The 72,089-nt window shown below is 37.2% G+C and overlaps 1 protein-coding gene across 1 annotated transcript; it reads right to left on the minus strand.

The window, feature by feature from the left end:
• Positions 1-26,428: 26,428 nt before the first annotated feature.
• LOC118279251 (juvenile hormone epoxide hydrolase-like) lies at positions 26,429-34,164 on the minus strand. The gene is made up of 7 exons (XM_035598888.2): positions 34,016-34,164; positions 33,247-33,429; positions 32,615-32,866; positions 30,575-30,721; positions 29,638-29,983; positions 28,122-28,356; positions 26,429-26,652 (listed from the first exon to the last, which is right to left on the minus strand). Exons 1-7 carry the CDS (start codon positions 34,115-34,117, stop codon positions 26,445-26,447), a joined length of 1,473 nt encoding a protein of 490 aa, XP_035454781.2. The 5' UTR covers positions 34,118-34,164; the 3' UTR covers positions 26,429-26,444.
• Between the last annotated feature and the right edge of the window lie 37,925 nt (positions 34,165-72,089).

Here is a 72,089-nt window from a genome sequence, read left to right on the forward strand (position 1 = left end):
TTAACAACTAAAACCTCCTTTAATATAATCTTGTACCATAAATTCGAATTAGAGTACCAGCGTTCCATAAACAAACAGTTTAAAAGGATCCCATAGACTAGCGTAGATCCTTTTTTACCTAAATTGTCTGCGATTTGCACTAAGTAGGACGGACTGGAGGCGTTCAAAGGCCGACTTGAACCGTTTATGACAATTTCAACCCTAAGAGTAAAGGTTTTAAGGTTGGATTTTGAAAGTTTGAGTTAGATGTCTTAGTAAGTGGTCGTGTTTGAAGAAAATATCATGTTGTGGGTTGAAATAATGTTTTATTATGGTGTTTTTTGCTATTAGAGACGATGGATGTGGCTCTATAGCAGATTGGTTGTTACATGTCATGATGTCGTCATCAGTGGTTTTCCTTAATGAGACAAAGGTGTACAGACTTGTAATAAAAATGGAAAAAATATTTAAAAAAATGGAAGACAAGCATTCGACTGTTTTTCTCCTATTATTATCAAAAACTAACATTACACTACACGCAAAAAAAATCAATTATCAACATCACATCATCAGCCTATAAGTGGCCACTGCTGACCAAAGACCTCTTCTCACACGGAGAAGGTTTGGGCATTAATCGCCACGCTTACTCAATGTGGGTTGGCGATTTCAAACTTATAACTAAAAATTAGCTTATAATTATAAGCCCAGGTTTCCTCACGATGTTTTCATTCACCATTTGTCAGTGGTGTCTAAATAATTTTAGAAAGTATATATAACTTGGAAAAAGTCAAAATGGTACTTACCGTTGGTAGATTTCAAATCCGCTTCCTTATACATGAACCTTAAACCTGCTTAAACCATCACGACCCGGACGACGTACCTGCAACATCATAAGGAACGCAAAGGCGTCTTAAACCAGCAGGCCATTACGAACTCAACAAAAAAAAAACAATAACACAAGAAAAATATCAAAACATGACTCGAACATAGCTATGGTGGACGAAACACTAGTCCCTATTATTCTAATTCTATGAACCCATTTAATATCCTATACGCATTCAAACAATCCAACCAATCATCAACTACAAACAGCCATCTACAATAAAAGACTACAAACCAATGCAAAAAAAAACAAAGCAACAAAGAACCCCACTCATTTTCATTTCAATCCTAGAAAATTATAAAACCCCATTTTTATAACCGCGGTCATTTTCAAACTATATTCCTTAGCACTCAGCTATTAGCTTTACAAGAGGGGGTGAAAAACAATAGTTATTTGTGAGCGAGCCCAAGTTTCATCCCTTACACAATATAGTCTTTCGTTCACTCATTCATTCACTCATTCACCCCTCACTGGTAAGCTGTATTGTTCATTCGCTTGATGAGAGTGAATTGTTTTCTCATTTTTTGTTTTTCATTTATAATTATGTTGCGTACCACGTCTTGTTGTGAATTTCATGCTTTTACTTCTCTCTCGTTTATTAAAATCATTCCTTTTGTATAGTTTTCGTAAGTGCGACTGTGTTAAGAGTTGGGTACTGATTTGATAGGTCGTAGGTATTTCGTGGAAATTTTAATTGGGATTTTTGAAGGGGTTTTGAGGAATAGAGAGTTGTAATGGATTGTGTATTATGGTAATTATTACACTAACGTAATGTTGAGTAGTGTGCGCGTTATTTATTTAGGAAACAATAATTTTGTTTTGCGCTGACTTTTCTTTTCTAAAATACGCGTTTATCATTCGTTTTACGTGAAGTAATAACAAACTAAGCGGTGTTTATTATTATTTGTTCCTAATATAGACAATCTATAATCGCTTCACTGGGGAACCGAAAGATAGGAGTACCAAACGTGTCATCCTAGATAGCTGGCCCGATTTCTAGCTCCCAGTAGGGTAGATAGTAGCTAACTCCGTCTTGTCGATTATTGTAAAATATTAGTCACGTATTTTTAATTTTCTTACGGAAACAAATTCTTTCGAAGATATATCCATTTAAAATATTCCGTAACGTCACTTCTAGGTACATTTAATACGTAGAATTAATGAAATATTCCGTAACGTCACTTCTAGACACATTTACCACGTAGAAATTACGTATTTACTCCTACTCCGAAACTTTGATTCGTTTTATTTAAGTACGGTATTGTTATATTATACGACAAAGCAAAAAAGAAATCGTGCCTAATATTTTTTCATTACCGAACTGACGAATTAATTATACTTTAAATTCTTCATCCTTATTTCTGACAAACTCATAAACGTTTAATCCATCACATTCACTTACAAAACATTGCACTATCTTCATCCGCCTGTACTATGAGTGTAGATGCATTAAGAGGTATCAGCGGGGAGACAAAAGCCTTTGTTTTTACTGCGGTTACCTTATATTGGATCACTCGCGTTTACGAGGTGGGGTGCAGTAGGAAACGATTTGCAATGATTGCACTTTAGATAAAAGGAGTTTATCGTGTTGTCGGCGTTTAAATGCAAAATGGATGATGATGAATGATTTATAGTTTTTTAAAGATCGATTTATAATTATTTAGTACTTTCTTCTAAAAGCAGCCTCGTCCACGTTGTTGGATTAAAAAGTACCGCATGTGTTTATCCTAGACTATTAATCTATCTTATAATCTATTTTGTTCAGTAGTTTTTACATAGTATTAGTAAAAAGTAGGATTATTATATCACCTGTAATATTTACGACTACCAAAAAATTTTTAAAATAATCTGTTTGTTTCTTCAGAATGAAAAGTGTCATTTTCACTAGAGGTAACATAAAAGAAAGACATCTTAATTTTTAAAACCAGATTTTTTTATAAAGAAATTTAAAAATTAATTCCATAAAATCTTTTGAATGACTGATGATCTTAACCTTACTCAGACATTTATTCGAATTCATTTCAACCATAATATAAATTTTATTGACAAACAATTTACTTGCTTCACGAAAAGAAAAAAGAATCAACACCTGACAGAGACCTAAAACAATATACGAACGGGTAGATTTGTACCAAAAGTCACGTGGGCTAAATGGGCTAGCAGACGAGACAAAAATATAGATGTCATATAGGACAGAAAGGGATGGGAAATGACGCCTTTGCCATACAAATGTCGCTATTGGAAGATAAAGTTTGTTACATGAAAGCAATGTATTTTGTAAATTGTCCACAGTTTTTTCCCTTTTTGTATGTCAAGCGATATATGTACTCAGGTTTCTCACGGGTGTGAATTTCTTAATAAATTTTCTTCCGTATATATCTAAGGAAATGTTTTCCTAAAAAATTCTATGTTCGTTGTACAGCAAAACTGCAGAAAAATTGATTTATAGGTACTAATATGTAAAGTTGAAAAGTTTGTTTGTTTGAACGAGCATTTGTTGATTTGTGTTATAAGTCCCAAAGAGGGTGAGTGCAGTTCCAGATTACGTGCTACTACTGAGAAATTTTCAAAAAAGCCGAAGAGAGCCCAGCAGTTTTTTGCCCGACCCGAGAATTGAACGTGGGTCCTCGTGCGCGGCAGTCACACTTAAACTGGACTAACAAGGCAGTGAGCAAATTTCAAAAAACCAAAATGTTTCCCACTTCGTTTGACCCAAAAATCGGACCCAAAATATCTTATTTATCTTACACGACAGTCACACTTAGTACCACTCCACCAATCAGGCAATCTTTGTATCTTTCTTCTAAAAACTACGATCACCACCGCCCAGGCAGTCTTTTGATGCCTTTTTTTCTAAAGACTACAATCTGCAATTCTATTTCCAACATAGAATTGTCATTTTGTAACCGCTTTATTCATGTCTATAAACTTTCTAGGTTGTTACCGTACGTCTAAACTTTGTACATAGAATTTCCGTTAGAGTTTTGAACATTAGAAGCAAGAATGGTACCTCAGGGAGCAAAGTTGATATGCTTAGGACCCATGCGTTATGCCATAAAATGGTTGGGGTTGCAAACTCATGGTGTTTGGAGGTTATAAGGTAATGAATGCGTGGTTTCTATGGGCTGTTGAGGTTGATGGCAGTGATGGTGATTTTCGAGATCCGGACCGGGGTAAAAACGTTGTGGTTTCTGTAATTTAAGATCTTTTGATAGTTAGTGATCAGCATCGCTCAAAGACACACGCAGCACTAAAGAAATACAGTAGTTTCCAACTACTCAAATTCAATATTTTTTTCGAAATATGAAAAATGATACCTACTTCTATATGACTTTTATAGGAGATCGACTATTCAAAAGCAATACTTTTTTCAAAATATCAAAAACGATACCTACTTCTCTATGAATTTTATAGGATTGCAACTTATGACGACATAAATTTTTTTCCTCACATAACATACCTATTTTTCCAAAATTATTCATATCACGGAGTCTGTCATCGTTCCGTGATTATGTAATGTACCCTAGGTTTGTATCCTACAATATACTCGTAGTAAGAGACTGCCTCGTTGGTCGAGTGGTCTCAAGTGCGACTGCTGGACAAGGGGCCTCGGGTTCAATTCCCGGGTCAGTCAAAGTATTTTCTGGCATAAAAGGCGTGACGTTGTGTGTAATATAATAAGACATAATTTCACATTTCATTTATTATATTCAAAACCTGCTTACATCACTGTTTGGAAGTTGTTGCGGAATCTACATACCTATAAAACGTTGGGATTGTACAGTAGTGTGGAGGCCGAGAAAAGGTGCACACAGACAGATGGTTGAATTCCAGTTGAAAAATTCTCCCATGACTTACCCGTCCCATAGATTTAATCCGAGACCTTTCACTAACTCGATCAATGAGGCAGTTTAAGATAAGATAGGTATATGTAGGTACTTGGTTGTATGTAAGTTAAGATGCTACCAATCCCATAGCGAATTACATATGAAACGCCATATTAATGATTTAAATTACCAATTAATTAATGAAGATCTCCTGAGACGAATTATATTGAGCTGCTTCCAATCTTAAGGAGAAACAAACGGAATTAATTATTTCATTAACTGCATCAAAAGGTTTCACAATTTATATAATTGTCACCAGCTTTACGAAGTGTAAACAGAACGCTACCCAAAAAACCCTTTGTTTTTGTAATTTAAATCGTTTAGTTTTCGTGTTATTCATGCAACATCAGCTAAGACTGAGCAGCAGTTGTTTACAACTATTATTACATAAAATAAACATTAAATTCCTTAATTTTTGGAAAATAAAACTCGGAATTTACCATCTGTTTTCGTTGTTTGAGAGCGTTCCTTTTACAACCTGTATACAGGCGGTCTATCTATCTCACTCACTCTTACTCTTTACCAGATGATCCTCCCTACATGATCGTAATCTATTTCTTAGGTATTATCTCAAGGGAGTGGAAGGAGGGTAGGGAGGCCTTTTGCCATGCAGTGGGACGACCACGGCTAAAAAATAAATAAATAAGTATTATTCCAAATCAGACTGGGCAGTAATGCGCTCTGATAAATTTGGAACTTTTAAAACTGTGGTCTACTGAGCATGGTGATTATTGCAGAGTCTAGCAATTGATCATCTCAACTGCACGGTGTAGCTGGTTCGATTTCCGCACGGAGCAAGTCTTTGTTTGATCCTCATATTGTTGTTTCGGGTCTGGGTGTCATGTGCATGTGAACTTGTATGTTTGTAAACGCACCTACAATACAGTAGAAAATCCAAACGTGAAGCAATGTTTTAAAAAATATATATTTCAGGGGCTATGGACAATGTTGACATAACGACAATTACATAGTACCCGACACATTTTATCTATTTTCTTTTCTATAAAACACTGCCTCTCACACACTCCAACCTTAGTCAAAATCTAACTTACGAACCAAAAACCCACACCACACTACAGTTTTACCTTCCTTCCCAAACAGAATCAACAACACAGACAACATCAACCACATAACTTAGGAAAGCAGTGAATCGCGCAAAGTTTTCCACCGAACAGGTTAACATGTTCGATTTAGTTTCACAAGTTGCGGGTTAAGTTTAAGCGATTCACTTTGTTGCTAGTAAATTATCCAGTCAGTAGATTTGATGGAGTGGTTAAAGAGGTGTGTGTGGTGTTATAGTTCGGGGTATGGTAAGGAGTTCGGTCGCATGGGACTTGTAAAATGACTTGTGGGGAAGGACTTGTGTTTGGTGTCATGACATAGGTTTGTTTAAATGAGATTCGTGGAATAAATAATAGTGTATGACTCACCTATGCATGCTGCATTGCATGCTTTACTTCCTATGTCTCTTACTGCGCGCGTTACTTGACGCATCGTACAGGTTTGGTTCTGGTCGGGCAGCGAGCTACCCTTGCTCGCCGTTCCCAGACCTGCACTTAAATTGGCCGGAGATCGTCAAGTAATCAAAAACGAGTATCGCTAATTGAAAATTAACTAATGCATCTCTAATAACTACAACAACTAAGTAGGTATGTAGTTTATACTTTGAAGCAAAACTTTTGATACATCGAAACTTAAAATCTCAACAATTATTTACCTGTCACGATGATCTCACACAAACAGACATTCATAGAGACAACTACTAATACAAATCACACTTTTACGTAATACAAGCACTTTATAGTTTTTTTTTTTTTACATTTAATGGGTCGACGTTTGACCGCTATCTCACCTGATGGTAAGTGATGATGCGGCCTACGGTGGAGCACGTACGTGAGTACGTGACGGAACAGAACTTGCACCGGACGAAAAGACTTGCAAGTTAATATCTTTTTTATAGTATAAGCCGGTAAACGAGCAGACGTATCACCTGATGGTAAGCAACCGCCGCCGCCCATGGACACTTGAAACACCAGAGGCGTTACAAATGCGTTGTCGGCCTTTTGGGAGTTAGGAATTTAAGGATCATTGGGGAATTGGGAATTTAGAAGGAGGGTAATTGGGCCTCCGGTAACCTCACTCACACAACGCAAGCGTGGTTTCACGTCGGTTTTCTGTGAGGCCGTGGTATCACTCCTGTCGAGCCGGCCCATTCGTGTCGAAGCATGGCTCTCCCACACTAACTCAGTCAGCATTTACCGATGACCAATTTCAACGACTGCTTTGTCTAATACTGCAATCGGTCTTGACATAACTAACCAACTTAAATCCGTGTTCCGAATTCCGAAAATCTACCTCAAACGAACTCATATGCATAAAACTGTAGTAAATTCTTATTAACCGCACTCCTAAGTAGTAAAAGCTAGATACAGTGTAGTTCGCTTTTAAATCGGAATTGAATTCGCATTGAGCAGCTCTGTATTCGGGCAAGGCGTCTGCCGCTTATTCGATTTGTTGCTAGTACGAGATTTGAGTTTGTAAGACTTTGTTAGGGATTTATAAAATGGTTGAATTTAAGGATATGGCGTTTTCTTTTTTTTTTTTGAACTAGAAAAAATTAAGAAGAATTTGGTCAATCTTGCCCTTGGAGGGCTAAGTTCAGCAGTGGGCGTATTATAGCTGATATGATGATGATGATTTTAATTAGTATGGGTTATGGTATCAATTGTGCGTCAGGCCAGCCGCACCCTGATAAACAGTTTAGACAGTGATCTTGGATCTCGGATTTACTTACTTTTTTTAAAGGGGAAAATCATCCAATGGCTTCTCCCGCCTTGGGTGAGGTGAGAAGGAGTGTCAGACTCTTACTGACTAAAAACCACCCCGTTCTTACTCCTACTTTTCAAGCTGGAGCCCCGGTAAACCCGCTAGGTAGTCCGCAGCTCTGGATCAAGCGCCAGATTCACTTGCTAAACTTGACATTCACTAGGAAAGCAAAAGCCCTTCAATGTAAGAAGCTCATTGGTCCACCAGTAGGTCAGTGTCACAGAATATCGGAGATGATTTTAACCACTGGTCTCGTATGTCGAGTGGTCGCAAGTGCGACTGCCGGGCAAGGGGTATCGGGTTCGATTCCCGTGTCGGGCAAAATATTGCTGGGCTTTTTTCGGGTTTTTCGAAAATTTATCAGTAGTAGCACGGAGTCTGGAATTATACCTCACCACCTATAACACAAATTAATAGTGAATAGAGGGTGTACATTGTATAGCGGCATTACGTGCCGTAATGTGCACCTCTACCTACCCCTTCGGGGTTAAAAGGCGTGACATTGACGTTGATGATTATAACCACTTGACCAATGCGACAGTTTCACATATACCGCATCCAATTTAACGCGTACTAAAATAATTTCGTAACTGAAGGATCCTGTACAAAATCCTCTCCCGGGAGAACTATTGAATAGAAGCGACTTCCAACTAGATACGAACGAAAGTGAACTTTGAAACAACTGTATTAATTAATAAATTTATTTGCTCTGATATAGTAATATGTGTATCTGATTATTGGTTGAATTGAAGACGGTGTTTGAGTACGAAACGTTTAAAGGCTATTTTTTATAAGCTAGATCATAAAAACGTCACATATTTAAACCCCAATGGGGTAGGCAGATATGTAAATAACGGCACGTAATGCCGCTATACAATGTACACCCACTTTTCACAATTTGTGTTTAAAGTCCCATGTAATAGGGGGTGAGCCTATTGCCATATACTGGGCGCAATTCCAGACTCCGTGCTACTACTGAGAAATTTTCGAAAAGCCGAAAAATGCCCAGTAATAGGTACTTTACCTGACTCTGTAATCGTGTGCGACAGTAAGTACCTTTTTTTGAAGGTGGAAAGTCATCCAATGTCTTCTCCCGCCTTGCTTGAGGAGAGAGAGTGTCAGACCCTTACTGACTAAAAACCACCCCGTTCCTACTCTTGCTTTAAGCTGGAGCCTCGGTATCCTTTTACGTTGTCCGCAGCTCCGGATGACAGTAAGTACCTACCTTAACTAAAATCAACTTAATTTTCGTAGAAATATGTTGACCTCAAAAAGGCTTCTTGGCCTGAAAAAAGGTCCTTGACCTCGGTAAAAGATTTTATCTTTTTATTTATTTTTTAATTAACCGACCTTAATAAAACATTATAACAATTAAATCATAAAAAACCCTATGTTTTTTCAAAGTCGAAAACAAAGAGTGTTTCGTGTTCCAAGTAACTTTGGTATGCGAAATTCGATCTAATTACAATGAGTTAAGGTATTGTGTACACTGAATTATTAATCCTTATGTAGACAGGGTATTTTTACTGGGTAATAATTAGAAGTTATCAAAAAATACTGTTTTTTATCCATACACACAATAAAATTGAGTATCTGATTGTTTTATAAAGATAACCGCTTTTTATTGCATACATACGATACATACGCCAAAATAACATTTTTACAATTTTTGTCTGTCTATCTGTTTGTTCTCTGAAATGGTTTGACCGATTTTAATGGGACTTTTATTGACAGATTGCTGATATACTAAAAAGTAACTTAGGCTACTTTTATTAGTCACAAAGTCCGTAATTCACGCGAGTGAACCCGCAGGCATCAGCTAGTCCACGAAAACTTCTATAATTATAAAGTGTTCTAAAATTGTCACGTAACTGTTTGACGAGAAACTCGACTAGTTTAGAAGTGAGTAAGCCTATAACATAATAATTAATTAGTATGTCGCCCAAGGCCGGATAACCTTTGGATGATTTTCCGCCATAAAAAAAACAGCACAAAACAACCTCCTATTAAAGCCGTGACAGATAATTTCAAAGCCTCATATGTCAAAGTCAAAGCATTTATTTCAATTAATCCTAAATAAGGCACTTTTGAAACGTCAAATTGAATTGTCCGTCAGTCTGTCTGTTCGAATGGAGATGAATGAGCGAGAAACCCCATAATATACGTATATATTGTCCATATATATCTCTCCTAACTATACATTAAACACAATGCCGATCTGTTACCAATGTTGCTATACGTCAATACGTCGAGCACAATTCAAAACTCGGTCCGATTCTGAGAATTCATAAACAAACAGCCCAACAATATTCGAAAATCAAACAAACCAATAAACTTGTCCTCATCCTGACAATCGAACTCCAAATTCTACCAGAACAATCTTCACGCCTTTAACCCTGAAGGGATAGGCAGAGGTGCACATTATGGCACGTAATGCCACTATAATAATTAAATGTACACTCACTTTTCACAATTTATGTTGTAAGTCCCATGTAATAGGTGGTGAGCCTATTGCCATATACCGGCCACAATTCCAGACTCCATGCTACTACTGAGAAATTTTCGAAAAACCGAAATAAGCCCAGCAATACTTCGCCCGACCCGGGAATCGAACTCGAGACCCCTTGACCGGCAGTCGCCCTTGCAACCACTCGGCCAATGAGGCAGTCTACCAAAACAAATATATTATAATTCTTATTCTAGTTTAAATAAAGACTGGTGACTGTTGATGAAGCGAAAGTAGTAAGATTCGTAGCATATAAGATTAAGTGTGGGAGAGCCATGCTTCAGCACGAATGGGCCAGCTCGACCGGAGTTATACCACGGCCTCACAGAAAACTGACGTGAAACAACGCTTGCGTTGTGTTTCGTTGTGTGAGTGAGGTTATCGGAGGCCCAATTACCCCCCCTTCCCAATCCCCGATTCCCCAACGACCCTTAAATTCCTAACCCCCAAAAGGCCAGCAAGGCACTTGTAACGCCTAACGCCTCTGGTGTTTCGGATTCGGCTGTCCATGAGCGGCGACGATTGCTTACCATCAGCTGCTTCGTGTGTTCGTTTACCGGCTATTACCATAAACAAGCAAATGGTGTTCCATTGTCAGGCCATTTAAATTAAGCATATTGTTCAAAAAAACGTAAAAAATCTCAGTTCAAAGTCACAAAAACACACAACTACTATAAACAATTATGTTTTTCAAAAGCATACACTCATACATACATACATACATAATCAAAAAGAAAACTCGTCTAATATCATATCGCATGAGTTGGGGCAATGTATAGACGTGCAATGACGCATCCTTTAACAATACCTCCGTCTCCCTCTAACATAGCAACTGACGTGTGAGTGAAAGAGACAGAGCACGTTCATAATCTGTCAACAAGTACACGCTAATTGCACACTCGGGTTGGATTGTAGGGTGACTAGAAATTTGAGAATGTTTGGGATATTTATTTCTGTCTATTTTTTTTTTCATGAGAGTAATCGTCATCTTGAACAACTGTAAATATTTTTCTTGATACGTCTTCAAAATATTCGAGAGAAAGGCTAAAGTAGGTAGAAGAATAAGCCGCTTCTTTCGCGATAGTCCATTTTATTAAGGTTCATACTTGACTTGAGTGCGGATAAATTAAAATAATAAATTAAACTGAAGCGAGGTGAATAATGCTCAAAACTTCTCTATGTGAGCACCTGTGTAAGAAGCCTATGGCCAGCAGTTGCCACTTATAAGCCATTGATTTACGTATTTTATTAATTAAAAAATGTTGATGTAGTCCTTTAGTCGGCTCTTATATCACGCACAAAAAGAGCAGGGGTGATCACAAAGTTTCTACTCTGGCATCACCACATGGCTTTTTTTAAGGGGGGAAATCATCCAATGACTTCTCCCGCCTTGTACAGGGCGAGAGGGAATGTCAGACTCTTACTGACTAAAAGCCACCCTATTCCTACTCCTGCTTTTCGAGCCAGAACCCCGGTAAACCCGCTAGGTAGTCCGCAGCTCCGGATCAGGCATCAGCCCTACTGAGCCCAATCTGTGGTGGTTTGACGACTCTTTGAGGAGCGCGCGGAACGCAACGCATTTTCACCACACGGCTAATCTTGTTTTTCAGTCCCCATCCAGTCCCGACCCGGAGCTGCGGACTACCTAGCGGGTTTACCGGGGCTCCGGCTCGAAATCAGGAGAAGGAACGGGGTGGTTTTTAGTCAGTAAGAGTCTGACACTCCCTCTCGCCTCGCCCAAGGCGGGAGAAGTAATTGGATGATTTTCCCCAAAAAAAAAAAAAATCCAGTCCCGACACACCCTTCTAAGATGGCCACCCCAACCCGGCAGTATGAATGCACCTCGTTAATTAGACGGTTTATTAGAGATTCAAGTAGAGTGGCAACAAATATACAAGGCCAGAGTCTCATGTACATCTCTTTAGGTACGCTACCCTTTAACGCGTCTGTTTTTTTAAATTCTTTGAAGCTCCATCCCATTTTGTTTATTTTATTAAATCTTTGTGCTTTTGTGGTGCGTTGGGAATTGTTTTATTTAATTTCTTTTTTTTCTGTGAATATGTTGTTTTTGTTTTTGGTTTGGTCTTGTTAGTCAGTGGTTGTAAGTGTAACTTCTGTATGGTTGGTTTTTGGGATCAATGCTTTTTGTTTTACATACGTTTTTTTTAAGTGTGGGAGAGCCATGCTTCGGCTCGAATGGCTCGACTGGAGTGATACCACGGCCTCGCAGAAAACCGACGTGAAACTACGCTTGCCGGAGATTACCGGAGGCCCAATTATCCCCCTTTCCAATCTTCCCAATCCCCGATTCCCCAACAACCCTTTAAAAGCTAGCAACGCACTTGTAACGTCTCTGGTGTTTCAAGTGCCTATGGGCGGCGGCGATTGCTTACCATCAGGTGATCCGTCGGCTCGTTTACCGGCTTGTTCCATAAAAAAAAAATACATTACCGGAATCAATTCTCAATCCGTCGTTGGATTTATTCTTATCTAGTTTAAGCTGTTTTTATGTTTTTTTTTTTTTGTATTATATCTCTCGTGAAATAATCAATTAATGATAAATGTGTATGTTACATTGTTAAGTTATATTTTTAATTGCATACCTATATGTACACAATCACACTGGCTTTTGGTAATGGATGACACAATTTCATGAGTATTTATATCCGTTTCGTCGATATTTTTCGATTTTAATTGGATATTAACGATGATATTTGGGAGGACACGATTTATGGCGTTAATAAATCATTCCAATGTGGTTTGATTATAATAAAACGTAAATACATATAGCATATAACATTCTATATATCTTTTTTATTTTTGGGTAGACAGAAGTGCACATAATACCCACATTTGAAACATTCTTTACTAAATAAACAAAAGTGACAATAATTTTTTCATCAAATAATTGAGAGCACGCATCTGAATCAAAAGCACGCATCGTTCGGTAAAAAAAAACATAGCTTAGCTGTGTCCGTTTCCACCAGAGCTAAGCTATGTGTACCAATGTAGAATATGATAGGTGGAAACCAGACGCATCCACAGCAGCGTAGCATAGCACATTTCTGGTGGAAAAGTACCCTAACTAGGCTTTTTTCGGTTTACCTACCCCTTCGGGGATAAGAGGCGTGACAGTACGTTTGTATAATATAAGTTTTTATTTCGGTTCATCCGAGATCATGGCGCTTGAAACAGTGCCGAAATATCGGAAACTTGCAAAAACTAATAAACGTGGTAAATAACCCGTTTTAAGTTCTAATGATACGTTTGTATAATGCCTTTTTTTTGGGGATAATCATCCAATGACTTCTCCCGCCTTAGACGAGGTGAGAGGGAGTGTCAGACTCTTACTGACTAAAAACCACCCCGTTCCTACTCCTGCTTTTCGAGCCGGAACCCCGGTAAACCCGTTAGGTAGTCCGCAGCTCCGGTTGTATAATGCCTAGTTCATCGAATAAAACATTTTGGTTTATACCCAAAAAACATTGTAAAGTATGACACTGAACACAAAGTATCGATAATATACTTTAGCGAGTATAATAGAACCAAAACTTGGTCGCTTGTCCCAAATTTCTAGACTTTCAGAGAAGCCAATCTTGTTTCTTTGAAACTTGAAGTTTGCAAAACTTTCCAAGATACATACTTCTTGCTTAAGTACTTCATATTCTGTTGTGGAATTTTAATTACCGTGTCTTTCAAAGAAGCTGTGTTTAGGACATGATTTACAAGTGAATAGCAAGCAAGCATTTAGCTCTAGGAAAGCGTAGGCAGGCATAGAACAAAGTATGTGAAAGTTAGTTCTTGTAATTTTTGGTCTTGAGTCTTAGGTATTAAAGTTGTTTATAAAAGACGCTCATGATCTGATATTAAATTGATGCAGGTTGTTGATGGTGATGAAATGAATGATAATGAATTAAATTAACACATAGCTTAGCGGGTTTACCAGGGCTCCGGCTCAAAAAGTAGGAGTAGAAACGGGGTCGTTTTATGTCAGTAAAGGTGCTTTTCCACCAAAGATGTGCTATGACCAGTTGCTACGAAGATGTAATAGTTAAGCTGTGAAACTAAGTGACAGTTTCCACTGATACTAAGCTATGTAGCTGTGTGAGTAAGATATGCTGTTATGATGCGCCGTCGCAAAGTGACTGTGCGAGAAAGATGCGCAGCTCAAGTATGCGATGTATCGATAGTAGGGAAGCCATCCATAGCACGCAGCACTTTCCTAACCTATATCAAATGTGTATAACTGTATGAAATAAGACAAGTAATAATTTTTAAAAGTAATTTCCATTAAAATCATTACCAAACACACAAAACTCACTCCACACTCGAAACGAATCAACGAAAGTATCTATAGAGGAATCTACCAGGATTCTTTCGGCGACAGTAAAAAGAGTTATCAAATAAAGAGTCTTGCTATTCAATCCAGATAAAAGGTTTCCAATCCAGATGTCTAAATCCATTCTCAATACTTTGTATGAATGTCCGAGGCTTTTCAACGTAGCGTAGGTTTGTGAAAGAAGATGGAATTTAATAGTCGGTTGGGTGAAAATTTTCGGTTTTGGTACAATATTTCTATTCGGTTTAGTTTAGGTGCGACGTCACGCCTTTTATCTCTGAAGGGGTAGACAGAGGAGCGCATTACGGTACGTAATGCCGCTATAGAATGTGTACTAACATTTCAAAGCTACCTCAGAATACTCTTTCTCTCAATCAAACAAATTTATCTAACAAATCAATTCAAAACCAGTCTACAATAACAACTCTAACATACAGGATTAATCATTATATTATCGACTTCCTCGCGCAACTCTTTGACGAAGATCACGACTAGTTTCAAGCCATGCTAGAAGCTCATACTCATAAGCAGCATTATGCGACACACGACGCGGCGATTGTCGCGAAAATAGTCGATTTCCTCCACAGTTACGTGAGTAAACCGATAACATAATAATTAATTTACTATATCTCACGAAAGTTATAATAAAATTATACAATATACATACAGGATATTCCAAAACGTACCAAAACGTTGTACAGCATGTTCCTATCTACCAAAACCTTGCCTAATTTACTCTACCTTCGCAGAGACGCTCTGATTAGTTAAACTTAGTTCAGTGTCAACAGAAACTTGGTCTGTTGGTTTAAGTTACGGTCTATCTGGTAATCATCGCACTACTATTTTGGGAAGCTTGGGTGTGGTAGGTACAGGTCGAAATGTTACGTGACTTGAGTTTGTGTGGGTAGGGCTCCGTTGTGAATGTGGTTTTAGTACTGTAATATATATAGAATTGAGGCGTTGCTTTGCGGAAATCCATGCTACACTAACAATATAATAGATTTTTAGTTTTCATTCCGCTTATACAATACATGTATTATAGTCAACACCTCATGAAGATGCACCGTGGAGGAGCGAAACATATGTCGAGTGGTATATTGCATGACGTATCTGCGTTTTTATATTGCACCTCTGCTGCAAGAGATTACGAGGATGCGGTTTCATAACCTACCAACGGTACTTGTACTTTCTAAGAAAGGTTATTTAGACACTACTGAAAAAAGGTGAAGGAAAACACCCCTCAAAATTGTAGTCAAATCGACTAGTTATGGAAGTTGATATATGTATGGACTTTTTCTAAACTTTGACTCAATTGGTCGAATGTCTATGACTATCCTATACATTGCTTTGTCTATTCACTTTTGAGAACCAGGGGTTTTGGGGTTAAGAATACAAGGGTTGTTGGGGAATCGGGGATTAGGAAGATTGAGAAGGGGGTTAATTGGGCCTCCAGTAACCTCACTCACACAACGCAAGTGTTGTTTCACGTCGATTTTCTGTGAGGACGTGGTATCACTCCGGTCGAGCCGAATCATGGTTCTTCCGCACTTTAATCTTATTGAAATTTTATACACAATGCCGTTGGAATTACAAAGAAGGACATAGGCTCCAACCACAAACATAAAGTACATGCTTTTTTTGAGGGGGGAAAATCATCCAAAGACTTCTCCCCCCTTGGGCGAGGCGGGAGGGAGTGTCACACTCTTACTAACTAAAAACCATCCCGTTCCTACTCCTGCTTTTCGAGCCGGAGCCCGGTAAACCCGCTAGGTAGTCCGCAGCTCCGGATCATAAAGTACATGCTAGTCTACTATAAAATAGATAACAGCGACATGAAAATTTTTCTCGTGAATAAATTAAAAAGTGATCCTTATTGTCAGTTGCTTACAGTACACATTGTAATATCCGTTTATCAATCAATTTACATATTGGAGCATTGCCATTAATATTGAACGACATCGAATATGTAATGTGCTGTGTCATGCCTGGGAATGGTTTCTCGGTGATGTAGGTGTATTTGATACTTGGATTAAAGTTGTTGGTAATTGGTTGGTGTGGTGAAATATCTTCACATCTATTGATGTAAAGATTTTAAGAGCGTATAAGTGGCCACTGTTGATCAAAAGCCTCTTATTTTACGAAGAAGTTTGAGCATTAATCACCACGCTTGCTCAATGCGGGTTAGATTCAATTACTACATGTCATTTTTTTAATAACCCTTTCTTGAGAGGGGGAAATCGCAGATCCGATGACTTCTCTCCCGCCTAGGGCTAGGCGAGGGAGTATCAGATTCTTACTGACTAAAAACCTACTCCTGCTTTTCGAGCCAGAGACTCGGTAAACCCACTATGTAGTCGCAGCTCTGGATTTTCTTTTAGTTAATATGATATCTGATTATAATATTAAAACGAGTACAGATAAATTTGTAAGTTTAGTAGTATAGTCGCTGCCTTAAAATAATAAAACAAGTATTAGAAAATTATAAAAACTAAAAATTTTAAGCGGGTACTCGAATACAATCCGCATCTATTAACCAAGTAAGTTTCTCAATAAAACGAAACCTTCATTCATTCTCACATCTAACAATTTTATAAATATCGAACTCTATGAAATAAACATCAAATGCAAAGCCCTAACAAAAGGGATTAACCGAAGAATCATAAAATGTGCACCTAAAAAATGTCATTCGTCAGAAATGCATGGACGTAAAGCCAGCCACAACTAAAGAAAGAGAAAAAAGGCATGAACCGCCAAATCCTGCCATGCACACAGAATTTGCATTTCGCAGTAAAATCAGGATTCCCCCTTTTTGACTGGTCTTTTAATCCCTCAGACTGGTTGTGTGCTACTCAATTAGTCTTTAAATGTATGATTTCGTGTCATAATTATCGTAAACGTGGCTATTTAGTAAACTATTTCATGAATTTTAAAGTGTGTGTACATTGTATAGCACTATTGCCTAGCCTTTCGGGGATAAAAGGCGTGACGATATTTTTATATTTTAAAGACATCCGCTTCTTATGCGTGAGAGTGCGGTTTCGAAACCAACTTACCAATAGTACCAATGTGATTTTTTCCGAGTTATATTATGTACCTATCTACTTTCTATGATTATTTAGACATCATTAACAAATGGTGAAGAATAACATCGTGAGGAAAAGGGTGGTGATTAATGCTCAAACCTTCTCCATGTGTGAAAATGCCTTTGGTCAGCAGTAGCCACTTATGCGCTGTTTTTTATGGTACCTATAAGCCGGTAAACGGTCAGACGGATCACCTGTTGGTAAGCAACCGCCGCCGCCTATGAACAATTGAAAACACTAGAAGCGTATTGATGTGTGAATAATAAAATCAAAGACTATAGCCGACGAGCATGAAAAGACTGATGACTATTGATGAAGCGAAAGAAGTGTGTAAGATTCGTAGCAATTGGCGTTCCATTGTCTCTACCTACCCCCATGGGAGACAGGCGTGAGGTTATGTATGTATGTATGTAGTATCGAATCTGGAAACCATAACGGTAATACACCAGACTATATCTCGGTGAATTACGTCGGCTCGTCATTAAGCGTTGCGAATTATACGGATTATTCATGAGCAGACACTGAGCGACTCTGAAGTTGTTTTGACTCCGCACATCAATATCTACCGAGTTGGAACCGCTTCGTTTTATGGCTACTGCAAACTAATGTTACGTGGTTGGTTGTAGATTAATTGCTATGTCATCTAGAGGGTTTTGTACCTAAAATTGTGTGTTATTACTACGTTACTATAATACGACCGACGACCGACGTGAAACAACTCTTGCGTTGTGTTTCGTTGTGTGAGTGAGGTTACCGAATTGACAACATTTCAAAACTGATACGACATGGAAACAAAAATACCATTTCTTTATTTTCGTATCCTGAGTTCAAATATATTTATGTCATATTTTTTTTATTTTTTATTTCTGAGAAAAATAATTAAAATCACAAAACATGTGATGACGTCATAGGTACGGCAGAATGCAGTCGTTACCTTTGCCTTAGCAATCATGGTTTCAGATGAAAACATCAAGTGTCAAATGTCAATGTTTAATGTCAATTGAAGCTGTAACTTTTATTTACATTCGAAATCGAAATTGATTTTACACAATATTTTCCTATCGAATCGACACACTGCTTATTGTTATTATTCACAACTGTTGATTGACTTTATTTCGTCAATAAAATGGATTTCAATGAAACATATACGCCAATGAAGGATCCAAAATATTGTTTTGTACCAGCCTGCAAAAACAACACTACCAATACGTATTTCTGCAAAATTGTAGCATTCATTTTCGTGCATATATTGCAATAGCATTAAATAGTCAACTTTCGGCAAGTTCCTGCAATCGGCAACTAGGAATCATATAATTATAACAACAATAACAAAATCTAAAATCACACAAACACAATCGCACCAACGAGTTTGACAACCTTAGTGTTGCCAACTTTATTTTTACCAGCCCACCAAATGAGGCCGTGAAAACCACCAGAAACCACTAAATCTTAGCGGCCTCTCAAACCACCAGAACTCCTCAAGATCATCACAGAATCTAAAAAAAGGGATTATGAATATTATTTTCATGGCCCCCTTTACTCTTTCAATAACTACGCACATTATTTCAAAGGGTTTTATTTTAATTGTATTATTAGATTTTTGTGCTTAATATAATCTACATAATAATATCCATATTTTAAAATATTCTTTATATAAACTGACGTTTTCTATATGAATATTGTGCGTAAAAATATTTACCTTCTGAGTAGGCAATATTATCTTGCCAACAAGTGTATCAATTAAGTATTTTTAACTAGAAATCATACAGCATTTTACGAGTAGTGTTAGTGGTTAATTTGTAACTTACCACTAACTGAAACAATCTAGTCCACTAAAATATCCACTAGCCACTAAAACCAATATTTTCCCGCTGAAACACATATCTAAACCACCAGATCTAGTGGAAATTCCACTAAATTGGCAACACTGGACAAGCTGTCAGTGACAGTACATTTGACATCTACTAGGTTTTTTTACAGATCTAAGTGAGGCAAAGGTATTATCGCCATTCTACCGTAATTTGGCACTTACGTCTTTTTAGAATACACTGAATTTCAAACTCGAAATCATGAATGAAAAGTACATAATTTCGAAAAATGAAAAAATATGGGTGCCCTAGTTTTCGATTTACTTTTATATAACATAATAATACATGCATGTTAAAAATATGAAATGTTGTCAATTCCCCCTTCCCAATCTTCCCAATCCCCGATTCCCGAACAACAACCCTTAAATTCCTAACCCCTAAAAAGCCGCCAACGCACTTGTAACGCCTCTGGTGTTTCAAGTGTCCATGGGCGGTGGTGATTGCTTACCATCAGGTGATACGTCTGCTCGTGTTTCATAAAAGAAAAGAAAAAATACGTTGCCTCATACTAGATGTTCCTCCTGTGTCTTGGGTGCGTTTAGAAAGACACATGACTCCCAGACTCAAAAAAAAAAAAAAAAAAAAAAAAAAAAAAATCATCATCATCATCAGCGAACAAAGAGAGACCTCCACTGCTGAACATAGACCTAGAGTAAATAAAAATTTAATACGTATATATACAGAAGAAATAATATGCTACATGCTACAATGCTACATATATTTTACCGACTTCCGAAAAAAGAGGTTTAATATGAGCAGACACCGAACGACTCTGAAGTTGTTTTGACTCCGCACATCAATATCCAGTGAGTTGAAACCGCTTCATTTAATGACTACTATTACATGGGAGGTTCTGGATTAATTGGTGTAGCTAGTACGGTTATGTATGCTCGTAGTTCTCCATCTATAACTCGTGCTTTCATTATAGTCAGTTATAGTTATATAAAGCATTTCATTCTTAACAAATGCACAAGTAATATAATTATAAAAAATATGTCTTATGTTAAACGGTTGTAATGAACTCTATTCTACCAATAAAACCATTTCGTTTGGTATCAATTATGGAGGTATTAACTTCCTGCACAATGTCAAAAAATATGACATTGCAAGTCCAACCTTACGCGAATCATTTAACATTGTAATTACAATGAAACAATTCTTAACTTTTTACCAATCTACAACATGTACTATTGTCAATTCAATCTTAAAATCAATACTTTATAAAACCCCATAACAAATTCTCAAGTCGTTTTCCCTCACACCCGCATTATCGTTTGTTAATTTCTCAATCCTGAACTCTTGGGAGTACTTCGCAACCACAGGCGACGGTAACAAAGCCTCCCAATCACCCGACCTGTGTATAAATAGAATTTGCTCTTCATTAAGCCGGGAACACATTGGGTGACGAATTAACTCAGGAACTGCGAATTTATTGACGGAAAACTTGTTTCCAGGGAAATTGGTAGGGTTTTGTGTACTGTTCATTTAGGTATGTGTTAGTATGGAATGTTGTGGTAGCCCGGTGGTTTAAGACGCCCGCTTCTTGTTTAATGCATGAGGATGTTGGTTCAAAACCTACCAACGGCAAATGCCAATGTGACTTTATACGAGTTAAATGAACAGTGGTGGCCGCTTATAGGCTGATGATGATAGTATGAGATGATGGGAGGTTTTAATAATCAATACTTGACTGTCTACTTTTGAAAATTAAATACACAAAATTCTTAAATTCCTAGCCCCCAAAAGCCGACAACGCCCTTGTAATGCCTTTGGTGTCTCGCATGTCCATGGGCGGTGGTGATTGCTTACCATCAGGTGATCCGTCTGCTGGTTTAATGGAGCTTTGGCGCGAAGAGCAGGAGAAGGAACGGGGTGGTTTTTAGTCAGTAAGAGTCTGACACTCCCTCTCGCCTCGCCCTAGGTGGGAGAAGACATTGGATGATTTACTCCCTCAAAAATAACTGTTAAAGTCATGTAAGAAACAAATAATATAGTAAGATAACCTAACCAAAAAAATTTAATAGTACTAGGATTGTGTGGAAAGCAATATATCTAACTTTAATATTCGACCTAAGAAAGAATTCCTCCTGTGTATACCCAACCTTAAGGCAGGGCATAATCCCCAAAAAGTAGGGGACTGTTAAAGAATTTTAATTTTCCCGAATTAATTCTTATTCATTTTTCAACGAGGCTTGGGCGAAAGAAGACTGTATACCGTGGAATATAATAACTTGGATAAGGCACGCTAGTAAAATATGTATTTCTTGCAAATAAATTAATTTGAATCTGAATTTGCTAAGTCAAGTAGTGCTTAGAAAATGATTCTGTTGCGATTTCTTCGTAGAATTTTGGTTATTCATTAAATATCTAGACTATATCCAGACTAATAAATAAAATTGTATGTCTTTGTATTATTGAAATAACATTTTTTATGACATGCATATGAACATACATTCGCCAAATAATTTCTTTTTACTTTTTTGACTGTCTACCAGTTTCTTCCGGCTAATCTCTGAAATTACTGAACCGATTATGACGGAACTTTTTTGTGCCGAATCATGGTTCTCCCACACTTAAACATGGCTCTTACGCACTTAAGACTTATTTTCTTTCCCACACGCTGTTATACAGTTATTTCTTATTCAGCCATATCCATTCACAAAAAATCCGTGTGAAATTATAACAGCTACAGACCGCGGCGCAGACGGATTACAGTGCCATTTTATAAAGAGCTAGGTTTGTTTTTAAATTTATGTGGCCGCTGGCGGTTCTGTAAGCGATGCCCAACCATTATTGTTCTTACTAACTGCTTGCCATGGCTTTGCTCGAAGTAAGAATAAACATAAGTGATTTGTTACTTAATGTTACTTTATGTGAAAATAGTTTGAAACGGTAAGTTGGCTATTTGCAATCAACACTGGGGATCACAGACACGGGCAATATTATGAGTGATATATTTAAATAAAAGAAAGAATTGATCGATATAAAACCATAAATTATACCATTAATTGTTGTTCGTGTAAAGAGGATAGAATTTTAAATTTTATTTTGCGGCGGTGCATCTTCATAGCACATCTTATTCGCACAGCTACATAGTTAAGTATCAATGGAAATGGTCACATATTTTCCATTACATCTTCGTAGCATAGGTACACAGCACTCATCTGATGGAAGAGCATCCATAACGTCCTCTGTATCAAAAAGACCATGGAAAAAATATACTGTAAAACCACCCTTACAATAACAGTATAAGTAAGTCTTTAAGCATTATTTTTAAAGACAAAAAGTCCTCCAGTTTACCCAACAATAAGCTCAGCTCAATCCAGACTACTTCTACCAATACTTACTTTAGCCACAATCTGCTCTTGTAAAGAAACAAGAAAAAATAGATGATCAATCGATTACAAAAAGAACTTCTTATTATTTTCAACACGATAGAAGCGAGTCTTGTCTCGAAGTATTTGTAAAACAAATGAGTCGTGCTTAGGGTTGACTGCGTTTTAAAATTTTAATGAAAACTAGCAAACCCGGCGAACTCCGTTTCGCCACCAATGATTTTCCCTGATTTCTTAATTTTTTTTTTGAATTTTCTTCGCTATAAACCTCACGAAGCTCGAGACCTTTCCAACGAATGCAAAACCGTGAAAATCGGTTCATGTATTCTGGAGTAATAGCGTCAGGAAAGAAAACCTGACTTATTTTTTCCAATGCCGTTTTACTAGAGGATAGGGAGTAACTAATTAACTATTTTAGCAAGACTTCCTCTTTGAACCCTAAGGTTAACTGGTAGGGAATGCCATAGAGCATTTAACGAACCATTATTTGACGTCTACCCCTAAAAGACCAGCATCGCTCTCGTTATTTTTCTGGTGCTGCAGGTACCAGGCATAGTTAGTTGGCCCTGATTACACTATTGTCCAAAATTCCGTCTACTCCATTTTTAATCTTTGATTCATCGAATGTATTTCCTGGCTAGATCGCAGAACCTCACATATTATAACAATACCAAAAATAAACAAAATATTAATCACGTTTCGCGCAGCCATCATGACCTCAAAGCGTGCACTATGCGTTGTTGTGCACACACATTAATTCTCTTTGTAACAGCCCTATGCGTATTGTTTTGCATTCGGAACGCTAGAGGGCGGTGGTGGGCTATTTTTGAATTGTAAATGTGCTACAGTCCAGTGTAATCATTGTTTGTGATGATTACAGATTGATGTTTGTGTGTTTAGGAGTTTATGAGGTTAGCTTTTGAAAACTAGTGCATAAAATTGACTTTATATGCACGGGCATCGAAGTATATAGATCTATGATTTCTTTTATGCTGCCTATTGGTTGAGTGGTCGCAAGTGCGAATGCCTTCGGTGGGATTCTTTTTTCGGTTTTTCGAAAATGTCTCAGTAGTAGCACGGAGTCCGGAAATGTGCCCGGTATATGGCAATAGGCTCACCCCTATTACATGGGACTTACAACATAAAGTATGAAAAGTGGGTGTACACAGTGGCATTACGTGCCATAATGTGCACCTCTGCCTACCCCTTCGGGGATTAAAGGCATGATTATTATGTATGTATGTATATGGCAATAGGCTCACCCCCTATTACATGGGAATTGTAACACAAATAGAGAAAAGTGGATGAACATTGTACTATTTACCACCTTTACCTAACCCGAGACCCCTTGTCTGGCAGTCGTACTTGCGTACCACTCGACCAACGAAGCAGTCAATATAACTACTATGTTAAATAGTAAACAAGTTCCCAGTACTGTATACAGCCAGCGCTTTCAGTAGCCGAAGTTACAACTAGTCGCTGAAAAAGTTGTAACCGCACAAACTTGTCCTGAAAACTCGTACCGCAGATAGTCGGATAATTTCCTTTTTTTTTTATTCATTTTCTTTTACAAAAACTTTTCAGCTGCCTTAGAATTTATATTTTTATTTGAAATCCTATTTCTTGGTGTATGAAATTACTTTTTTTGTGGTAGGGAATCCGAAACGGACTACCTAGCGGGTTTACCGGGGCTCCGGCTTGAAAAGTAGGAGTAGGTATGGGGTGTTTATTAGTAAATAGATGAACCGAAAGGGAGTCTCCCTTTCGGTTCATCTAAGCCAGAAGAAGTCATTGGATGATTTTCCCCTTAAAAAGAAATTGATGGTGAAAAATTGAGTTTTAATGTACTCAGTGCATTGTATATTGCACCGTCTTAACCTAGTGGTGATAGCAGCGATAAGATACATATGACTTTTTTTGAGGGGGAAAATCATTAAATATCTTCTCTCGCCTTGGGCGAGGCGAGAGGGAGTGTCAGACTCTTACTGACTAAAAACCACCCCTTTCTAACTCCTGCGTTTCAAGCTGGGGCCCCGGTAATCCACTAGGTAATTCTGAAACTCCCTCATGCGTCAGCCATGGTGAGAGAAGTCATTGGAAGCTTGTCACCCTCAAAAAAAAAAAAAAAAATAGTACATTGGTACTAGGATTCTATACTCAACAACATTTTGATTGAGTCCAATATTGCAAATCAGACGCGACAGGAACAAAAACAAAGACGCATCTCGCGAATATAACTCGAACATAACCTCATTACACTTCAATCATCGAATTCGGTACAACGCAAAGCAAAATAATAAACAACTTTCAACTCGATGTTCGCTGTAATCGTTTTCAATCGAGTCAGCGTCGCTAAATCGAATTACTCGCGTCCCGCCGTCCGTCCGCAACTTCGCCTGTGCCTGTTTCTTTTTTTTTGTGTGAAAAAGTTTATAAAATGGAGTATAGAGATTAGGAGTAGGCTATGTATGAAAAAGTATTGTATATGTCAGATCTTTTGTTCCTCGACCACTTGGCATCAGATGTCATGTCATAACTTTATGTCGTGAGATACTACTATCACATGACATAAAATAGTGCGGGCCTATTGCTATACACCGAGCACTAAATTCAGACGTTTTTACATTTGATGGGTCGACGTTTGGCCGCTATCTCGTCATCAATTATCTGATGCGCGAACTATTCACTCGGGATTTGAAGACACCCAGGTTATACCCATCAGGAAACACAGACTCCGAGAAAGAATTCCACTCCCTAGTAGTTTGATAACTTTGAATTAATCATTTCTTCATGATAATATTTTTTTTACCTAAAGCTATTTATCAGTGATAGTTTCTAAACTCGATCACAGAATTACATAAAAAGCCTAAATTATGTAAATGGCACTTTTTAGCAGTAGGTACACCATATTAGAACAAGCCAAAAAGTAAAATTTTGACTAAGTTTTAATAAAAATTAAAACTATAACATAAGACTCCTTATCCTCCATAATCCTTGGTATATTCATTTCTATTTTTTTTTTGCACAAAAGTTTTTACTCTGTTCTCCTTTTAGAAACACGGTGTTGTGCGCGCGAATTTTTAAATTTCGATTGTCTTATTCGTCGTTTGTTTTTAGAACGAATGCAATTTGATTTCGCTTTGTCAATTTCTCGTAAGGATTTTCCATGTTTTTTATGTTTTTATTTTGCTAACGTTGCCGTTGATAATTCTTATTTGATTTGTCGTTTTAATTCGATAATGGAAATTGGAGATAGAGTTAGGTTTGTTTTATATCTTTTGTTAAAGACTTTGTTTGTGTATTGTGATTAATGTGACTTGTAATTTTTATTTCAATTGAAGAAAATAGTGTTATGTAATGCCTCTTTTATTCAACTACTAGCGACCCGCCCCAGCTTCGCATGGATGCTATGGTGATATATTATGCATGTATAGTAAATATAAACCTTCCTATTGAATCACTCTATCTATTAAAAGAACCGCATCTAAATCCGTTGCGTAGTTTTAAAGATTTAAGCTTACAAAACGACATAGGAACAGAGAAAGCGACTTTGTTTGATACTAGTAGTAGTACTAGTGATAGTAACTCACTCACAGACTTAACTTTAAAAAGTACCTACTGACCAGATGTGAGTAATACCTTGTAAATACTTACTCAATATAATAGGTATTCTTACAATATTTCTTTTGACAAAAGTAAAATTGAAAAACGAAACAACAAAATTAAAAAACAAATATTTTATTTTGAGAATGCCAAAAATGCTTTGGCTGCTTGGAAAACGCTCTCGCTAAACTCTTTCGGCCTCTCGAAGGCAGCTAAATGCCCTCCTACGTTGTAATTCGAAGTTCCTAACAAGTTGGGGTACTTCCATTTTAGTAGGAAGTCTGGAGTGTAAGCCAGGTCGTTCTTGAAACGAGCTCCCCATGTAGGCACTGTAGTTGGAATTCTGGAACAGAAGAAATAGGCGTTTTCAACAGTCATTTTCTTGTAAAGCCCTCCTACTTATTAATTGCAGTTTCAACAGTGTTCAATACCATTTTTTGAAGGGGGAAAATCGTCCAATGACTTCTCTCGCCTTGGGTGAGGCGATAGGGAGTGTCAGACTCTTACTAACAGAATAATACCATCCTGTTCCTTCTCCAGCTTTGAGGCGGAGCACCGCGTTGTCCGCAGCTCCGGATGACAGTTCAATACACTTAGTACCTACGAGTTTGCTTTACGTTTAAAGTAATCGAAACGAGAGCGCGTTCGGTACTGTGATTGGTTGGTTTATTCGAGCCGGCCAATCTGAACATTGAGCCCAGAGCCCAGCCATCGCACCAACCGTGAAGTCATGTTTATATTATGTACTAATAGTTGTAATCAACCGCTTAAGTCTTTTACTGCCAATAGCAAACTGTTGATGGCAAATCCTCCGCTAACGTCGATCACCGGTGACCACCATGGCGTTCTCAGTGTTAAGGCTGATGTTACATGAATAACACTCAAACTATAGCTATAGCAGATACGCGTCATGGGCACTGAACGTGTTAAAATTATAAAAACAAAAAATAAATGTAGCGTTATTCGGGAGCATTCCGTTTACACCAGTATAACGTTTTCTCAAAACCCTTTAAATTCAAACAAAACTAAAATTCTTACTCATAATATGTATACATATAGGAACAGCTTCAAATAACATATGAAACAACACAAAGACAAAACAACATCTGTCATGTGTAAACCCACATCACTGTCAGTACTCAGTAGGCAGTAGGCACGGACGAATAGTAACGTTAGTGTATAATTTGCAAATTTTGCAATTATGACTCCGGTCATAATATCGTTCTACGTTCTAGATAGTCAGATTCCCTAATAAGTTAGGATTAGGGTGTTATGTTCTACTCACTATGATGACGGTGTAGCGTTGAGTTTTTGGGCATGGTTGCAAGCATAAACCATTTTGGGCTTGCTATCATTACAGCTATCATTGCAACTCAAGTCCCCTCTTTGAGGAGTGACTTTAAAGACGCCTCGGAATCCTCACCTACCGCCTGACGCAGGTGCTTATCGGACACGGGAGGTTCCTGTTTTGGCTTGGGCGGGAGGAAACGCCCGAATGTCATCACTGCAAGGACCACCCGAAGGACACCGCAAGTGTGGGTCTGCGGACCAGACCTATACATACGGCGCGTCGCGTTCCGCGCGAGTTCATGGTGCCATCAGACCACCACAGACGGGGTCCAGTAGGGCTGCAGATTACCTAGCGGTTTTACCAGGTCGAAAAGCAGGAATAGGAACGGGGTAGTTTTTAGTCAGTAAGAGTCTGACACTCCCTCTCGCCTGGCCCAAGGCAGGAGAAGTCATTGGATGATTTACCCCCTCAAAAAAAGGAGAAACGATTTAATATTTGTTACTCGACATTCGAATACTCACAGTTCAATCATTTTCTCCATAGCACTGTCTTCAAAAATCTCCTTATAGATCCTCATAGAAGTCGTGATACTCCCAGAGACCCAGTACAGCATGATATTGTCCAGGAGTTGGTCGTAGGTGTAGTACTTCTTCATGCCACCGTCAGGGTCGAGCTTGTTGGCTGGGTCGGTGAAGATCATCATTCTATCGAGGATGTAGCTAGCAAGACCTGCTGGTGAATCTTGGAGAGCAATTCCTGAAACAATGTAGACAAAAGTTGTTGTAGTAGTATATTATACGTACATCAACTTTTATTTTTTCAATTCTTAGCATTAGCATAGAATTATAGGCGTTTACGTGTCTCGTTGTTTATGTTCTGTGTGTGATAATATAAGTAGAGTAACACAAGATAGTATTAAAAAAGGGCATAACAAATAGATTTATGGTTTTAAAGCGAGACCACATCACGTGAACATTTCCGATGCGCTAACGCAACGTACAAATCTGTAATGCGACGACGCACTACCCGTCAGATAGTGTCCACATTGAAACGTATGCACCATGTACTTTCTTTTCTGTTTCCTTTTCTTTACGCTAGCAAAATTTAAGACCCATATAGTTCATGTTTCACTAAAAACTGAACTGACGGTTTGCTTATTGTCGTACTATGTCAAATCGATGAAATTTTTGAGTCATCACTTATAGTTTTCTATACTAAACCTGAACAACTTTTACTAAGCGAAAACCTGACAAAAACTGTAAAACAAAAGAGAAATACCCTGAAAACAATCTAATACCAACACAATAGTCAATTCAGAACACACTCCCGATGAATTTATAGCGTCTACTTCAGCCGAGAACAATAAGCCGTTTAATTCTCTCTCATTTCGAACATTTTTCGCGATCTCCCTTTTCATTATACACTCTTAAACTTTATAGTCTTTGTCTGGACATTTAGAATGGCGGCACTAAAACGTCGCTAGCAGATTTTGTTTTAAATCCTGATTCTAAAACTGGATAAGTTTGGTAGTGCTAGTTAAAATTCTGTGATAGTAGAAAAAGGTTGTTTTTAGGCTGATGATTTTTGATCGATTAATTTTATTTATTTTTATTTGATGCCATATTTGCCGTACTTCTCACTTTATGTTTTGTTTTTAGTTAAATTTTTATTTAACTTTGGGATTAGCTTTTATAGATTATTTGAATACATTATTTTATGTATATTTTTGAGTTTTTTGCATGATGTCGTCTCCTATATTTGATGAAGCACATAATTTCCACTTTACTGTATTGTTATTCGTGTTTTCCATGTGTATTCCTAGTTGGATAGTGGATACCCTTATTAAGTAAATAAATAAACAATGAATAGAAATTGTCAACATTATAAAGAGAATACAACATTTTTTTCGCTACAAAGACAGTACTACATTTCGCCGCTTTTATCATAAGCCACTAATAAAATTGTAGCACAACCACTACAGTCGACAAACTGATGCAAGTGAATACAAGGCAATATCCGAAATAGAGAAAATCTCACCAATCGTATCCGGCTTAGTCCCTTGCAGATGCAGGAACCCAATCTCTTCCAAATAAAAGTTCACTTTCTTGTCCAAAGGATACATTCGATCCACATACTCATTGGCGACCAACGTTGGCCAAATACTGCCCAACACCCAAACCCATTGTGCATACTTCGAAAAGTTAACAGGGAAGTTTGTGTGAAAGCCAACAACTTCTTTAGGGAATATCGTGGCCATATGGGATCCAATTAAGTGGCCAATGTTTCCACCTTGGACATAATACTGTTTGTGACCAAGTCTTTGCATCAAGTTCCTCATTATAATTGCTATTTGATGCGGAGACAAACCCGGACGGACTGGAGCCTGAAAATAAAGGTTCTTGTAAGATAATTGACCCGAAAACTTTGAGTTGTTCTTAGAAAAATACGGAAATAAATTGAAAAGGATGCTGGGAATTATATGGAAGAAAGGTATTTGGTTAATAAGTCAAAGGGGACAGGTTAATGAGGATTGGCAGTGTTATATTTAAACTAATAAGTTTAGTAGCTGTAATTATTATATGATTGGCGCGGTGGCTGGGCAACATGTAGCGGGTTCGATTCCCGCAAGGAGCAGTTATTTGTGTGGTCCACAAATTGTTGTTTCGGGTCTGGGTGTCATGTTTGTATGTGAACTTGTATGTTTGTAAACGCACCCACGACACAGGAGAAAATCCTAGTGTAAAAAAATACTGTCAATAGAATGACAATTCAATATACAAAATTCATTACAATTTTGAATTTGAGACTCGGTTGCCATAAAAAAGCTAAAAAATATATTTAATTTACGCATACTGGATTATGTGTGTCAGCGTGATTGACGAACAAGCATCCACACAAACAAACTTTCACATTGATAATAGTAATAGTGTGATTAAATTCTGCTAATTCACAACTTATGAAGCAATTCTTTTACCTGTGAAAACCCAAATCCAGGCAAGCTAGGAACAATGACTTCAAAAACAAAGTTGTATCCCGGTCGCTCAGTGGTCAACAATGGAATCACTTCGTAGAACTCTCTGATTGACCCAGGCCATCCATGCAAGAGCAGGAGAGGTAGAACCTGCATAAAATAAAACAATAATTATATCTTTAACTTAAAAATGCTCCCAACCGTCGCGAGAGACACTCCGGCCACCTTAAGTGCGGGTCTGCGGACGCGCGAGCAAGGGTAGCGTGCCGCCCGACCAGAACCATACCAGTGCGTGCGGCGCGCCTCAAAGAGCCATCAGACCACCACCCATGGAGAGTAGAGCTCATGCCTGACCCGGAGCTGCAGACTACATAACGGGTTTACCGGGACTCCGGCTCGAAAAACAGGAGTAGGAACGGGGTGGTTTTTAGTCAACAAGACTTTGACACTCCCTCTCGCTTCGTCCAAGGCGGGAGAAGACTTTGGATGATTTTCGCCCTTTTATGATAGTTTTTTAATTGGATCAACCATCTTGTAGGTAAACCTCAATTATATTATCCGCTATCTAGCAATTAAACCCAAGACATTACATGACATGGCAATCACCCAGAATGCAATTTGATTAACCATTCCTTGCAATTACCTTTATGTAATTAATAAACTAACCAATCGCCTATTCTAGTTCAGATTAAGGCCAGCCATCATCAAGACAGTAGTAGTTAAAAAATGAATAAAAAAGTCAATTAAAAACTAGTCTCAGCAAACATCATCTATCCACACAAAATATAGACCAAAACACACATCTTTCTGCGTTCTCAATCGCCGATATTTTCCAGTTAGCTAGCGACACATGTAATCGCTTTTAGCTGTTCCAATTCAACTAGATGGCATGTCGGAGCGTTCGATTGCAGCGGCTAAAATCGTTACCTATCAAATTCCTCTCATTGAGCTGAGAGTACGCGGATACTATCTTCAAAAAATCCGAACGTTTTCGTACAGTCTGCACGGTTATTTTGTACGCAGGTAAACAGTTATTACTTACGTGCCATCAAATAATGAAATATAGGGTGACTGGTAATTAGTGAACGATATTTAAACACGTGATTGTACTCATGATTATAAACAACTTTCCCAAAGAAACTTTTTTTGTATACTCATTAGTTTTGTTATTATCACAATAACAAAACAAAAAAATTTCGCTCACGCCTGTTTACGCATGATCAGCTGTTAGCAGCAAGGCGCCCGCGTTTTCGGAAGACTAGTAGGCATTTTAGAAATATACGCGCGCGTGCTATTGAAAAAAAAATACGTGTCTAATATTTTAAAATATTCTACAGGACGAATATTAAAATAAAAATTAGTCATCTATTATAATAGTTTTTAATAAAGAATCATATCTTTTGCAACGACTAGCTAAACAATGGTTACTAACATTATTGAATCAATATTTATTTATTGAACCAAATAACAAATAAATGTGCGGACTGTACAGTCAGCGTAAGTACTGGATCATAACGTAATCCTAGATTCGAAATTGAATTGGGTTTTATGTGGATGGGGAATGTGATTATATTTTTCTTATTAGGCATTAGCGCTTTCAAGTTTGGGTGGATCAATTTCCTCTGTGTAGTAGAAATGGGAATTTCTATAAGAATGTTAGTTTGAAATAAAGTTTATATTATTACTGTAGTGAAAAGTGAGAGTAAATTAATCACAGTGTATATACAATGAAGTTTAAAAAAAAAAATAATCTACAGCCCAACTCAAAACAACAAAAATAAAATGTGAAACTGACAACCGACGTGAAACAACGCTTGTGTTTCGTTTCGTTATGTGAGTGAGTTACCCGAGGCTTATTTACTCTCCTCCCCAATCCCTGATTCTCCAACAACCTTTAAATTCCTACCACTATAAGACCGGCAACGCACTTGTAACGCCTCTATTGTTTTGGGTGTCCATGGGCGGCGGCGATTGCTTACCATCAGGTGACCCGTCTGCTCGTTTACCGGCTTATACCATAAAAAATTGCTTAAAATGCCTTACCTTAACATTGACTTCCACTTTAGGCTTCACATGGATATAATGAATATCCAACCCTTGAATCTTAGTCCTATATTGTTCGAATTGGTTCAAAAATTTCTCTCTTTGCGCAAAATCGTAGCGAAAGATCCAGTAGTCGAATAGTTTGTCGAAAGCATCTGAGTGGACTCCATATGTCCATGCCGTGTCGTTAAAACTCTCCTGCATCTCGCGTCTTCTATACATCTCAAAGAGCCATCGTATTTCTAAATTCATCTGCAAACAAATTAAGAATGATAGTATGTATTCAACTCAATGTTTTATGCCTTTTATCCCCAAAGGGGTAGGCACATTACGGCACGTAATGCTGCCATATAATGTACACCCACTTTTCACCATTTGTGTTATAAGTCCCATGGAATAGAGGGTGATCCTATTGCCGTATACGGGACACAATTCCAGACTCCATACTGAGAATTTTTTAAAAAATCCCAGCAATACTTTGCCCGAATCGAACCCGAGACCCCTTGTCCGGCGGTCGAACTTGCCACCACTCGAGGCAGTCTTTGACTTGTTTGACAATACTTTTATCATAACAATACTACAATTGTGACTATCCCCGGTTTTTGTATATATCGCTAACATATAATACTTACGGAATCACTAAAAACAATACGATAAGGTCTAATAGATGTATCTTCAGGTTGCGTAGTATTGGGCCCCCAGGATTTATTCAAGTCAAATGTAGGCATTTCTGGGACATACACTACATCTGCATATACATTATATGCAATCGCACATAGTACTGCAAATGCTACTAGTGACACGAAGGTTGCTAGCTGAAAAAGAAATTCATAGTTAGAGGTAAAATTGCCTATTGATAGAATCAATTTGGAAGAATGTTTGTTATACATATATGACCTGGAACAATATAAACTTCAAACCTTCAAGAAAAGAGCGTAGCGTAAAAGGGCGTGACTACTCTGGTGTTGCGGGTGTCCATGGATGGCGTAGATCGCTTACCATCAGGTAACCCATCTGCTCGTTTGCTACCCTATTCCATTTTTTGTATATGTTTTAACAAAGCATTTTATTGTGGTATAGTTATCATTATTTTGGTTAAATGCCGTAAGATAAGCTACTTAAATCAATATTTTATCAATCTCATTTAACTATTAAGAAAACAGATAAGAATTTTGATTGATGTTTTGGAAAGTAATTTCTAGAAACAAATTATTCAAATTATTTGATTTGTGTAATAAGTAAGTAATCATCGATGTTTTTAATATTTTATAAATAAAACAAATACGGAAATATCCCGTTTTAAGTTCTAATGATAGTAATAGTGACTATGTCAGTTTAAAATTTATTTTCTCACGATTGTTTACTAAAAATGTAATAATAATAATTACTTGTTCAACTTACAGTCAAAACACTATTACTTTCTTTCACATCTACTTTTTTAACTTTATTTTCTTTCCTATCTTTAGCCACTTCTCCTTCTTTCTTTTTAGCTTTTTTAGCCATTTTATGTGTATCACTAACAACGTTTGCAACTGAACTAAAAATATTGACGAAACTATCTAATCTATTGGAATTATCTATATTAATGCCGGTCCGTAATACTTTATCAGTTTGCATAACAGTTTAATCTGTTGATAAAAAAAATATATCGAACATTGATTTGTTGCATTTGAAATTAATTTGTGGGAATTTCTTATCGATTAATTTTTGAAAAGATTATTTGTGATTGATCGTGTATGTTTGTGGGGTTGGTTAAAGAGAAAGTATTCAGTATTTTAACATACTTTGTCGTATTTTTCTTCTTTTTTGGGATAAATTAATTTACCACTCATTTCCAACTATTGCAATTTCTTTCTACAATCTAAAATAGGTATTAACCACAAAAAAATCTCTTGATTGCTAAGGTTAAGAACTTGCTGAGCAAACTTTCTTGGACCTATTTTTATCATCATCATATCAGCCATAGGACGTACATACATAGGCCTCCCCAATGACTACCAGATCGGCCGGTTAGAAGCGACCCTCCAACGGCTCCCTGCGACCCTAATCAGGTCTTTATCCATCTTGTGGGTGGACACAAAACAAAATTAAACAAAGTTTAACAAGTTATATTGTATACGATTTCTCATGTATGTAGAAATGAGTAATACACGTAATGTAATCTTGCAGTTTAGAAAAACAATATCTTAATCTAAAATAGAATCTTAAGCATTTCACTCGAAACTTAGTATTTAATAAACACACTCGGCCAAAAATACCCGAAAAATCTTTGCAAACCACAAAACACTCGAAGCACTTTAAGAATTGATATATATTTCCCAAGCTAGTCCAGTCAACATTAGTTTAAAAGTAAGATGTATTCCCCACACATTCGCGGTTTTATATCGAGAGTACAGTTTCTGGGTCATTCGCTTCATGTAGCGAAGTGCAGTGCCTTCAAAGGAGTAGGGAGACCCCTTGTATTGTATGGAACGGAAACATTTCTTTAGTATAATATTTTGGTTACTAAGATTTTTTTTTGTGAAATAGTGTTTTAATATAACATTTTGTTTATATGCAGATTATGTGTTTATTTTAGCATCTCAAACAAACCTATAAGGAATTATATCTTTTTTTAAATTTGGTATTTTCAGATGAAAATTGACGACTGTTGCAAACACAAGTTTACTCTCTGTTCCCTCACTCTTTAAATTCGAAGAGACTGTAAACCGACACGATCGGAGAAAACAAAAAAAAAAGAGAGGCTCAGCATCAGACTTTATATAAATAAAAAAATAATAATAAAAAATAGTAATTTTACTCAGAAAATACCATCATCACTTTTTCGGTACAGGAATTAAATCCACGACACGTTATACAACAGGCAGTCACCCAAACAAACTTGCAATCAGTTCAACCACACTTAAATCCCGAATTATCCACGTCCCCTCCCAAAGTACAGTCTCCCTACCGCCTTTACGTGCTCACTTACAAGTAATAACGGAATGCTCTCCCTTTATTGCTGTTTATGCTTGTATTCTGTTACTCCACACTATACGCCGCCTTCAAGACGCAATGACTTTGCTCTGATGTATGACACAATTTACAAATGGGGGATTGACATGTTTTACTGAAAGTACTTTTGTTTCACTTGTGTTTTTTGATTGCATCGTTGTTCGAGTGGTCGGTTATAGGGCTACCGAGCAAGATACTACAGTCACCCAGGTTCAGCAAAGTTTGGTAAGTAGGAAGGAGAATTTTGGGGATTGTACTCAAAGTACATCGGAAGGAGTGAGTTCTCATAACATGAGACTTATAACAAAACTGGTTATAAATGTCACTGGCATGACTTCACGGTTGGCGTATTGGCTGGAGTGAAGTGGGTACGATTCCAACACGGAGCAACTCATTATAATATGATCAGATACTATAAGCCCAGGTTTCATCACGATGTTTTCCTTCACTATTTAATTTTGTCAGTGTCTAAATAATCTTAAAAAGTACATATAAATCAGAAAAAGATATATTGGTACTTGCCGTTGGTAGGTTTCGAATCCTCGTGCAAGAGGAACGGGTATCTTAAACCTCCGGGCCACTACAACGAACTTGGCAACTTATACTCGAAAATTGTATACCCAACCACGCAACCACTATACATAATATAAAGGTAAACAATACACACAATACATGTTACGTAAAGCCTGAAAATGACATACAACATAATTAACGGGAAATAATATGTATTTCGATACAATCGAAGCAAAATTAATTTACCACTGACCTATTTTCAGCACACTGTAAATACAACAATGACGGTACTGGTATTTAATTTAATTATATTAAATCTAAATATAATAACTCAAAGGTTACTGACTGACTGACTAATATAGTGGTTTATCGACGCACGGCCCAAACCACTGGACAGATCGGGCTAAAATTTGGCTTGCAGGTAAATATTATAATCGGATGCCTTTTCAATTTGAAAGGGTTTTCATTAATTCTACCCCCAAGGTGGATAAAATATCCAGAGCTGCGGACAAAGTAACAAGTTACCTGGCTTGCGGCTCAAAGCAGGAGTCGGAACAGGGTGGTTTTTAGTCAGTAGATGTCTCTGACACTCTTTCTCACCTCAACCAACGCGGGAGAAGTCATTGCATGATTTTCCCCCTCAAAAAAAGGGAACAAAATATATTATTATTTTAAACTGATCAGACGAAAACTATGCCTGCATAAAGCCGTAGAATGGTATAACTTTGAAAATACTCATTCAAAAACCCAAATTGTGCAAAAATCGTTATTCCACGCAGACGAAGTCGCGGGCAAAAGCTAGTAATTAATAATTAAAGTACAATATTAATTATATTAATTTTAATATGGCTTTTAGCTTTATAATGAGCAAATGAGGTCCATTTAGGTTTACAATGTAATTGATGACCTATTGTTATGCTAGAGTAAAGCCCTTTATACATATAATATAGGGTGACTGGTAATTAGTGAACGATATTTAAACACGTTATTATACTCATGATTACAAACAACTTTCCCAAAGAAAGTTTTTTGTATACTCACTAGTTTTATTTTTATCACAATAAGAAAACAACTAAATTTCGCGAGGCGAGGCGCCCGCGGTCGCATTATCGGAAGACTAGTAACTAGGTAGGTATTTTAGAACTTTAGCTGGTAAAAGCTGAACATGTAAAAGCAAGCGCGTGCGAAATTTAGTTGTTTAAGTATTGTTATCGTATATGACCAAATAAAAAAAAATATGTGTCTAATATTTTTTCATTACCTAACTGACGGACTAAATAGATTTTTAATTTCATCATCCCTATACTTTGCACGACCCAACAAATTCAACAGTTCTGTTTTCCAACCACGGTAACAACGCAAGTAGCGAAAACAAATAGCACAATATTATGTAGACACTTCTAATTTGAAACTAATACCTACACTATTAGAGTACAAAATCTATTGAAATTAGCTATTCAGCCGCTGCAGCGTTAATGTCAAGCGATTTAATGCTGAAATTCAAAATGTAGGTTCCGACAATTTTGCAATAATATTATGTCTGGATTTCAACTGTTGTTTGACGTGTAATTTGCGTTATATTTAGCCACTGTATTGAAAATTGTAACTAGCTTTACTAATATTATAAATTTGGTTAAAGTGTGGGAGAGCCATGCTTCGGCACGAATGGGCCGGCTCGACCGGAGTGATACCTCACAGAAAACTAACGTGAAACAATGCTTGCGTTGTATGAATGAGGTTACCGGAGAACCAATCACTCCTCAATGTTTTTAATCCCCAAATATCTAACAATCCTTAAATTCCTAAAACCCAGGAGACCAGCAACGCTCTTATTACGCCTCTGGTGTTTGGGCGGTGGCAATTGCTTACCATCAGGTGATCCATCTGCTCGTTTACACGTAATATTAAACATATCACGTAAAAACGAGCAAGACAATTGTTTGTTTACTTATTGATCTTTTTTTCAATGTACGATGTTTGTGAAAGAGATAATATTGTTATTTTATGGTTATTACAGTTTTCTTCCGCCACACGAGTTAAGCTGGGAGTAACAACTATTATATTTTATGTATAGACGTTAGATTAGAGAGACGTTAGAGAAAAATTATGAAGCGTAAAGTGATTAAAGGTACGCGTCCACAGGCCCGCATCGTACGCAACAGATTTTAGTTTGTCTTGTATCATACTGTTACTGTCATATTGTACTATTACAGTCCACTGATCCGCATCGTACGGACCGCAACATCAGCAATGCCTACATGCGATGCGTACTGATGACGTCATACGGAATGCGTACGATGCGGGCCTGTAGACGCTTACCTTTAGTGATAGTTCATTTCGTCTTTAACACAAGATGACAATATCTTCGCGTTTCATTTATTTACAAAACAAACATTAACTCAAAAATAAAATCACCCAATCAAAATAAACCACAAGAATTCCAAATTCAAATCCAATTCACCAGCAAAAAAAAAGCGAAAGAAAAACAAACGGCTGTCGAACAAAATAGGTTGAAATCAAGGAGTTTCTTTACCATCTCGAATATAACGAGAAAAAATCCAAACTCATCGATATTCGTGCCCTAGTTCTTCCGATCGCGACATTCTGAATACCAAAACGGTTACAACGACATCGAAATTTTAAATTCTTATTAAATTTACACGCTTGTTGAAGAATATTTAAGGTTCATATTACCATATCATTTAGTTCTTTCTACAGCACTTATTCGCGTTTGCCTTGAATCCTGTAGTTCTTGGAATCCTAATCTCTGTCTTGGTATAATATAGGTATAATAGAATTTAACACTTTGTCTCTTATTGTCTGAGAAGTAAGGTTAAAGTTGTAAGTCAAAGTTTTTTTGAGGTGTAGGGGTAAACAAGACATCCGGAGCTGTGGACAACGTAAAAGGTTACCGGGGCTCCGGCTCAAAGCAGGAGAAGGAACGGGGTGGTTTTTAGTCAGTAAGAGTCTGATACTCCCTCCCGCCTCACCCAAAGCGGGAAAAGTCATTGGATGATTTTCCCCCTCAAAAAAAAGGGGGTTAAACAAGACAGATCACTTGATAGTAAGTGTAATCAGCGCCAATTATTTCTGTAGTAAAGGCAGTTGAGTTAGCATTGCATTGCTAACTTATTACGATCTGAAGCGAAGCGACATTGAAGTTTAACGATGAATTTAACCTTAGAACCAGTAAAAGCCTAGGAAAATCAAACAACATCTAATAAGGAACAAATAATATCAGTAAATGACTGCATGATTAGTGCGGTGGCTGGGCAACTGACTACCGCGCTGCGGGTTCAATTCCCCCACGGAGCAACTCTTTGTGTGATCCACAAATTGTTGTTTCGGGTCTGGGTGTCATGTGTATGTGAACTTGTATGTTTGTAAACGCACCCGACGACACAGGAGAAAATCCTATTGTAACGTTTAAAAAAAACAGCGCATACATACATACTAGTGATACAACGATTCGCGAATATTCGTTCGCTACAACTCGAATGTCTAAAATATGACATTCGTTACATCACTAACACACATACATAAACTCACGCCTGTCTCCCATGGGCCAAATTGCTACGAATCTTACATACTTCTTTCGTTTCATCAACAGTCATCAGTCTTTTCATGCATGCTTGTCGGTTAAAGGTACTTTTAATTTGGCCCTTCTTTAATATATCGCCAATCTGGTCGGTATATGTCCATCTAGGGCGTTCCCTACCGACGGTCCCATTGATGTCCTCTCTGTATATTCTCTCTTCTTTCGTAAATCTGCTGTCATTCATCCTTTCTACATGTCCAAAACCATTGTAACATTCCGTCCAGTAAAACTGATTCTTATTAAATAAGCATTTAGAATCCAAAATAGAATAAATAAGCCATCGACCAGCTTCCTTGAATTCACAATAACATCAATACGTACCTCCTGATTCGATTTCCTTCAATAATCACGCAACAATTGGATAAAACACCAATTCCGTACAAAGACCGCGGCAGAAATGATTACTTATAAATTGGTACAGTCACCGCGGAAACACTTGTAATATATTTTTCTTGGATTTAATTTGTTTTTGCTACTGTTTACAGTTTTAGTCAATACTAGTTTTTAGCTAAATTTTATTGTTTTTCAACTATTTATAATATACTACTTTTGCATCGGTTAGAAGTTAGAACCATCTTAACTAACCTTGAGAGTATAAGGAATTCATAGTTTTTAACCGACTTCAATAACGAAGGAAGGAAGGAAGGTTCTGTTTGACCTGTATGTAGGTATGTATGTTTGTGTGTGATTATCTCACCATAATAATTGGCTGTACTTATTTTTAAGCGATTTTCAAAAAAAAAAATCTTACACTTAGGGGCAAGTTTAAATGTGGTGAGGCAAGTAAATCCGGTCATCTGTATAAATCGACTGCAAAATTAGTTTTCGAACACAGTTTACTGATAAATATATTTTTCTTTATGTACCGTAAACATATTTTTTCCACCCGGAGCCCCGATAAACCCGCTAAGTAATCCGCAGCTCCGAATCTATCCATTTACTTACACTATAACCCACTAAACAAACAAAACTACCTCCTAAACACATCGCCAACGACTGTACATACATAAGCTGCTGTCAACAAATCAAATCAATCGATAATTGAACGAAATCTTTTACAATTCAACTGAAGATGTTCGAATCTTCATCCATTATGAGGATTAGGGGATGTCTGTGTGGATTTGGGCCATTCTATATTGATAGGATATAGCGGATAACGGTATTAGGGAGATTTTGCGAATGGGGGATTTAAAAGTGAGTGTTTGTGGGGTGCTTAAAGATTTATTTGGAATAAAATTGCTTTTATTGGAGTTGCGTTAAGATAATTGGTTGATAATGTCTCTGGTAATGGTATTGAGGCTTGTGAATGGGTAACTTGGTATTAGGATTGTATCAAGCAGGGCGCTTACTCTTGAAACCAATCTCAATGTCAACGCAATTTCAACCCAATAAGATCTCGTAGTAGGCTGCGCGACGTCGCCTCGTCTGCGCAAGCTGCTCATGATGAAGAGTCTTTTTAACACGCTTTTATTAGCTTGGGTTGTTTATATTGTTAGTTTATCATGGATATCCGAAAAGTAACGCCTGATTCTATTCTATACAGTAATGTTGAATGTAAAATATTATTATATTCTCATAACTGCAAGATTAAATTACGCAGTAAATAATAAACTGGTTTCAGCTGAAAAAAACTTACTTCTTGGACTCTTCTTATACCTCACTTCAACCCATTTTTTTCACATTGCCTTAAGAGAGAGATGTTTTTATTGCACCATTGAGCGTAACATCGAGCTTGTTGATATTACTCAATACATGCTCGCAATAACGTCTTAGTAGTACGAAATCTGGAATTGTACCCAGTATATGGCAATAGGCTCACGCCCTATTACATGGGACTTATAACACAAATGGTGAAAAGTGAGTGTATATTGTATAGCGGCATTACGTGCCGTAATGTACACCTCTGCATAAATATATAACAAATTGCCAGACATAGCCTCTCGACCAAAAAAGCTAGAAATAGTCAAATTTTATTTTCCCAACATTCCCCAATATATTTCTCTCCGCCCCGCTCATCACTAAAGCCAAAACCCGCCCACAACGTCGGCATTATGTAGATTAGACGTCTGCTTGTCTTGTCGGATCGAACGAACGAATGAACGATTCCGCCCAGTGAATGATTCGTTCTGATCCACAGACTATATTTGTGGAAGTCTATTTGAATGTTATGAGATAATATTTGCTGTATTTTTGGGCTTGTAAACGCTTTCGGAATGACGTTCGGATATTTTTTTTTTGTTCGTCGGATTAGGCTTTTGGTAGATGATTTTTTTTTTTGTATTGTGGTAGGCAATTTTTATTTTTGTTTAAGGAAAGTGTAGGATGTGATGAGACTAAGCATTTTTTTGTTGTTTGAGTACGTTGGAAGTGAGTTTTAATTAGACCATTTTTTGGCAGATATGTGTGATGTGGTTTGATCATAAATGACATATTTTGTCAACTGTAAGATCAAGTTTGAACCATCTATACCATTCACTGACTAATGTGTTGTAACATATCGTGTTTTTTTTGTAATTCTAAAACAGGGCAGTAGTGCCTCGTTGGTCGAGTAGTCACAAGTGCGACTGCCGGACAAGGGGTCTCGGGTTCGAATCCTGGGTCCGCCAAAGCATTACTGGACTTTTTGAGTTCTTCGAAAAATTTCTTAGTAGTAACACGGAGTCTGGAATTGTGCCCAGTATAATATATGTCAATATCACCTCGCTCACCCCTATCACATGGGGCTTATAACACAAATGGTGAAAATTGAGTGTACATTGTATAGCGACATTATGTACCTTAATGTGCACCTATACTTACTTTTACGGGGATATAAAGTGTGACGTTGCGAAAAACAGTACTACTATTCATTTCTTTAAACAACCATATCCCTTCAACAAAATACCAACTCTTCCCTACATTACCAAACTATAAAACCCACCACACATTATTTAAAAAAAGAAAGTTCCATTCAACGTGTTTTCTCGACGCCATTTTGTAGTTCGGTTTTTAAACGCGATACGTCATACTGGCCGGTTGGACGCTAGATAAGAGGTACGGTACACTATTTCGTTGTGACATTTCACTGAATAACTTCCCACTAAACTGCACCGAGTTTGTTGTTTGACTATTATAACTAGTTTTTGTTTGTGTGTGTAGGTAAATACGTTTGTTACTGATGCGTTTTTTGTTGTTAGATGGGTGAAGGCTTACGTATTGTGGGTTTTTTTAATCTTTCTATGTAATAGAATTAAGAATTGTGGCTGGTGTATGGTAAAACGTAGCCGTGTGGTAGCACTAGACTGCGGACTATCTAGCGGATTACCGGAGCTCCGGCTGAAGGAGTAGGAACGGGGTGGATTTTATTCAGTAAGAGTCTGACACTACTCTCTCCCTCTGACTCCCTCTCACCCAAGGTGGAAGAAGTCATTGAATAATTTTCTCCACTTGTAAAAAAAATGGTAATACATTCGTCACCATTTTTTTATGGTATAAGCCGGTAAACGAACAGACGGATCACCTGATGGTGAGCAATCGCCACCGCTCATGGACACCCGAAACATCAGAGGTGTTACAAGTACATTGCCGGCCTTTTGGGAGTTTGAAATTTAAAGGATATTGGGGAACCGGGGATTGAGAAGAATGGGGAGAGTTGTAATTAGGCCTCCCGTAACCTCACTCACACAACGAAACACAACTCAAGCGTTGTTTCACGTCGGTTTTCTGTAAGGCCGTGGTATCACTCCGGTCGAGCCGGCCCATTCGTGCCGAAGCATGGCTCTCCCACACTTGTAACGTGTTGTAAATGAAATCAATGATGACAGTAATAATTCCAAACTCCAATAATGAAAGCCAGTAACGTCCGCAATTTAATCAACCGAGTTCCAACCAAACCATAAAAGCATTCACATTATAACAATTAATATATTATTACAACGTAATATAATTATATTCTGCCTCGTTGGTCGAGTGGTCGCAAGTGCGACTGCCGTACAAGGTGTATTACTGGGCTTTTTTCGGTTTTCCAAAAATTTCTCAGTAGTAGCACGGAGTCTGGAATTGTGCCCAGTATATGGCAATAGGCTCACCCCCTATTACATGGGACTTGTAACATAAATGGTGAAAAGTGGGTGTACATTGTATAGCGGCATTATGTGTCGTAATAAGCACCTCTGCCTACCCCTTCGGGGATAAAAGGCGTGACGTTGCTTTCGTTGCTTTATAATTACATATATTCAAAAATGAATTTTAAACACACTCCTTTAAGCATTAAATTACATTTCATCAAATTATTTTATATAATATATAACAGTAGGTCGTGTTGAAGTGAAAATTTTGCTGAAATTAGTTCGGCACGCGTCGCCGCCTGTAATCTCGGAACTGAATAGGGGACAATTTGTGATGTCACATGCAGACATTTACGTTACATCGAGCTACGTGGAACATGTGTGGAAGCGGTAGTTGACATTTCTAAGGATATTATGTAGAAATCATCCTTTATTTTTCGTTTTTTGAGGGTGAAAAATGATCCAATGTCTTCTCCCGCCCTGGACGAAGCGAAAGGGAGCGTCAGACTCTTACTGACTAAAAACCATCCCGTTCCTACACCTTTTTGTCGAGCCGGAGCCCCGGTAAACCCGCTATGTTGTCCGCAGCTCCGGATCAGTAGAAATCATCCTAAGATATCGTCATGGGGAACGGGTGAGAGACGTCTACGTCTTTGTTCAGCAGTTTTTAAATGAGTCATGACTTTGATTTCAACTGAAAGACGCGTACTGCTTACCGAATCTAGTCATGGTTTTAGGACTTATCGGGTATCCGGAGCCTCGGTCCACCTAGCGGGTTTACCGGGACTTTGGCTCGAAAAGCAAGATTAGGAACGGGGTGGTATTTTTACTTCCTCTCGCCTTGCCCAAGGTGAGAGAAGTCATTAGATGATTTTCCCCCATAAAAAAATTACGGGTTGATCACAAATATTAATAATTTAGATATTTATTTCCGATACCAATTCACGTTTATACCTAAACTGTGTAATGGGCAAACAATTTATCGAACTATTTTGTGATACTAATGACATACTTTTACAAATGATTTTTATAAGAGTTTCTTTGGCTCATCATATAAGGCAGCACATTCCTACTTTTAAATCAAAACTACCACATCCATTCCACCCCTCTCATTGCACAGTGTAACTGGTAGAATTCCACACATAATTATTTCTGGCCACAGCGCGATACGTCCCACTGTGGATGACAATTAATGCCACAAAATAGGTCATGAAGATACTCTGTGCAACTGACAATATGTCCATACTTTGTGCGTTGCCCTTTTGTACTGTTTTCCGAGTGAGTAGGGTAAATTGGGTTGATTTGGGTGCAATGAAAAAACGTCTGTTCATGCTTAAAATATATTGGCCTTGTAAGCGATTTTTGCTTGTAGATTTTAATGTAGGTAATACGTAGTAGTGGTAAATGTGTTATGTAGATCCAATTTTAAGTTTATTTTTAAACTGAAAGATGTAATTAGCACATTATGGTAAAATACTTCGTTATCTAAAGCTAAAGTATGGGAGAGCCATGCTTTGACACGAATAGGCCGGCTCGACGCCTCTGGTGTTTCGGGTTTCTATGGGCGGCGGCAATTTGTTCCATCAGGTAATCCGTCTAAACGTTTATACCATATAAAAAAAAAACAACTTGGGATTTCCAGTTCAGACACCGATAGTCCAGGGGATGCTAGTTCGTCCTATTACTAAATAGCTTCTGTCAAAAGCATAGCGTTTTTCAATATCGTTTTATTTTCAGTTTTTAAGATTGATTTTAAAATATACCATAAAAATACCCGATCCTCTACAATTGTCTCTATTTAAAGGACTTAACAGATGTATAATATATTATGTCAACTACAAATTCCCATTCAGTGCATCTCCGAAAGCACAATCTAGAGTAGCAACCAAGCAGAAAATGAACCGAGACGGATGCTCAATGCGTGGAGTTCATCAAGGAACTGTCTTGGGTCCAAATTAATTAGAAAATAACATTAGAGTAGTGAAGCCAAATAGTTCCCTACAAACACGCTGTCAAGGAAGAAACGAACATATTTTATACTGTCCAAGAAATAAAATCCCAAAATAAGTAAAATAATGCTTTTGGGCGTATTAATTATTATTAAAACGTACTCAGGTAATTCACCCACTCGCACGAAGTGCTTCGCTTCAAGCTTCCTTGTGCGAACTGCTAGGGAGTGGAATTCTTTACCGGAGTCTGTGTTTCCTGATAGGTATAACCTGGGTATCTTCAAGGCCCGAGTGAATAGGTTGCTCATGGACAGACGTGCTCCATCGTAGGCCGCATCATCACTTACCACCAGGCGAGATTACGGTCAAACGTCGACTCATCTATAAGGGTATTAATGAACACGTAAGTTTTAATCACTTTAAATATTTATTTTTTACTATTTAGATAATTATACGTAAACTGCTACGCTAACGACACTGGTTATATATAACTCTGAAACACTTATAGATTTTCTTACACCTCAATTTTATCAAATGTAAAAAATAATAATGATAATAATTCATTCACAAGTTTATTGGAGTAAATCCCAAAACCACATTGCGGACGAAGTAATTACTCCACATTTCAGTTTCATCTTACGGCCTGTAGACATACCTTCTAAATTTAGTAATTTGTGTTTATGACATTTTACGGAGGTGTTGAGGTAGGTATTTTATCAACGAAGATATTTACTTGGGATTCGAGAATGTTATTTATAGAAAATTGGTTTAACAGGTGGGCTAAAAATGGATTACCTATAAAATGTTTCTTTAAGTCAACATTCTCTGTAATTTCTGTATCTATAAGGTATTGGAATAAGGTTGTTAATCGATTGAAGTAATTTGGAAATATGCAGAGATTTAATGGGTTATCAAGTTTAATAGAAAACATTTAGGTTTATCAACAATTATATTTTTCCCCCCTGATGTTTATACAAATATGTGTGTTTGTACTATTTTTCTTTCTGTTTTTATATTATTTTGTGTGTGGTTTTTTACTTTTTGATGTATCGGCCTAGTTCTGAATCAGGCATTTTTCTTTCTTTCTTCTTTTCTTATAGTCATACTGAAAACCCCAATTTAGAAACTCTAATTCACCTTCAATATATTACAATACAATGCACTATTAATTCCAACACAATCCCATTACTACATATTTAAAAGACAATTCATCATTCACTGACCAATTTATCATTCATTTGTTCACTCATTCATTCACAGAGAAACCCAATCTTTCACGTCACATCTGATATCAAAGATTGTCTTCATTAAGGTCCCAATTACTTTTTAATTAATCTTCACTGAATTACTCTTTTAATTGTCATTGCAATTATGAACAAGACACAGAAATAATAATGATTGAATATCAAGTACAAGGGTGCTTACCCACCAGAGAAATGCTATGTAGCTACGCTACGAAGATGTGATGACGCTACGAAGCTATGTAAGCTGTGAAACTATGTGACCGTTTCCACTAATACTAAGCTATGTAGCTGTGCGAGGAAGATGCGCAGCTTGAGTATACGATGAATCGATAGTAGGGAAGCCATCCATAGCACACATCTTTCCATATAAAAAACATAGCTTAACTGAGTCCTTTTCCACCAGTGCTACTATAGCACTGGTCTAGTGCTATAGGAAACGGTCTGGTATATGTGCCAATAAATATGATTGGTGGAAGCCAAATGCATCCACAGCAACGCAGCATAGCATATCTCTGGTGGAAAAGCATTCTAAGCTTTTGAGTTTTATTCTCTGGTCGGACAGTCGCGCTTGCCACTCGACAAACGAGGTAAAACAAATGAAACAGATTTTCATTTATATTTGCAATGACAATTAGGGCAGTAATTTAGCAGAGATTAATTATAAAATTAATTGGAATTTTAATTGACAATGTTTTTGATATTATATTGTATATGCCGCTAAATTTAATATCGTATTTTACTCGACTCGCGAATTGAACCTAACACTACTAACATCCTGCTGCTGCAGTTTTAATAGCATTAACTTATTATCCTTTACACTTTATTTAAATCAAACCTAAGTCATAGTATACCCGGAGCTGCGGACTACCTAGCGAGTTACTGGGGCTCCGGCTCGAAAAGCAGGAGTAGGAACACCCTCTCGCCTGACACAAGGCGGGAGAAAACACTGGATGATGTTTCCCCCTTCAAAAAAAGTAATTGTTAACTGTAATAAGTACCTCTAGTAAAATAACAGTCAAACTGAAAATAACTATGAATATACAAATACAGCTACAGATACAATACATACATGAAAGATCCATACACAACCATTTCAACGGTCAAAAAATATATTAAAAAAAAATATCTCCTACCAGCTGAACCCTAAAAAAAATCCTTTCAATTGATGAAAGACAGGTTAATTGGAGAGCGGTATCGGTGACACTAATGACGTCACCTGCCTTTGCTTGCAACTCTTCAAACTGCATCGAGTTGCTTTTGTAAAGACCCCTTTACTGCGACTGTAATGAAGTCCGACTGAAAGTGAATCGGTACGCAATTGAGGGTTGAATGACTTTGATGATATAATTGGGTGGTTATAACCACAGACTCGTTTACGATACACAATGAAATGTTGTTTAAAATAATACAATAAAATTTTTTAAAATAGGGAACTTTCTTTACCGCTGCCATTCTTTTAAGTCAGATAATATCCTTAAAACCTTCTCCTAAGTTAGAAAAATGCTATGTTCAGAACCGCATCGAAATCGGTTTAGCCAAATGAGAGATAATTGCGAGATAATAGACATATATACAAACAGGTGAAACTGAAAACTTACTAAAAATTAAACTCTAACATCTATGTAGCTGTCAAAACTTCATAAAGTTATTTCTTTACTAAGTATAAAACTTGATTCACTTCTCGGCTGTGTTCTAGGTAACAAAGTAGGTAGATAATCCTACCACACTAGCGCGAGTAGGGTTGATGGGTGTTCCTAAACGATATCTCTCTCTATAGAAGGCATAGAACGGCAGTGTATTTTTAGTTTTTAAGTTTTCTTGTTTAGTTGTAAATAATATGTAGTATTCATAAATGTTCTAACGCAATTAAATAAAGTAGGTACCTGCTATCAACATAAGATTCCAAAAATCATTCATATTTATCTACAAGTACCAGGGCAACAAAGCTTCCCCTACACTAGTACCATAACTTAGTACAAGACACAACCACCTCGAACTTATTACTAACAAGTGATATGTAGATTTCTTTGTATCATAATCTCATCAACATCTCATAATCAATATTTTATATTACATATTTATATTTATTATTTTCATATTATACTGGGCTCAATAACAGACTTCGTGCTTCCAGCGAGAAATTTTCAACAAACTGAAAAATGCCTAGTAATACTATACTCGACCCGGAAAACGAACCCGAGACTCTTGCCCGTCAGTCGCACTTGTGACCACTCGGCCAACTAGGCAGTATTTCTATTTTTTTTTCTTTTAAAAACCTTTCTGTTTTAAAATTATTATCATTCAAACATATACATATATCTACAAGTACCAGGGCAACAAAGCTTCCCCTATACTAGTACCATAACTCGCTACAAGACACAACCATCTCGAACTTATTACTAACAAGTTAATGTCAAGTGTTTGAGTTCTGCGGTTTGCTGGGGTCTTAGAAACTGCTCACCCAGTCCGTTTGGAGTCACATCAATGAAATATTATGTTTGTTACGTCGTAATGTTTTGTTTGAAGTGTTTCCAGTGCGATTATTAAATTATGAATGGTTGTTTAGACATAGTTTTGTGTGAAAGTGATGGATTGTGATTAAAATGAATATGAACATTGAACAATAGGGTAGATGACTAACTTTTATTTTAATGTCCGTCTTGTAGATTATTTTAAAGTATTAGACACGTATTTTTTGTTTTTTTACGGAAACAAATACTTTCGAAGATATATCGATTTGTAATATCGCGTGACGTCACTTCTAGGTACATTTTATACGTAGAAATGACGTATTTCTTCCCAGTCCTAAACTTTGATTCGTTTTATTTAAGTATTGTTATGTGACAACATAAAAAAAATATAACAAAGTAAATGTTTATATGAAAAAATAAAAAAAAACTGAAGGACTAAAAAGATTTTTAATGTTCATACCCCGTCATCATCCATATTATAGAATTTATATAGAACTAGTGTCAAAAATCGATCATAATCTTAATTTTTTTGAATTAAAATCGGTTATTGAAATCAGCACCGTAGTAAAACAATAACTGATTAGTGTTCCATTAGTGATAACAATAGTAACACAATATTTTATTATCCTCATTTGAATTCCATTTCATTCCGCAAAACTTTTTTAATTATTCTATCTACTAGAGATGCGATGACTACTTTACTTCATTTTCTGTTATAACGATTACGCTGTTATTATTTTAATCCTACAATATTTTATGCATGGGTAAAGTTTTACCATACCGAATTAAATAATGACGCTATTTACATCTTGCAATCAATTATGTATTAGGCTACATAATACACCAAAGTTATCCAACTATTTATCACGATTTAAACAAACAAGTGAGACTAAAAATAATGAAAAAACACTGAAGTTCAATGAAGTTCATTTATTCATACATAAAAAATATGGCACCTTCAAAAAATACCTATAGGTGCCGTAAGTGGAATATCCCAGGTGCCATTAGCTCGGGTGCTATTTAAACAGGTGCCCAATGTGGTATAACTCGGTACATAAAACAATTGTTACCATAGTTTAACTGCTCAATACAACAATAATTTGACTAAGATTTGTACGAATTAACAAAACTAAGACTATCAGAACCTAGAAAGAGACTAAGGTTCACTAAAATATAGAAATAAATCTACATTCATCAACCAAAATGTGGTAACAACACAATAACCTAGACTAAATAAGAAAAAAACTCGACAAAATCACCAAAAACCTTAATCACCACGTCTCCCCACCCATCCCTAGCAATAAGAACCAACAAATTGTATACTATCAAGTTGGAACAAGCTTATTCCGGGATATTATTAAGTTTCCAATGTTTCTCAATAAATTACCAACTTCCAGAGAGGCGGTGAGAGTTTTTGAATATCATTAATTATAATGGAGACTCGATTTCTGTATTAATCTACGTTTGGGCTTTTTGTGTGGGCTGTTGTTGAATGTATTTGTTGGGTGAATGTAAGTCTGACTGTTGAGCATGTACCTATAGTATTCATTTTATGATGGGACAAAAATATTGTCACAAATTCTCACTAAGTCAAAAGTCAAAGTCAAAGTAAATCCTTAATTAGGCACTTTTGAAACTTCTAAAACGAGTGGGAGATCCATGCTTTGGCACCAATGTGTAGGCTCGACCGGAGTGATACCACGTCCTCACAGAAAACCGCTTGAAACAACGCTTGCGTTGTGTTTCTTTGTTTGTTTTGTTTTTTTTTTTTAAAGAACGTTGCCCCACATTAGGATTTTCTCCTGTGTCGTGGGTGCGTTTACAAACATACAATATCACATGCACATGACACCCAGACCCGAAACAACAATCTGTGGATCACACAAAGAGTTGTTCCGTGCGGGAATCGAACCCGCGACACGTTGCACGGCAGCCAGTTGCCCAGCCACCGCGCCAACCGTGCAGTCGAAGTTTCGTTGTGTGAGTGAGGTTTCCGGAGGTCCAATTCCTCCCTTCCCAAACTTCTCCGATTCTCCATAACCCTTAAATTCCTAACCCCCAAAAAGCCGGCAACGTACTTGCAACGCCTCTGGTGTTTCGAGTGTCCATGGGCGGCGGCGATTGCTTACCATTAGATGATCCGTCTGCTCGTTTACCGGCTTATACCATAAGAAAAAAGATTTTCTCTCACGTAAACCTATATGAAGCTTTCACCTACAGGTCTAATACCAAGAATTCCTCTCTCGCCATTTGCTTTCCCGTCACATATATTATTACGTCATGCCATCACAATAATCGAGATCTAACAATATTCAGATCACGTGCATCGCACGGGAATCGAACGGGCGACCCGTATTTACCATTTCGGGTGCGGAGGTTGTGCCATAAATCTAATTTGTTATGTATTGTGCTTGCGATATGAGATGATTTTTTTGTGGGTATAATTTAATAATGTGTTTGGGATTCAATATTTTTATAGGGATTGTGGACCCGAAACTGCGTTACTCAGAATATATTATTATTTAGTAAGAGTTTGTTAATAGTTGCATTGTTTAGAATATGTTTAGTAGACAATAAGACAATCGGCGAGGCGTCACCGCTTCATGGTAGATATCCCACCCACTCGCACGAAGCGCTTCGCTTCAAGCTTCCTTGTGCGAACTGCTAGGAAGTGGAACTCCTTGCCGGAGTCTGTGTTTCCTAATGGGTATAACCTGGGTGTCTTCAAGGCCCGAATGAATAGGTTGCTTATGGGCAGACGTGCTCCACCGTAGGCCGCATCATCACTTACCATCAGGTGAGATAGCGGCCAAACGTCGACCCATTAAATGTAAATAAAAAAAGATTTTTATTGAGTCTTATATTTAAGAATAAAAAAGAAAAACTGCACGGTTGGTGCGGTGACTGGCAACCGGCGGCCGCGTAACGTATAGCGATCTCGATTACCGCACGGAGCAACTCTTTGTGTGATCCACGAATTGTTGTTTCGGGTCTGGGTGTCAGAACACTAAAGTGGTCAAAATATTTTTTATTTCGGAGGACAGTGTTCAATAACACACACAAACAATAAAATGAGAAACACCGACTTTGGAAACCAAAATCAATTTGATCCTTTTAATGATTTTTTTTAACCGATTTTCTTCAGTGAAGTCGGTAATTTTATTTTTTGTAAAAAGTTTTTTTTTTATTTAAAAACGGAATGTTTGAATGATACTTAACTATCAGAATACATTTGGCTGGTCATAAAAAAGAGACTGTATAAATACCTATGACTACAAAGATAAAGTTACAATACATATATACCTATATTTCTATACTACGTTCCAGTGCCATAGTAGGTCACATATAATTTCTCAAGGGACACACATCGGTCGGCTTCACTCCTGACACAGATTACCTGGTACCGGCCAGTGGTACAATACTTGCTTGTTCGGTACTGATGAATGTGGGTATATTGTCTGTTGTATTTCTGTATAGAAATCTGAAGGCTTTTTTTTGAGGGGGAAAATCATCCAATGACTTCTCTCGCCTTGGGCAAGGCGAGAGGGAGTGTCACTCTTACTGTACTAAAAACCACCGTTCCTACTCCTGATTTTCAAGCCGGTGCTCGGGTAAGCCCGCTAGATAGTCCACAGATCAAATCTGAAGGCTACTATTAAATTTGGAGATGTGTAATGTATAAGAGAAAAGTGCTTTATGACAAAGTCAAATCATTTATTCTAATTAAATCATGTACTTAGGTACTTTTGAAACATCAACAACCTACCAATAGCAAGTACCAATGTGACTTCTTCCGAGTTATATGTACTTTCTAAGATTATTTAGACACCACTGACAAACGGTGAAGGAAAACATCGTGAGGAAAACTGGGTTTATAATTTCTAATTATAAGTTTGAAATCGCCAACCCGCATTGAGCAAGTATGGTAATTAATGCTCAAATCTTCTCCATGTGAGAAGAGGCCTTTGGTCAGTAGTGACAACTAATAGGCGGTTGATGTGATGTGCTTTATAATTTTAGACTTTCTGCTCTTATAGAGAACGTCTAATCTGGGGGCACGGCAGTGCCTCCGCCAAGTCGAGCAAAAAAGAGCGGCACGGCCGTACCATCCTTTTCTCGAAGCAATTCGGGCCTTTTTCGACCCCCTATAATTCGGTTGTGGATAAAGCAAGAAACCTGAATCTTCAGTAACTAATCCGACATTGTATAAACACGGAATATTTAAAATTTCAGTCAATTTGAACCAGTAGTTTAAGAATGACAACTTGTTAAAGTTTCTAAATTTTGTCACTCACTGACTCACCGATCATCAAAAGTCCAAGGCACTTCTAGCAGACTTAGAAGCTTCATATTTGGAATACATATAGAGTTTAGTGTCTTAATCATGGGAAAACTTAAATATTTTGTAATTTCGGTCCAGTTTTCCAAATACACCAACTGCATCAATAACTTTGTAATCCCATATAAATATATCGCATGAAAACAAAATGAATATTACAATATTATATTAGATTCTTTAGTCTCTCGCGCCTCACGCGATTGAAACTCTCGTTCCTGTTGGTCGCTGGCCCGTCGTGCTGTGTAGTGTGATACATACTAATAATCAAATCAAGCGATGTCCAAGTCGATCTATTTGTTTAAAACGTTAATTATTTTTAATATTGGCATGATAATAACTTATTTAATAACTTAAGACAGAAGGTCCTTCAAGTAGACACTAAATAGATTAACCGACTTGGTATTACATGGATCTCACAACTTTTGACGGTAGAAAGACTGAGCTGCGAGACTTGGGTTTTTTACAGGATGTTTTTGATGGGATCATACTTTTTATTCAATCGGGAAATCAAACACTCGATTAAATTCGTTATTGGAACTATACAACAAACCTCGTTGTGATAGTTTTTTAGACTCGAATAATTGGGCTATTGGTAAACTCACTCACACAAAGAAAAACAACGCAAGCATTGTTTCACGTCGGTTTTCTGTAAGGCCGTGATATCACTCCGGTCGAGCCGGCCCATTCGTGTCGAAGCATGGCTCTCCCACACTTAACCCTTCTTATGTTTGGAACGTGGATCCACGCGAGACACAATGTATTTTTAACCGACTTCATCTATTGTTGTCTTATATTCTGCATACAAGAGGTTAAACATACAAAACCCGTTCTTACCTATATTAAATCTAGTTAAAATATAACTCCACGTACCGTTTCACGTCACTCCACTTATCCACTTCCATCAGCTGTAAAACTTACAAAACATAATGTACCATGAAACATTTTACCGTCATTTCATTAACTTGTTATATATTCAGGGGCACGACCACAACACCTAATCTTTTCATACCCAATTTACGAAGAATTTAATACTCTTATACTATGACCAGACTATGCTTGCTCTCATGAATATGTTTAAAGTTTAAGAGCAACTTACACTCTTTCGACAAGTCGTTTACTTGTATTATAACTTTCGTGAGACATACTTGTACTAAATTAATTATTATGGTTATCAACTAAGAGTAAGTTGAGAAATCCTAAGAAGGTTATAGAATAAACAAAACAAAATATTTTGAAATAACTGTGTAACTTTCTTGGACAATTGACGAATTAAATGAAATTAAAACTGACATACGACAAATTGTGCAAAAGTTTGTCAATCCAAATATTCACTTTAATTCGGCTAGCGTTTATAAATTCTGTTTGCTAGGGGCACCCTAGAACTCGAAAGTGCTAAAATAATTTCTTAATCTTTCTTTCTTTCCAAATAACCTTATCGTCCTTTTAAAGAATGGAGATCATTAAAATAGCTCAAAGCCAAAATCAAATCATAACTAAAAACGGGGTATTTTTGAAACGTCAACAAATAAAAAATAGTCTGTACCCTTAGTACAAGTTTGCTTTACATTTAAAGTAATCGAAACGAGTTCGTTCGGCGCTCTGATTGGTTGGTTTATTCGAGCCGGTCAATCAGAGCGCCGAACGCTCTCTCGTTTTGTTTTCGTTCAACGTAAACCAAACTCTAAAGATACTGTTAGTCTATCCATCACTGAAACTAGTTGCTCATTACAAAGTGTAGTTTCGAATGGAGAAAAACGAGTAAGAAACTCCTTGACTCCTTTTTAAGAAAAATACTAATATTGATAAAAGCAACAAAAATTCATTGGCTTCATATAATATTCAGAGGCACGGCCCTTGTAATAGAATCTCGGTGTGTGACTTAAGTCTCAATATCTTTACTTTAAAGCAACACAAGCGGTTTGTCGAAACGTTGAACGCAACAACCAATTTTCAGTGAGAGTAGGGTATGTCTTGGTTTCTTGTTGTTTAGGATATTTTGTTTTAGTAATGCTGTTGGTTATTATGTTGCGTTTTGTAGAATGCTCTGCACAGAGAGGAGTGGAAAGAGGGTTTTTTATTGACGGGGAAAATCATCCAATAACTTTTCCCACCTTGGACGAGGCGAGAGGGAGTGTCAGACTCTTACTGACTAAAAACCACCCCGTTCCTTCTCCTACTTTTCGAACCGGAGCCCCGGTAAACCCGCTAGGTAGTCCGCAGCTCCGGGTGGAAGGAAGGTAGGGAGGCATTTGTCCTTGCAGTGGAATTACCACAGCTAAAAATAAAATGCTGTTGGACTGTCTTGTTATTAACGTGGTCGTAATTTCAACGGTGAAGTGTGAGATTTCACATTTGATTCCTAGTAGATATTAGGATTTCAGATTTCAGTTTCCAGTGAAAGCACTAGCAAACATGAACGTTATTCAAATACTGATTAAATAATTACAGACTCTTAAGAGGCGTTCTCTGATTACTAATCACACCTTTTCTATGAAGTTTCTTACTGTAAACCATAGGAAACTGCATTTTGGAACAAACACCTAGCTCTACAGACATTTTTTTTAAATCGTTACTAAGGAATAGTTTACTAAAGTATGGCAGTACGAAAACTCAATTCATTGTCATAAGTAAGTCCCCCTCTCCCCCTAAATTTCCTGATAATATATAATTAGTTTTACCAAGTTTCCTCCAAACTCACAGTCACCCGAAACATCTAGAACGTGCCTCCAAGCCTCCGATATTCAATTTCCTAGTTTGCGATACAACGGTAGTATTTTTATAGTATTTGTGTTTCGGAGATATGACGGCAATATGACAGGCAGATATTGTTTAGCTCTGCAGTTGTATGCACGCGCTTGTATTTTGTGTCTGGTAATGGAATTAGAGCGTTATTGGTGTGGTTTTAAAGTTTATTATTTATTTTTATAGTATACATATGGTGCTTGTTTTTCCGAGCATCCTTGAGCAGACTGATCACCTGATGATAAGCAATCACCGCCGGCTATGGACACCCGAAACACCAAAGGCGTTAAAAGTGCGTTGCGGGTTTTTGCGTGCGGCGCTTTTGAGTGTTAGTTATTTAAGGATTGTTAGATAATCGAGGATTGTGAAGGGGGTAATTGAGCATTACAGTCCTTATGTAACTAGCGAAAAGCTAATACACTTATGTACAACTTCGTTTACCACATCAGACAAAGAAATCTGTGACACTTAGTTATAAACTTTTAACTCTATATTATATCTTCTATGAATCTGTCACCTTTACAACAATCAAATCATATTGCCGCCCAAAAGGGACTTCAGACCTAGATCCATAATTGTCTAAGTAACTAGAAATATTCATTAGCTCCATAATATATCTTGAAAGATAATAATACTAGGAACTATCTACCATACTAACAAGGGTTTTGACGTCCAATCCCCAAAGGTCGTGTAGTTACAACTGAAATCTTATAACATGTCCGCTTTGTTAGACATTTAATGAGAAATATAGAGCTTTTTCGAAGTAAATGTTATGAACTGTTATAGAGTTAGATTTCACTGTATTTAAATGTATACTATATTACTAATAATATTATAAAGCTGAAGAGTTTGTTTGTTTGAACGCGTTAATCTCCGAAACTACTGGTTATTTTTTTGTTGGATAGTGCATTTATCGAAGAAGGCTATAAATCATCACGCTATGACCAGTAGGAGCCGAGCAGAGCGGATCAAATCACGCGAAAGTAACTAGTTAATATTATAAAGCTGAAGAGTTTGTTTGTTTGAACGTGCTACTCTCTGGAACTACTGGTCCGATTTGAATTATTATTTTTGTGTTGGATAGTGCATTTATCGAGGAAGGCTATAAAACATCACGCTATGACCAATAGGAGCCAAGCAGAGCGGGTGAAACCGCGCGGAAGTAGCTAGTTACTTATAATATTATAAAGCTGAAAAGTTTGTTTGTTTAAACGCGCTAATCTCCGGAACTACTGGTCCGATTTGGATTATTCTTTTTGTGTTGGGTAGTGCATTTATCGAGGAAGGCTTATAGGCTATAAAACATCACGCTATGACCAATAGGAGCCAAGCAGAGCGGGTGAAACCGCGTGGAAGTAGCTAGTTATGTATATTCTTAGTGACGAGTTGTGATGTTTTTGGCGCCCAACATGGGCCTTTGATATCAAAAGCCGACGTTGGGTGCCATAGTTATAATAGTGTTCACTTGATACTTGTTACTGCCCACATCAATACCCGGGCCCAGGAGGCCTACTCTAATTCAACGAAAAACGAAGTTTCGCAAATTTCGTACTACAATTCCATTTATTGCGAACTTTCGTGAACAAAAATGAACGAATGAAATGAAGATAAATAAATAGGTTTTGATTTGAAATTAAAAATAACGTTATTTTAAGTAATTTCGTTAATAAATCAATAAAACCTATAGCCAAAGATTCGCACTTCGCATTCGAGAACCGGAGTAGCCCTACAGACCATTGCCTGACTTTCCATTTAATTCTGAGATCAATAATACCAGTAATACTCTTCAAGCTATATCCAACAAAGTTCAATAATACAATTACGAGCATTACTTAGTATCACAGAGTACCTTTCACACACGTGTTTCCCACTTTACAAGAGCGTTATAGATGTTAAAAGTTTTGGCGCCCAACGTGGTATTTTTGTGACCCATTTGGGCGCCAATAACCTACACAACCAAACAAATCAATACTTTGTTCTCTAAAGTATTACAGTTTGAAAACTTTGGACTATCTCGTTACTACTAAGCTTTGTTTCACGAGATATTATTATTGAAGTCTGAACTAGGCAACTTGGGTGTGACCGATTATTTCCCGGGAGTCTTGTTGGTACAATTCTATTGTAACTCTTCTAACTTTATTGGGCTAGATGGATGATAGAACTTAGACTTGCCTGTGTAAACACCATGTTAAATTAGACTTCTAGTTTAGTGTTACTTTTTTATGAAGTAAGCCGGTAAACGAGCAGTCGGATCACCTGATGGTAAGAAGTCGCCGCCGCCCATGGACATTTGAAACACCAGAGGCGTTACAAGTGCATTGCCGGCCTTTTGGGGGTTAAAAATTTAAGGGTTGTTGGGGAATCGGGGATTGGGAAGATTAGGGGGTAATTGAGTCTCCGTTAACCTCAAAAAATTTCGCAGGGGTAGCACGGAGTCTGTAATTGTGTCCAGTATATGGCAATAGGTTCATCCGCTATACACGGGACTTATAATACAAAAGCTGAAAAGTGGGTGTACATTGTGTAGCGGCATTACGTGCCGTAACGTGTACATCTACCTGCCTTCAAGGATAAAAGGCGTGTCAAAGCGTTACGACAATAATATCACCAAACTAAATTCACAAATGAACAACAATATTCCTACTACACAATACATAGGAAATGCCAAAGGGCGAAGCATCGACAGATGCCCACACAAATCGCCTGTATCCCCACGGGCTCTATAATGTTAGTAGCAACGAGCCGTCAGTTACCGGCGAGTAATTCTCACAAGATTGACGTTTTCAGGCCGAATGATCAGCTCTACTAATTGTGGAACTGATTAATTTGGTATGGATTGTCTTGGTTTCTTGGTTTTTGGTATATGGCCTGACTAGGATGCTGCTAGGTGTAGATAATTGTACATGTATACTTACTAATATTATAAAGCTGAAGAGTTTGTTTGATTGTTTGTTTGTTTGTTTGAACGCGCTAATCTCCGGAACTACTGGTCCGATTTGAATAATTATTTTTGTGTTGGCTATAAAACATTACGCTATGACCAATAGGAGCTAAGCAGAGCGGGTGAAACCGCGCGGAAGTAGCTAGTATTTAATAAAATAGTTTCGTCTTTGTATGTATGTCCATAGTTTAATAATCTGTTTTCTATACAAGGTTAATTTTAAAACACCAATAAGCTCTTAGGACTATGTTACTAACATCATAAACAACAACTTTTGTTCTATGACTTAAAAATTCACCATAAATTATTTCATCAGATTTTCATACAAAAATGAAAGTATTTAAATTGAACGCCCTAAATGTTTCTTCTTTTACTTAGTCATTACATTCTTGGTAGAGTGGTCGACGTCGTCATATACTTGTGGTGCAAGCTTTACAATTCGTCGCCACTCCTCGCGCGCTGCAGCCTTCCTCGTGCATTGGAAAATTGGATTATTGAGTGCAACCCTTTATAAGGCATAAAGAACTGACCAAGTTAAAGTAAAACTTTTTGTGGTTTATTAAAATATGCTTTTTGTAATATTCACTGAACTTTTCGTTGAAGTAAACATGGTGGTAAAAATATTCCCTTTGCCTTATAAAGGGAAGAAAGAAAAGGGATTAAAGAATCGGTTACTACGCGTTAGTTATTTTTATAGAGTCCGAAGGCATTGATATTGAAAAGGAAATTCCTTTATTAGTAAAATTAATTCAAGACAAACATCTATCACTATATGAAAATAGCAGACGAGAATAATTGCTTTACTAAATACCAATCCCACCATAAAACAATACCACATCACGACAAAAGGAACAAAACCAACACACGACCACCAGAAATCAATACGACATTCAACGTTCAAACCATTTCACGCCAACTCTTGGACATAAAACAACAGATTCAATGGAAAAACGTAAAGAGAATCTTCCTTTAAAACTATATTCAAATGAGTTCAAAGAGTGGAACCATAAGACCCACCGCACATGTTCACACTCGCACTCATTCACTGATACTGAGCTAATGTGGCTTTAAAATTAATGGATGCTTTTCTACCAGAGATGTGCTATGCTACGTTGCTGTGAATGCGTTTGGCTTCTCCCAATCATATTCATTGGTGCACAGAGCTTAGCACTGTTGAAAATAGACTAAGCTAAGCTAAGTTTTTTTATATGGAAAAAAATGCATGCAATGGATGGCTTCCCTACTATCGATACATCGCATACTTGATTTGGAAAGTTGCGTGCTATTGATGGCTTCCCTACTATCGATACATTGCATACTCGAGCTGCGCATCTTTCTCGCACAGCCCCATAGCTTAGTATCGATGGAAACAGTCTCATAGTTTCACAGCTTAGATATTACATCTTCGTAGCATAGCTACATAGCACATCTCTGGTGGAAAGCACCTTAACATTGGTCGGCACGTTCACGTTCATCTTGCCTTGTCTACGATTGGTAGACACAAACTGATGAGACATTGCCTACCAATGTCAAAACAAAACAACATCGGCGCAGTGTCGTAAACTAGTGTAGATATAAGCGGCGGGCGAAACCCAGTAGACTAATGCTAGAGTGTGGATGAATGCTCTAACAGACAAGCACACGGCTCGCTTACCACATAAGCGGTTGTCGCTCTGTGAAAAAACGTGGAAACCTAGTGTCTGTAGTATTAATATATTATGTTTGACTGTTTGTATGTTTGTTTGTATTGCAGGTTGAAATGAATCGTTAGATTGACATGGTTTTTGTGTACAGATAATTGGATGGTTGGAATCTTGGTAAGTGCGTTAAATATTACAATGCAACGTCACGCCCTTTATCCCCGAAGGGGTAGGCTGAGGTGCACATTACAGCACGTAATGCCGCTATACAATGTACACCCACTTTTCACCATTTGTGTTATAAATCTCATGTCATAGGGGGTGAGCCTATTGCCATTTCATACTAAATACAATTCCAGACTCCATGCTACTACTGAGAAATTTTCGAATAACTGAAAAAAGCCCAGTAATACTTTGCTCGACCCGGGAATCGAACCCGAGACCCTTTGTCCGGCAATCGCACTTGCGACCAACCGACCAACGAGGCAGTCATAAATTAATGTTATTATATTATCCTTATTCGTGTAAGAAGAGGCCTTTACCAAGCAGTCCGACAGTTAGGGGTTTATGATGATCTACAAAGTTTAAACTTTCACTCATATTCATTTCAACAAACAACTAAACAAGTTAATCTGCCACAAGGCTTACAGTACAAAGTTGACAGCGCATACGTTTCACAAGATTACGTCTTGAAAAGTAAAGCAAGTGTCATGTCGGAACATGTCCTTAAAATCGCATAGCGTTATAATCAGCGTGGAACGTTTTATGCGCGATATATCAAGCTCGGTACACAGTTCTGCAATGTATATGTGCGTAGTGTAGTTTGGGATAGAGAGTGCTACACTTTTGTGAAGAATTTTTCGTGTTTTTTTTTGGGAATGATATGATTGTTTTCGTTCGTTAGTGCTCGTCATAGTAAAAATCAGGTCTAAACCCAACGCAACAAAAATCTGTTTTGAACTCAGCACGCCAAAGACGAAAAACTGTTTTGGTTTCAGCAATAAAATTAATCAGCAATGTGCATATGCAAAGATGCAACAAGAATGAATTTGGGAAAGTTGTTTACATGTTTCTTTAACCGATGAGTATGCATGAAATGAGTGAGACGGATTATTGTTGATGAAGCGAAAGAGGTGCGTAAGAGACGTAACAACTGGCGGTCCACTGACTCTGCCTACCTCCATAGGCGACAGGCGTGAGATTATGTATGTGAAAAAGTTGTTTGTCGTTCATAAAATAGGTATTGAGTATTAAAATAGGTATTTTTGTCCATACAAAATACCTATTAAAAATCCACAAAAAATACCTATTTATTTAAATGGAGAAAAAGAAACTCACTTCGGAGACATCATTATAGCGTCTCTTCCCTAGCTCTTCGCGGTTAAACACCATTCTTATACTTTTATCAAAAAACCACCCTCACATTATTCTATCCAACCTAAATCAAACTAAACCTCAATACAAATACAAGCTCAAAACAACTACCAGTCTCTATACTCCCGCACTACACTACACACCCGCCGGCAGTGATGGCGCACGGGAAGAGGCGCGCTTATCTACGCCGGCAACAAATTCGCCGCGTATTTTACATGACGAAATATTAAGAGCAGCGGTTACAATGCAGCCTGCGAATAGTAACACTCTAGTTGGATTTGTTATTTATATTGTTACTGGTTTGCGTGGCAGATTCTTTGTTCTACAGAAAAATAATAATAAGGCTTTCTTGTTTGAATTATTGGAGAAAATGTTGGTTAAGGAACTATAGCAGTTGATAGTGAGATAGTGAAGGGTCCTGTTTGGTTTGAAAGTAGTTGGGCTTTATTCCAATAATTTACGGTTTGGTATGGTTTCTAGATCACCATCTGCTGATGAATTTTATATATAAACTAAACCTATAAATGGGCCATTAAATAAGGCCACTACTGACCAAAGGCGCACGGATATAGTTTGAGCTTTAATCGCCACGCTTGCTTAATCCAGGTCGGGATTTCAAACTTATATTTTGAAAATATTGGCCCAGGTTTTCCAACGATGTTTTCCTTCACCGTTAGTCAGTGGTATCTAAATAATCTTAGAAAGTACATATAACTCGGAAAAAGTCACATTGGTACTTGCTGTTAGTAGATTTTGAAAAGCCCTCATGCGTGAGGAGCGAATCTTAAACCTTCGAACCACACGACGAGGTTTACAGATATTGCCGTCAATAGCCAATAAACATACAAAATTACGAGAGAACCACAAAAAGAAAAATTAATTCGAAAACATTTCCTAACCAAAACATAATACATTATTTAAAAACAAAACTCTTAAAAGCAAAGTCCTTTATGTGTAAAAATAAAAATAAAAATAAATTCTTCAATTTACTTAGACTGGGAGTACATTCAACTAAGTTTAAATTAAAATGCGGAAAACATTACGGAATAAGTTTCGAGTTTTTGTATAAAAACCACTCTCTTCTTGTTAATTTGTAAGATTTCTAATGACTTTAATTAAGATTTTTAGTTCTTGCTTTTTTTAGTTTGCAAGCCTGTTTTATAGTAAGTGGTAGTTAAGAGTTCTTATTTTCTGAATTGGGTAAACTACAACGTTTTTAAGTATCTTTCTTTTTTAACCAACTTCAAAAAGAAAAGAAGTTCTCAGTTCCTGTATGTTTGAGTATGTCTGTGCGAGATTATCTCGCGTTTGGCTGAACCGATTTTCAGCATTGTATTTTTTATTGGATAGGAGGCAAACGGGCAGACGTGTTAACTGATGGTAAGCAATTAGCGCCGCTCATGGACAAACGCAACACCAGAGGGGTCACAGGTGCGTTTTCGACCTTTTTAAAAAGGAATACGCTATTATCTTGAAAGTTTCAGTTTTAGGATAAGGTTTTATCGATATTACCTGATCTACCAAATGGAGGCGGTATTGAAAATCGAAGACGGGTCCAAGATCTTAAAAAATACCTATATGATTTTTCGTTTTTTAAGGTAGCAGCATAGATATACATAATCTTTATGCTGCTAAATTGTCTTACTGTCTTACTAGAAGGCCTAATAACAACTAAAATGTAAGCAAAATAGCATACCACTAACAGTGTTACGCCATAAAATAGTGCACACAATATATAGGTGACAAAGGCAGTTAAAATTTCAGAATATAAAGTATTTTATCACGAATTGAAACATTACGTACCCGATTGTACCGCATGGATGAGTTTGTGGACAAAAGAAAGGAATAATAGGGACGTGGTGTGCTGGGAACCGAGGTGGACTAAAGGCCGAAAGCCGAATATGTCTTTATGAAATTGAATATGATTGGCCACCATATCATACGTTTCAGTTAGTGTAGTACATTTGCCACTACCTCTATTTCTATGCCCACTATCTTTTTTGTGGGGCAAAATCATCCCATGACTTATTAAGAAAAAGTATTAGTGACTCTTACTGACTAAAAACCACCCTGTTCCTAGGTGCCTTTTCCGTGGTCAGTACCCTTAGTACAAGTTTGCTTTACGTTGAATGAAAATGAAACGAGAGCGCATTCAGCGCTCTGATTGGCCGACTCGAATGAACCAACATATCAGAGCGCCGAACTTGGTCTCGTTTCGATTTCGTTAAACGTAAAGCAAATTCATACTAAGCCCACTGATGGCTCTTTCTCCTAGTTTCGTAAGTCATGGCTAAATGACGCAGACCAGGTATTTGACAGAAACCAGGTAGCAGCGCTCTCTAATAATACTCTTAATCCATTCAGATCTGATCTCCAATTCGCATACCACATATCAAAATTATGGCAAATTTTCTTATGTAAAAGAGACTTATAGTCCAGCAACGGACTACCACGGTCTGTTAGTCTCCAATTTACCAAAAGCACGTTCAAGCTGTAAACAAAAGTTAATTAAAACATACCTTAGGCTTATTTCCCTTTTAATAGCGTCCGGATAGACACAGCTTAACGCGCTCTCGAAGTAATTAACTAAAACAGCTAACAAATAAAATTTAAACGAGACGGATTTTCTTTTATAATCAACTGTGATACAGTTATAAGGTTTTGAGTTCGCTGTGTGGGAGAGTTTACCTGAGGCAGGTCACTTACATATATCTATCCCCCTCTAGAACTGCAGGTGTTCGTGACTTAAGTTTGAATTGTTTTATTATAGGTTAGGGAATAGAGAGTAAAGTTCCCTTAGAAAAGCAGCATCTTCCGATCAGGCGAGTGATCGTGGCTGACGGGCTTTCTGCCCAACTGTTGTTCGTTGGAATTTTCTATCCATGCTAATTCGCATCTAAACTTTAAATGTACGATGTACAATTTTATGACGTCATCCGTTGATTTGCTCGTGGATCGTCTATCGGCTACTTCTGTTATCTGTTGCCACAATAGTTTTTATTATATAAGTCTATGAGTTATTATAAAATAAATCAGCTCAGCAAAATAAATTCAATTTCTTTCTTTTCTTATTTCTTTTATGAAACATGTTAGGAAAACATGTTTTTTAACCTGTGAACCAATAGACAATAACCTAAAAATTAATCTACAACTAAAACAAATTCGTCCGCCGAATATGTTTCGGCCTCCACCACTAACAAAGTCCCTCCCTATCCCAAACCAAGTTGCATGCACCACTGATATATTACCACCAAACTAATGTACCGGAGAAAATTCAGTGTATCGTCTACGAGCACCTTTGTGCTATGTAAGTACTATTTAGTATGTATTTGTGAACATTTTCATAGATAATAATTATTGTTTTGTTGGTCAAGTGGATTTAAAAATGACTGCTTAACAAACACGATAAAAGTCAAATCATTTATTCCTTTTAAACCATATACTTAGATCCTTTTGGAACGTGAATAAATAAAGAAACAAATAATAGTTTATCAGTCTGTCCGTCAGTGAAGCTAAGTGCTCGTTCCAAAGTGTGGCTTCGAATAGAGATGAACGAGCAAGAAACTCTATAAAAAGACTTACATGACGTAGGACTAAGCTTAGTATTTTTAAATGTGTTTATGATTCAAGCAAATTGAAGTTTACGTTGTGTTGTGTCGTATGGGTGAGGTTACCGGAGTCCCAAATACTTCAATCCCCTCCCCAATCTTCCCAACAATCCTCAAATTTCTAACCACCAAAAGCCAGGAAACGTATTTGTAACTCCTCTGGTGTTGCGCATGTTCATGGGCGCCGCCGATTGCTTACCATCAGGTGACCCGTCTGCTTGTTTATCGGGTAATCTCAAAAAAAAAAAATATCCCTTCAGAGAATTACATAAGAATTATAAATAGAAAAGTCCCTCTGTCACTCGAAATTAGTAAAGCTTTTCTAAGTATATTAACGAGAGCAAACCGTTAATTTCCGTTAATAAAGTATGTCTGAGAGTTATTATAAAATATATATATTTCAATGTCAATATTTTATGCTAAAGTCCAGGAAAGGATATATTTATACAAAATGCCATATTTTTTTCAGCGATTAACTTCACAACCAAAATCCTTACATCACCATCGTCCACGCTTGTTTGCGCGGTACAGACGATGACAAAAGTGAATCGAAGCAATATTTATAAGCAAATTATACTTCGCTGTAAGCGATAAGGCCGCCTTTGTGCACTATCATGCTATAAGATGTTAACCTAAGCTTAATTTATTTAAAGGTGTACAATAAAGGTTATTTATTATTATTTATTTATTTATTTCATTTCTATAATAGAATGTTATCTTCTTGATAAATGAGAAAGTAGCCAAAATAGTTAAATGGCTCTGATCTAAATGATATTTTTTACACTTTCAAACAAAGCTATCGATTAACAAACTACACTTAAATACCACAGACCAATAGGCAGACAGACATGTCAAAATAATGGCACATCTCTTTGGCTTCAGGGTTAATAATGACCCATATTGACGGTTGAAAGGCTATTTGACCTAAATGTTATTTTTTTCTTTTACAAATCATTTAATGAAAAAAAAACACTGATTCTGAATATCGCATATGCCGAATGTAACTCACAAAAAATGTAGCTTATATCAATTAACTTCGATATGATCCCAAGAATACATTTTAAAAGCTTGGTAATCGCCCTAGTTGGTAAATTAACTTACTTTGCAATCACAGAAATACTTTCATTAGGCTTTAAAATGACTACACACATTACAACAATCAATCAACAAAATATCTTTAAAAATCACTAAATACCCCAAAACTTTCACCAGCCGACTATACCTATTGATCGGCTGATTCAATGTAGTGTACACAATCCGCAGTATCCTGGGCGGGCACGCTTCACTTCACTTCGTACGTAAGTATCCTCACACGATTTCCCCTGGATGAGTCGGCTGCGAGAAATATTGTGAGTAGTAACTTCTCGCTCCTTTTTCTGAAGAGAAATCGAGAAGAGTGAAAAACTAAAAAACAGTAGTTAATAATTTGATAACATATAGTCACGTCTTTAATCCCCAAATGGGTAAGCAGAGGTGCACATTATGGCATGTAATGCCACTGTACAATGTACACCCACTTTTCACAATTTATGTTGTAAGTCCCATGTAATAGATAGTGAGCCTATTGCCATATACCGGGCACATTTCCAGACTCCGTGCTACTACTGAGAAATTTTCGAAAATCCGAAAAAAGCTCAGCAATACTTTGCCCGACCCGGGAATCGAACCCGAGACCCCTTGCTCGGCAGTCGCACATGCGACCGATCAGTAGTTAATAATGTGAGGCAGTAGTTAATAATTTGATAATTTAGTGTCGAATAAAAATATTGAAACCATAAAGTGGCCACTATCAATAACCTTTAAGTTGCTACAGTTGACCAAAAGCCTCTTCTCGTACGAAGAAGGTTTGAGCTTCAATCACCACGCTTGCTCAATGCGGACTGCCTTTTGTCATTGGTGGAAAAAAACATCGTGAGAGAACCTGGGCGTATAATTTCTAATTATAAGTTTGAAATCGCCGACCAGCATTGAGCAAGCGTGAATGGTCAAACCTTCTTCGTGAGAGAATAGATCTTTGGTCAGCAGTGGCCATATTTTATAGGTTGTTGAAGACCTCTGTTCCATCGATGCATAAGAGATGAGTAACAGACATACAATTTTACAATAACTCAAACTTTCACTGATACATAGAATTTTAACTACAAACATGTATACCAACACTCAAATGTATACTTCTAATTTTCGTGCAAAAACCAACAAACAAACGCTAAAAGATCTTACGTTAGAAACTCGAAGTTAAAACGTTTTCTGGATAAAAGATAATATCTTCATTGACACGGAGAGTTTAGCTCGCAGCACACCTGACGATTCCCACGACATTATAAGTATATAAGGTGTTCTAAAATTATCTGCCACGGCTTTAATGGGAGGTAGTGTTGTGTTTGAAGATAACAATAGTGAAGAAATTTCGTACCCCGGACCAGTTCCAAATCAATTCAAGTTGAGATCATAAAGAAGTTAAATAAGTACATTTTTAGGGTTCCGTAGCCAAATGGCAAAAAACGGAACCCTTATAGATTCGTCATGTCTGTCTGTCTGTCCGTCTGTCCGTCCGTCCGTCCGTCCGTCCGTCCGTATGTCACAGCCGTTTATTTCCGAAACTGTTGAGCTTACATAGTTGAAACTTTGTAGGATGGTGTATTTCGGTAACCGCTATTAGAATTTTGAATAAAAATTAATAAATTTAAAAATTAAAGGGGGCACTCCATACATGGAACTGATTCAAAAAAAAATTTTTTTCAGCTTACATATCCGTGATGGGTGTCTATGGATAGGTATTTAAAAAAGACATTAAGGTTCCTAAAACCACTTTTCGTCAAAATCAATCGTTTGAAAGTTAGACGCTTCCAAAGTGGAAAAATGTGTGTGCAAAACTGAAAAAAATATATGCTATAGATTTCAATGCAAACTAACAACGAAAATTGGTTTGAACGAGATATCATTATTAGTTTTTAAGAAATTTCGAATAAAACATTTTCAAAAACCGCAAATATAAGTTTGTCGTTCATACAAACACTATGTAAAACCAAGTTATTTTACAACTTTTATATTATGTCATCTACTTGCTATTACGGAACCCTTCATGAGCGAGTCCGACTCGCACTTGGCCGGTTTTTCTCTTTAAGCAACAGCCGAGCCGAATGTCCATAACATTCCTAGAAAAGCTATATTACAGCGCTTCTGTGGTCAAGATTCATAGAGCTGTTCACACAGAATTTAATAACGGATTTATTTAATGATTTATTTTGCTTGAAAATTTCATATTAATGATTTTCGGTTTTCATTGAAATATTTAGTTGTATTATGCTTCTGTGGACGAGTACTACTTATAGTTTCATTTAAATCATATGGGTGATCTCCACACTCTATGTATAATATTATACAGAGTCTAGAATCATGTATAGAATTAGTATACTTAAATCATTGTATTATATTTGTACTGTATTAAGCCTCTATTACATAAGACTTATAACATAATTGCCATAAAATTTAGAACATTTAAAACCTGCACCTCTGCTTACCCCGCCACCAAAGAGACGTATTATCATGTTTATGTTAATATTCCTCGAGTTTCCTCAACTCGGTGGGAAGGAAGCAGCTGTGGCTTGTTTTATCCTTTCATCTTTTTATATAAGTAGGTAACTAAATGTTGCAAGGATAAAGTATAAAAGATATGCTAGCATTGCATATCTTTTTTCCTTTTTCTTCTTAAACGATACTGCGAAGAAGAATTTTTTTTTTTTTTCGTTACTTCGCGGCTGTTTGATTTCAAGTTTAGACTAGATATTATTGGGGTTTAGTTTTTTTCCTGTAATTGTTTTTGATGGGTCTATTATAAACTTTTAACATATGTATCTAATCATTTCTTACACATACATAACCTACGTATTACTACTAATGACTTCTCACACCTTAGGCGAAGCGAGAGGGAGTCTCAAACTCTTACTAACTAAAACCCACCCCGTTGCTACTCCTGCTTTGAGCTGGAGCCCCGGTAACCTGTTACGTTGTCCGCAGCTCCGGATAAGTTATTTCTGTTCTATAATTTTCTCTCATGAAGCGGTGCAACACGTGTTGACAAGTTAAATAAACAAAGGTTTCTATAATAGTAGGGGAGCCCATGAAGGGATTTCGGTATTTACTCGAGCGCGTCAGAATAGTAAATGGGGAATACCTAGTGTCATGTTGAATATACCCACCACAATCCCACTCTGATTAAATGGGAGGATTAATTTTTTTTTTTTAAATCTAACTTACTCCAGTCAGTTTCGATAGATTAGGAGAAGAGAAGTAGACAGGATGCGAAAGGATGCGCATTTAAAAAAATCATCCCATTTGAGCGTGATTTCTAAGAGTGTGGGGGTTTTGAAGCGTTCTCGTTAGTACCATCCCAAACATTCAGCCCCACCATACAAACTGGCAGATTAAGAGTTTCTCATTATCAGAGACACATGTAGCATATACATTATCAATATCTGACACGCTCCACCGCTAGAACAAAAGTAACACTAACAATTTTAAAGATCTGTGAATTCCCCCTTTCTCCACCGATGAAAGAAAATGTCACTTAACCATTTTTTCCTTCTATCACCATATATTTAAAATCCAGTAGGTCCCTACGACACTCGAGTAAATCCAAATTTAGCATCGTGGGTTCCCCTACTATAAACATCAGCTCTTATATTGTGCTATATAATTTTTCCCCAAGAGCAATTATGAATCCAGATAAAATAAATTGTTATAACATTTTCAAAACAAACCATAATTCATAAATAAATTAATTGCTCACAATTTTAAAGTGTCACTGTAGCGGGGTTTGCGTTTCAGTTTTAATGAGCCGCGAGTTATTATAGCGTCGGCATAATTAATTGTACGGGACGGAAACGTTTACGTAACGTTGTATCTATTTTTCTGTACAGACTTAGTTTGTGTGTTTGGTTTTAAGCTGACTGAATTGGTAGCTTAGAACCAGGAGACAGACATAGCTAGGCTATTTTTATCCAAGGATTCTAATAATTCTACGGGAATGGGTTGCAGGCTCGTGCGTATGGCGGGTTGTGTTCCACCACAGATGGGGCTCAGTAGGACTAATACCTGATCCGGAGCTACGGACTACCTAGTGGATTTACCAGGGCTCCGGCTCGAAGAGCTGGAATAGGAACGGGGTGATTTTTAGCCAGTCAAGAGCCTGATACTCTCTCTCGCCTCGCCCAAGGCGAGAGAAGTCATTGAATGATTTTGGTCCCTCAATAAAACCGGCCAAGTGCGAGTCGGACTCGCCCATGAAGGGTTCCGTAACAGCAAGTAGATGACATAATATAAAAGTTATAAAATAACTTGGTTTTACATAGTGTTTGTATGAACGACAAAGTTATACATATATGCGGTTGTTGAAAATGTTCTATTTCTTAAAAACTAATAATGATATCTCGTTCAAACCAATTTTCGTTGAAAGTTTCCATTGAAATCTACAGCATATCTTTTTTTTAGTTTTCTCACTCTCTTATTCTATCTCTCCATCACGGATATGTTAGATGAAAAAAATTTTTTTTTTAATCAGTTCCATGTATGGAGTGCCCCCCTTTAATTTTTAAATTTAATAATTTTTATTCAAAATTCTAATAGCGGTTACCGAAATACACTATCTTACAAAGTTTCAACTATGTAGGCCCAACAGTTTCGGAAATAAATGGCTGTGACATACGGACGGACGGACGGACGGACGGACGGACAGACAGACATGACGAATCTATAAGGGTTCCGTTTTTTGCCATTTGGCTACGGAACCCTAAAAAGGCTAAAACTAGTTTTAAATAACTCAAAAAAAATATCACTTTACGCAGACTCAATCTACCTTTCAACACACAAAAATAAACCTTAATACCACTCCACAAAACACACAATTTGCCACCGTTATCCTACCGGTAAATTGTCGCAATTAACCTGTCATGTCTTCAAACCCTGCTTGTGACATGAGCGAATAGAGTTTTGATGAGTATTGAGTATTATCAAAGCT

The sequence above is a fragment of the Spodoptera frugiperda genome, chromosome 14 (assembly GCF_023101765.2).
Source record: "Spodoptera frugiperda isolate SF20-4 chromosome 14, AGI-APGP_CSIRO_Sfru_2.0, whole genome shotgun sequence".
NCBI classification, from domain to species: domain Eukaryota; kingdom Metazoa; phylum Arthropoda; class Insecta; order Lepidoptera; family Noctuidae; genus Spodoptera; species Spodoptera frugiperda.

What these genes read in the sequence shown, in the direction of transcription:
- LOC118279251 (XM_035598888.2), bottom strand. Translation starts at nt 34,117, where the DNA reads ATGGCTAAAAAAGCTAAAAAGAAAGAAGGAGAAGTGGCTAAAGATAGG. An exon ending in AAAGTAATAGTGTTTTGACT is followed by an intron (nt 33,430 to 34,015) that starts GTAAGTTGAACA and finishes TTTCTTTTTCAG; the next exon opens with CTAGCAACCTTCGTGTCACT. An exon ending in CTGGATTTGGGTTTTCACAG is followed by an intron (nt 29,984 to 30,574) that starts GTAAAAGAATTG and finishes CTTTATTTTCAG; the next exon opens with GCTCCAGTCCGTCCGGGTTT.